This window comes from Panthera leo, chromosome F2 (assembly GCF_018350215.1).
Source record: "Panthera leo isolate Ple1 chromosome F2, P.leo_Ple1_pat1.1, whole genome shotgun sequence".
Taxonomy (NCBI): Eukaryota; Metazoa; Chordata; class Mammalia; order Carnivora; family Felidae; genus Panthera; species Panthera leo.
In genome coordinates this window covers 5,474,216-5,530,305 of record NC_056695.1, presented here as the reverse complement: position 1 = coordinate 5,530,305, position 56,090 = coordinate 5,474,216, and the positions used below count along the sequence as shown (strand labels likewise).

General features: G+C 40.7%; 8 pseudogenes; all 8 read right to left on the bottom strand.

Annotated features, from left to right (window-relative positions):
- Positions 1-2,933: 2,933 nt before the first annotated feature.
- LOC122210525 lies at positions 2,934-4,962 on the bottom strand (annotated as a pseudogene).
- A 5,118-nt stretch (positions 4,963-10,080) lies between these two features.
- Positions 10,081-12,109, bottom strand: LOC122210524 (annotated as a pseudogene).
- A 5,117-nt stretch (positions 12,110-17,226) lies between these two features.
- LOC122210523 lies at positions 17,227-20,060 on the bottom strand (annotated as a pseudogene).
- A 4,310-nt stretch (positions 20,061-24,370) lies between these two features.
- On the bottom strand, positions 24,371-26,399 carry LOC122210522 (annotated as a pseudogene).
- Positions 26,400-30,311: 3,912 nt separating this feature from the next.
- LOC122210521 lies at positions 30,312-32,340 on the bottom strand (annotated as a pseudogene).
- Positions 32,341-37,456: 5,116 nt separating this feature from the next.
- LOC122210520 lies at positions 37,457-40,290 on the bottom strand (annotated as a pseudogene).
- A 4,310-nt stretch (positions 40,291-44,600) lies between these two features.
- LOC122210519 lies at positions 44,601-47,434 on the bottom strand (annotated as a pseudogene).
- Positions 47,435-51,744: 4,310 nt separating this feature from the next.
- LOC122210518 lies at positions 51,745-53,773 on the bottom strand (annotated as a pseudogene).
- Positions 53,774-56,090: the final 2,317 nt, after the last annotated feature.

Genomic DNA, 56,090 nt, shown 5'->3' with positions numbered 1-56,090 from the left:
GGGTAAGCTACAATCTAATGAGTCGAAATCATTTGTTTTAGTTTAAACTAATTATCATATTCAGTTCACTCTAGTCCTTTTTGGGTTCATTCGTAGGCTAGGCTTGCGGCTAATAGAGAGATTAGTAGAAGAGCTATGGTAAGTATGGTTGATAATTTGTTTGTTTGTGAGGCCCAAGGAAGAGGGAGTAGTAGTGCAATTTCTAGGTCAAATAGCAAGAATGTAATCGCTACTAAGAAAAATTTTATAGAGAAAGGCAGGCGGGCGGATCCTATGGGGTCAAATCCACATTCATAAGGACTTGCTTTTTCTGCATAGATATTTAGTTGGGGTAGTCAGAATGCGATGAGTGCAAGTAGTGTGGCTAGAAGTGTATTGGTGAGCAGGGCGAGTATTACGTTTATTATTCCCTTTCGGATTATACCGAAACTGGTTGATTGGAAGTCAACTGTACTTGTTAATACTAAAGGAATAGGATCCTCATCAATAAATAGAAACGTATAGGAATAGTCAAACCACGTCTAGGAAATGTCAATATCAAGCAGCGGCTTCAAATCCAAAGTGGTGGCTCGATGTGAAGTGATCTTTTCGTTGGCGCAAGAAGCATACAATTAGGAAGGTAGAGCCGATAATTACGTGTAGTCCGTGGAATCCTGTAGCCATGAAGAAGGTGGATCCGTAGACTCCGTCTGAGATTGTGAATGATGTTTCATAGTATTCGGAGGCTTGGAGGAGGGTGAAGTAGACTCCTAGGGAGATTGTAATAAATAGTGCTTGGAGTATGTGTTTTCGATTCCCTTCTATTAAACTATGGTGAGCTCAGGTGATTGACACTCCGGAAGCTAGAAGTACGGAGGTATTGAGTAGTGGGACTTCTAGGGGGTTTAGGGCAATAATACCTGTTGGTGGTCAGCATCCTCCCAATTCAGGAGTTGGGGCTAGACTTGAGTGGTAGAAGGCCCAGACAAAGCCTGCGAAGAAGAATACTTCTGAGGTGATAAAGAGAATTATTCCATAACGGAGACCGAGACCTTTTTGAACGATGGGTGTGTGGTGACCTTGGAATGTGCTTTCCCGAATAATGTCTCGTCACCATTGATATATAGTCAGTAGGTTAGTGGTTATACCTAGGGTCAATAATAGTATTGACTTGTAGTGAAATCATATGGCCAGACCTGAAGTTATCAGTAGGGCTGAAAGGGCTCCCGTAAGTGGCCATGGACTGGGGTTAACCATATGGTATGCGTGGGTTTGATGGGTCATTAAGTATTGTCATGTAGACACAGGCTTACAAGTAGGGTAAAGACGTAGGCTTGGATTAGAGCCACAGCAAATTCAAGGATTGTCAGTAGGATGAGGATAATAAAGGTAATTAAAGCAACAGAGGTACTAATGTTTGCTAGGGCCAGAGCAGCTCCTCCAATTAAGTGTATGAATAGGTGGCCTGCAGTAATGTTAGCTGTAAGTCGTACGGCCAGAGCCACGGGCTGGATAAAAAGGCTAATGGTTTCAATAATTACAAGCATAGGGATCAGGGGGATTGGTGTTCCTTGTGGTAGAAAAGTGGGCCAGGGACGCTTTAGTTTTGTGGCGAAACCCGGTGATTACGGTACCGGCTCATAGGGGAATAGCTATTCCTAAGTTTATTGATAATTGGGTAGTTGGAGTAAATGAGTGAGGCAGTCGACCTAACAGGTTTGTTGATCCAATAAATAAAATGAGAGATATGAGTATTAGGGCCCAAGTTTGTCCTTTGTGATTGTGAATGGCTAGTATTTGTTTTGATGTTAGTTGTACTAATCACTGTTGAAGTGAGACTAAACGGTTATTAATTAGTCGGTTAGGTGAGGGGAATAGAATGCTGGGGAACATAATAATTAATACGACAACAGGCAATCCTATTATTGTTGGGGTAGTGAAAGAGGTGAATAGATTTTCGTTCACTTTTTTTCTCAAGGGTTAGGCTGTTTTAGTGCAGCTGTAGATTTGGGTTCCGGGCTTGAAGGATACAGGTGTTTTGAGATTTTTAGTTGAAATATAATAAACAGTGTTATAATTATTGAAATAATAGTGATGAATCAGGTTGACGTATCTAACTGTGGCATGTCATTAAGGGGAGGTTTAAACTCCCAGTTTTTAACTTAAAAGGTTAACGCTAGTTTAGCTTCTTAATGAATTTACAGTATAGACGCAGATCATTTTTCAAAATATGATAATGGGACTAGTTCAAGAACAATGGGCATAAAACTGTGGTTTGAGCCGCAGATCTCTGAGCACTGACCATAATAGAGTCCAGGTCGTGTACCCATTAGGGTTGTTTGGCTTAGTCGGCCTGGAATAGCATCAGTTTTTAGGCCCAGGGATGGGACGGCTCATGAGTGTAGTACGTCTTCTGATGAGATTAACACGCGAATGGTCACTTCTATTGGTAGTACTACTCGGTTATCAACTTCTAATAGTCGGAGTTCTCCGGGCTTTAGCTCTTGAGTGGGAATTATATAGGAGTCAAAGCTTAGGTCTTCATAGTCAGTGTATTCATAGCTTCAATACCATTGATGTCCCATGGTCTTTACAGTAAGAGAGGGGCTATTAATCTCGTCTATTATATAGAGAATTCGTAAGGAGGGTAGGGCAATGAGAATTAAGATGATAGCTGGTAAAATGGTTCAGATGGTTTCTACTTCTTGGGCATCCATTGTGCTTGTGTGCGTGAGTTTGGTTGTTAGTATTAGTGAGATGATATAAAGGACTAGGGAGCTAATTAGGAATACAATTATTAGTGTGTGATCATGGAAGTGTAGGAGCTCTTCTATGATGGGGGATGTAGCATCTTGAAAACCTAGTTGGAAGGGGTATGCCATGGAAGTACATAGGGCTTAAACCTATAATTTAACCCTGACAAAGTTATGTAATTGTTTTACTAATACTTCTTGATGGAGAAAGACATAATGGTTATGGTGTTGGCTTGAAACCAGTCTAAGGAGGTTCGATTCCTTCCTTTCTTATTTTAACAGCACATAGGTTGGCTCTTCAAATGTGTGATATGGAGGGGGACATCCATGCAGCCATTCAAGATTAGTTGTGGTTAGTTCCACTATGGCCACTTCTCGCTTTGATGCAAAAGCTTCTCACGCTATAAAAACTATTCATATTACTGCTGTTAGTGAAATAAAAGAGCCTATTGAGGAGATTGTGTTTCAAGTTGTATATGCGTCTGGGTAGTCAGAATAACGTCGAGGCATTCCGGACAGGCCTAGAAAGTGCTGAGGGAAGAACGTTATATTGACACCTACGAGCATAATCGTAAAATGAATTTTTGCCCAAGTATTATCGAGAGTATACCCTGCGAATAGGGGGAACCAATGGACGAAGCCTCCCTGTGAGAGCAAATACTGCTCCTATTGACAAGACATAGTGGAAGTGGGCTACTACGTAGCATGTGTCGTGAAGAACAATATCTAATGAGGAATTTGCTAGTACAATTCCTGTTAAGCCTCCTACGGTGAATAGGAAAATGAATCCCAGAGCTCATAGCATAGCAGGGGACCATTTGATATTACCTCCATGAAGAGTGGCCAGTCAGCTAAATACTTTTACCCCAGTGGGAATAGCAATAATTATAGTAGCTGATGTAAAGTATGCTCGTGTGTCCACATCTATCCCCACAGTAAACATGTGATGGGCTCATACGATAAAGCCCAGAAAGCCAATTGATATTATAGCTCAGACTATTCCCATGTAGCCAAAAGGTTCTTTTTTACCTGAGTAGTAGGTAACAATATGTGAAATTATTCCAAACCCGGGTAAAATTAAAATGTAGACTTCTGGGTGACCGAAAAATCAGAATAGGTGTTGATATAAGATAGGATCCCCTCCTCCGGCGGGGTCAAAAAATGTGGTGTTCAGATTTCGATCTGTCAGCAGTATAGTGATGCCTGCTGCTAAAACTGGTAGTGATAGAAGTAGCAATACAGCAGTGATTAAAACCGATCAGACAAATAGGGGTGTTTGATATTGGGATAGAGCAGGGGGTTTTATATTAATAATAGTAGTAATAAAATTAATAGCACCTAAGATTGAGGAGACACCTGCTAGGTGTAGTGAAAAAATAGTTAGATCTACGGATGCTCCTGCATGAGCTAGGTTGCCGGCTAGAGGTGGGTATACTGTCCATCCAGTCCCTGCTCCAGCCTCTACCATAGATGATGCGAGCAAAAGTAGGAAAGACGGGGGAAGGAGTCAGAAGCTCATATTATTCATTCGAGGGAATGCTATATCGGGGGCTCCAATTATTAGTGGAACCAATCAGTTTCCGAATCCTCCAATCATAATAGGCATTACTATAAAGAAGATTATTACAAAGGCATGGGCGGTGACGACTACATTATAAATTTGGTCGTCCCCTAGTAGCGTGCCAGGTTGACCCAGTTCGGCTCGGATTAAGAGACTGAGAGCGGTCCCTACCATACCGGCCCAGGCGCCAAATAGAAGGTAAAGAGTTCCAATATCTTTGTGATTGGTTGACAATAGTCAGCGGTTTATGAACATAGGTAAAATGGCTGAGTAAGCATTAGACTGTAAATCTAAAGACAGAGGTTCAGTCCTCTTTTTACCAAGTCCTGCAGTGAATGCCATATTGAATTGCAAATTCAAAGAAGCAGCTTGACGCTGCCGGGGCTTCTCCCGCCTTTTTTTTCTAGACGGCGGGAGAAGTAGATTGAAGCCAGTGGACTAGGGTATTTAGCTGTTAACTAAAATTTCGTGGGGTTGGGGCCCACCAATCTAGTAAGGGCTTAGCTTAATTAAAGTGTTTGATTTGCAATCAATTGATGTAAGATAGATTCTTGCAGTCCTTAGGATTAATTGGTATGCAGAAGTTAAGTCTGTTAGGGCTTACTTAGAGCTTTGAAGGCTCTTGGTCTAATTTAACCTAAACTTCTAATCTAGGATGGATAGTATTGGTGCGAGTGGTAGTAGCATGGTGGATATTACAACTAAGGCGGGGGGGGGGGGGGGGTAAAAGGATTGTTTTTTCTGTGCACTCGAATCGTCATTTTATTTTTATACAGTTGTTTGAGGGGAATATAGTCAGTGCAGTGGTATACGTTAGTCGTATGTAGAAGTACAGGTTAAGTAGTGCTGTTATAGCTAGTAGTGTGGGTATTATAATTATTTCGTTTTTCGTTAGTTCCTGAATGATTATTCATTTTGGGATGAAGCCGGAGAGTGGAGGAAGGCCGCCTAGAGACACTATTAGTACTAGGATAAATGAGGTGATTAGGGGTGTTTTGTTTCATGTTTGTGATAGGGAGGATGTTGTTGTGGTGGAGTTGTGTATGAATAATATGAAGGTGGTTAGTGTTATGATGATGTAGATGGTCAGGTTTAAAATTATTATTGTGGGGCTATATATTATGATGGCTGCTATTCAGCCTATGTGGGCAATTGAGGAATATGCCATAATTTTTCGTAGTTGGGTTTGGTTAAGTCCTCCTCAGCCTCCGACTATAACTGATATGATGGCTATTGTTAGGAGTAGGTTGGGATTGATGGTGGGTGAGATTTGGTATAGGATTGATAGTGGAGCAATTTTTTGTCATGTGAGTAGGATTAGGCCTGAGGATATGGAGATTCCTTGTGTAACTTCGGGCACTCAGAAGTGGAATGGGGCTAGTCCTAGTTTTATTGCTAAGGCGGTTGTTATTATGATAGATGCTATGGGGTTGAGATCTTTTGATACAGTTCATTGTCCTGAATGCAGTAGGTTGATGATGATTCCTATTATTTTTTTATGAGGATGGGAATAATGGCTAATAGGTTTATTTCGAGGCCGATTCAGACTGTAAGTCAATGGGAGGCTGTTATTACGATTATAGTTCCTGAAATAACGGTTGATATAATGATAATAAAACTAGGGGGTTTGATTAGTATGGGAAGGGTATAAACCAACATTTTCGGGGTATGGGCCCGATAGCTTATTTAGCTGACCTTACTTTAGAATGTGGTGTAATATTGGTAGCACGAAGATTTTTGGATTTTTGGATTCTTAGGATTAGGTTCGATTCCTATAATTCTAGAAATAAGAGGGTTTGAACCTCTAAGTTTTACTCTATCAAAGTAACTCTTTTGTCAGCCATATTTCTTATGTTTGAGGTGGAATGCTTGCTGTACTGATGGGTAGGGAGACGTGTCATATACATAGGGCTAGGGTAAGGGGTAGAAAGCTTTTTCATAAGAGGTGTATTAATTGGTCATATCGGAATCGTGGGTAAGATGCTCGGATTCATAGGAAGGTGGTTGAATGATTGAATGATTAGGAAATTTAAAGTCCCTGTTGTGTTTTGGATGTATAGTAGTGCGACTAGGAGGGGTAGTGAGCCTACCAAGGTGTAGAATAGAAAGTATAGGCCAGCGTTTAGTCGCTCCGTTTGATTACCCCATCGAGTGATAATAATGAGGGTGGGGATTAATGTGGCTTCAAATAGAATGTAGACTATAATTAGTTCTGTGGCGGTGAATGTTATAATTAAGAGAAGTTGTAAGATAATAAGTATTGTGATGTATAGTTTTTTTCGGGCTAAGGTCTCTTTTGACAGGTGTGATTGACTAGCCATGAGCATCAGTGGTAGGAGTCATGTTGTTAATACTAGTCGAGGTGCAGAGAGTGAGTCTGAGAAAAATAGTAATGAGAGATTTAGGCTGTTGTCGCCTAGTTGATTTAAATAGGAGAGGCTAATAAGGCTGATCAGAAGGCTATAGGTAGTTGAGTTAATTCAGATTATGTTGGGTTTTGATAGTCATGTTATCGGTATGAGTATGGCAGTAGGGACAATAATTTTTAGCATTGTAGGAGGTTTAAGTTTTGTACATAGTCGGTGCCATATGTGTTTGATACCATTACTAGTAGGGATAAGCCCAGTGCCGCCTCGCAGGCTGCAAATACGAGCAGGATGATAGGAGTCATGCTAGCTAGTGTGAAGTGATTATTTAGAATTGCCACGGTTATCATGATAAATAGGGATAGTATTATGCCTTCTAGACATAGGAGGGAAGATATTAGGTGGGATCGGTACATCAGTAGTCCTATAAGTGACATGATGAAAGCCAGGAAGATATTAATATAGACTATGGACATCTGATAATTATAGGGTAAGCTACAATCTAATGAGTCGAAATCATTTGTTTTAGTTTAAACTAATTATCATATTCAGTTCACTCTAGTCCTTTTTGGGTTCATTCGTAGGCTAGGCTTGCGGCTAATAGAGAGATTAGTAGAAGAGCTATGGTAAGTATGGTTGATAATTTGTTTGTTTGTGAGGCCCAAGGAAGAGGGAGTAGTAGTGCAATTTCTAGGTCAAATAGCAAGAATGTAATCGCTACTAAGAAAAATTTTATAGAGAAAGGCAGGCGGGCGGATCCTATGGGGTCAAATCCACATTCATAAGGACTTGCTTTTTCTGCATAGATATTTAGTTGGGGTAGTCAGAATGCGATGAGTGCAAGTAGTGTGGCTAGAAGTGTATTGGTGAGCAGGGCGAGTATTACGTTTATTATTCCCTTTCGGATTATACCGAAACTGGTTGATTGGAAGTCAACTGTACTTGTTAATACTAAAGGAATAGGATCCTCATCAATAAATAGAAACGTATAGGAATAGTCAAACCACGTCTAGGAAATGTCAATATCAAGCAGCGGCTTCAAATCCAAAGTGGTGGCTCGATGTGAAGTGATCTTTTCGTTGGCGCAAGAAGCATACAATTAGGAAGGTAGAGCCGATAATTACGTGTAGTCCGTGGAATCCTGTAGCCATGAAGAAGGTGGATCCGTAGACTCCGTCTGAGATTGTGAATGATGTTTCATAGTATTCGGAGGCTTGGAGGAGGGTGAAGTAGACTCCTAGGGAGATTGTAATAAATAGTGCTTGGAGTATGTGTTTTCGATTCCCTTCTATTAAACTATGGTGAGCTCAGGTGATTGACACTCCGGAAGCTAGAAGTACGGAGGTATTGAGTAGTGGGACTTCTAGGGGGTTTAGGGCAATAATACCTGTTGGTGGTCAGCATCCTCCCAATTCAGGAGTTGGGGCTAGACTTGAGTGGTAGAAGGCCCAGACAAAGCCTGCGAAGAAGAATACTTCTGAGGTGATAAAGAGAATTATTCCATAACGGAGACCGAGACCTTTTTGAACGATGGGTGTGTGGTGACCTTGGAATGTGCTTTCCCGAATAATGTCTCGTCACCATTGATATATAGTCAGTAGGTTAGTGGTTATACCTAGGGTCAATAATAGTATTGACTTGTAGTGAAATCATATGGCCAGACCTGAAGTTATCAGTAGGGCTGAAAGGGCTCCCGTAAGTGGCCATGGACTGGGGTTAACCATATGGTATGCGTGGGTTTGATGGGTCATTAAGTATTGTCATGTAGACACAGGCTTACAAGTAGGGTAAAGACGTAGGCTTGGATTAGAGCCACAGCAAATTCAAGGATTGTCAGTAGGATGAGGATAATAAAGGTAATTAAAGCAACAGAGGTACTAATGTTTGCTAGGGCCAGAGCAGCTCCTCCAATTAAGTGTATGAATAGGTGGCCTGCAGTAATGTTAGCTGTAAGTCGTACGGCCAGAGCCACGGGCTGGATAAAAAGGCTAATGGTTTCAATAATTACAAGCATAGGGATCAGGGGGATTGGTGTTCCTTGTGGTAGAAAAGTGGGCCAGGGACGCTTTAGTTTTGTGGCGAAACCCGGTGATTACGGTACCGGCTCATAGGGGAATAGCTATTCCTAAGTTTATTGATAATTGGGTAGTTGGAGTAAATGAGTGAGGCAGTCGACCTAACAGGTTTGTTGATCCAATAAATAAAATGAGAGATATGAGTATTAGGGCCCAAGTTTGTCCTTTGTGATTGTGAATGGCTAGTATTTGTTTTGATGTTAGTTGTACTAATCACTGTTGAAGTGAGACTAAACGGTTATTAATTAGTCGGTTAGGTGAGGGGAATAGAATGCTGGGGAACATAATAATTAATACGACAACAGGCAATCCTATTATTGTTGGGGTAGTGAAAGAGGTGAATAGATTTTCGTTCACTTTTTTTCTCAAGGGTTAGGCTGTTTTAGTGCAGCTGTAGATTTGGGTTCCGGGCTTGAAGGATACAGGTGTTTTGAGATTTTTAGTTGAAATATAATAAACAGTGTTATAATTATTGAAATAATAGTGATGAATCAGGTTGACGTATCTAACTGTGGCATGTCATTAAGGGGAGGTTTAAACTCCCAGTTTTTAACTTAAAAGGTTAACGCTAGTTTAGCTTCTTAATGAATTTACAGTATAGACGCAGATCATTTTTCAAAATATGATAATGGGACTAGTTCAAGAACAATGGGCATAAAACTGTGGTTTGAGCCGCAGATCTCTGAGCACTGACCATAATAGAGTCCAGGTCGTGTACCCATTAGGGTTGTTTGGCTTAGTCGGCCTGGAATAGCATCAGTTTTTAGGCCCAGGGATGGGACGGCTCATGAGTGTAGTACGTCTTCTGATGAGATTAACACGCGAATGGTCACTTCTATTGGTAGTACTACTCGGTTATCAACTTCTAATAGTCGGAGTTCTCCGGGCTTTAGCTCTTGAGTGGGAATTATATAGGAGTCAAAGCTTAGGTCTTCATAGTCAGTGTATTCATAGCTTCAATACCATTGATGTCCCATGGTCTTTACAGTAAGAGAGGGGCTATTAATCTCGTCTATTATATAGAGAATTCGTAAGGAGGGTAGGGCAATGAGAATTAAGATGATAGCTGGTAAAATGGTTCAGATGGTTTCTACTTCTTGGGCATCCATTGTGCTTGTGTGCGTGAGTTTGGTTGTTAGTATTAGTGAGATGATATAAAGGACTAGGGAGCTAATTAGGAATACAATTATTAGTGTGTGATCATGGAAGTGTAGGAGCTCTTCTATGATGGGGGATGTAGCATCTTGAAAACCTAGTTGGAAGGGGTATGCCATGGAAGTACATAGGGCTTAAACCTATAATTTAACCCTGACAAAGTTATGTAATTGTTTTACTAATACTTCTTGATGGAGAAAGACATAATGGTTATGGTGTTGGCTTGAAACCAGTCTAAGGAGGTTCGATTCCTTCCTTTCTTATTTTAACAGCACATAGGTTGGCTCTTCAAATGTGTGATATGGAGGGGGACATCCATGCAGCCATTCAAGATTAGTTGTGGTTAGTTCCACTATGGCCACTTCTCGCTTTGATGCAAAAGCTTCTCACGCTATAAAAACTATTCATATTACTGCTGTTAGTGAAATAAAAGAGCCTATTGAGGAGATTGTGTTTCAAGTTGTATATGCGTCTGGGTAGTCAGAATAACGTCGAGGCATTCCGGACAGGCCTAGAAAGTGCTGAGGGAAGAACGTTATATTGACACCTACGAGCATAATCGTAAAATGAATTTTTGCCCAAGTATTATCGAGAGTATACCCTGCGAATAGGGGGAACCAATGGACGAAGCCTCCCTGTGAGAGCAAATACTGCTCCTATTGACAAGACATAGTGGAAGTGGGCTACTACGTAGCATGTGTCGTGAAGAACAATATCTAATGAGGAATTTGCTAGTACAATTCCTGTTAAGCCTCCTACGGTGAATAGGAAAATGAATCCCAGAGCTCATAGCATAGCAGGGGACCATTTGATATTACCTCCATGAAGAGTGGCCAGTCAGCTAAATACTTTTACCCCAGTGGGAATAGCAATAATTATAGTAGCTGATGTAAAGTATGCTCGTGTGTCCACATCTATCCCCACAGTAAACATGTGATGGGCTCATACGATAAAGCCCAGAAAGCCAATTGATATTATAGCTCAGACTATTCCCATGTAGCCAAAAGGTTCTTTTTTACCTGAGTAGTAGGTAACAATATGTGAAATTATTCCAAACCCGGGTAAAATTAAAATGTAGACTTCTGGGTGACCGAAAAATCAGAATAGGTGTTGATATAAGATAGGATCCCCTCCTCCGGCGGGGTCAAAAAATGTGGTGTTCAGATTTCGATCTGTCAGCAGTATAGTGATGCCTGCTGCTAAAACTGGTAGTGATAGAAGTAGCAATACAGCAGTGATTAAAACCGATCAGACAAATAGGGGTGTTTGATATTGGGATAGAGCAGGGGGTTTTATATTAATAATAGTAGTAATAAAATTAATAGCACCTAAGATTGAGGAGACACCTGCTAGGTGTAGTGAAAAAATAGTTAGATCTACGGATGCTCCTGCATGAGCTAGGTTGCCGGCTAGAGGTGGGTATACTGTCCATCCAGTCCCTGCTCCAGCCTCTACCATAGATGATGCGAGCAAAAGTAGGAAAGACGGGGGAAGGAGTCAGAAGCTCATATTATTCATTCGAGGGAATGCTATATCGGGGGCTCCAATTATTAGTGGAACCAATCAGTTTCCGAATCCTCCAATCATAATAGGCATTACTATAAAGAAGATTATTACAAAGGCATGGGCGGTGACGACTACATTATAAATTTGGTCGTCCCCTAGTAGCGTGCCAGGTTGACCCAGTTCGGCTCGGATTAAGAGACTGAGAGCGGTCCCTACCATACCGGCCCAGGCGCCAAATAGAAGGTAAAGAGTTCCAATATCTTTGTGATTGGTTGACAATAGTCAGCGGTTTATGAACATAGGTAAAATGGCTGAGTAAGCATTAGACTGTAAATCTAAAGACAGAGGTTCAGTCCTCTTTTTACCAAGTCCTGCAGTGAATGCCATATTGAATTGCAAATTCAAAGAAGCAGCTTGACGCTGCCGGGGCTTCTCCCGCCTTTTTTTTCTAGACGGCGGGAGAAGTAGATTGAAGCCAGTGGACTAGGGTATTTAGCTGTTAACTAAAATTTCGTGGGGTTGGGGCCCACCAATCTAGTAAGGGCTTAGCTTAATTAAAGTGTTTGATTTGCAATCAATTGATGTAAGATAGATTCTTGCAGTCCTTAGGATTAATTGGTATGCAGAAGTTAAGTCTGTTAGGGCTTACTTAGAGCTTTGAAGGCTCTTGGTCTAATTTAACCTAAACTTCTAATCTAGGATGGATAGTATTGGTGCGAGTGGTAGTAGCATGGTGGATATTACAACTAAGGCGGGGGGGGGGGGGGGTAAAAGGATTGTTTTTTCTGTGCACTCGAATCGTCATTTTATTTTTATACAGTTGTTTGAGGGGAATATAGTCAGTGCAGTGGTATACGTTAGTCGTATGTAGAAGTACAGGTTAAGTAGTGCTGTTATAGCTAGTAGTGTGGGTATTATAATTATTTCGTTTTTCGTTAGTTCCTGAATGATTATTCATTTTGGGATGAAGCCGGAGAGTGGAGGAAGGCCGCCTAGAGACACTATTAGTACTAGGATAAATGAGGTGATTAGGGGTGTTTTGTTTCATGTTTGTGATAGGGAGGATGTTGTTGTGGTGGAGTTGTGTATGAATAATATGAAGGTGGTTAGTGTTATGATGATGTAGATGGTCAGGTTTAAAATTATTATTGTGGGGCTATATATTATGATGGCTGCTATTCAGCCTATGTGGGCAATTGAGGAATATGCCATAATTTTTCGTAGTTGGGTTTGGTTAAGTCCTCCTCAGCCTCCGACTATAACTGATATGATGGCTATTGTTAGGAGTAGGTTGGGATTGATGGTGGGTGAGATTTGGTATAGGATTGATAGTGGAGCAATTTTTTGTCATGTGAGTAGGATTAGGCCTGAGGATATGGAGATTCCTTGTGTAACTTCGGGCACTCAGAAGTGGAATGGGGCTAGTCCTAGTTTTATTGCTAAGGCGGTTGTTATTATGATAGATGCTATGGGGTTGAGATCTTTTGATACAGTTCATTGTCCTGAATGCAGTAGGTTGATGATGATTCCTATTATTTTTTTATGAGGATGGGAATAATGGCTAATAGGTTTATTTCGAGGCCGATTCAGACTGTAAGTCAATGGGAGGCTGTTATTACGATTATAGTTCCTGAAATAACGGTTGATATAATGATAATAAAACTAGGGGGTTTGATTAGTATGGGAAGGGTATAAACCAACATTTTCGGGGTATGGGCCCGATAGCTTATTTAGCTGACCTTACTTTAGAATGTGGTGTAATATTGGTAGCACGAAGATTTTTGGATTTTTGGATTCTTAGGATTAGGTTCGATTCCTATAATTCTAGAAATAAGAGGGTTTGAACCTCTAAGTTTTACTCTATCAAAGTAACTCTTTTGTCAGCCATATTTCTTATGTTTGAGGTGGAATGCTTGCTGTACTGATGGGTAGGGAGACGTGTCATATACATAGGGCTAGGGTAAGGGGTAGAAAGCTTTTTCATAAGAGGTGTATTAATTGGTCATATCGGAATCGTGGGTAAGATGCTCGGATTCATAGGAAGGTGGTTGAATGATTGAATGATTAGGAAATTTAAAGTCCCTGTTGTGTTTTGGATGTATAGTAGTGCGACTAGGAGGGGTAGTGAGCCTACCAAGGTGTAGAATAGAAAGTATAGGCCAGCGTTTAGTCGCTCCGTTTGATTACCCCATCGAGTGATAATAATGAGGGTGGGGATTAATGTGGCTTCAAATAGAATGTAGACTATAATTAGTTCTGTGGCGGTGAATGTTATAATTAAGAGAAGTTGTAAGATAATAAGTATTGTGATGTATAGTTTTTTTCGGGCTAAGGTCTCTTTTGACAGGTGTGATTGACTAGCCATGAGCATCAGTGGTAGGAGTCATGTTGTTAATACTAGTCGAGGTGCAGAGAGTGAGTCTGAGAAAAATAGTAATGAGAGATTTAGGCTGTTGTCGCCTAGTTGATTTAAATAGGAGAGGCTAATAAGGCTGATCAGAAGGCTATAGGTAGTTGAGTTAATTCAGATTATGTTGGGTTTTGATAGTCATGTTATCGGTATGAGTATGGCAGTAGGGACAATAATTTTTAGCATTGTAGGAGGTTTAAGTTTTGTACATAGTCGGTGCCATATGTGTTTGATACCATTACTAGTAGGGATAAGCCCAGTGCCGCCTCGCAGGCTGCAAATACGAGCAGGATGATAGGAGTCATGCTAGCTAGTGTGAAGTGATTATTTAGAATTGCCACGGTTATCATGATAAATAGGGATAGTATTATGCCTTCTAGACATAGGAGGGAAGATATTAGGTGGGATCGGTACATCAGTAGTCCTATAAGTGACATGATGAAAGCCAGGAAGATATTAATATAGACTATGGACATCTGATAATTATAGGGTAAGCTACAATCTAATGAGTCGAAATCATTTGTTTTAGTTTAAACTAATTATCATATTCAGTTCACTCTAGTCCTTTTTGGGTTCATTCGTAGGCTAGGCTTGCGGCTAATAGAGAGATTAGTAGAAGAGCTATGGTAAGTATGGTTGATAATTTGTTTGTTTGTGAGGCCCAAGGAAGAGGGAGTAGTAGTGCAATTTCTAGGTCAAATAGCAAGAATGTAATCGCTACTAAGAAAAATTTTATAGAGAAAGGCAGGCGGGCGGATCCTATGGGGTCAAATCCACATTCATAAGGACTTGCTTTTTCTGCATAGATATTTAGTTGGGGTAGTCAGAATGCGATGAGTGCAAGTAGTGTGGCTAGAAGTGTATTGGTGAGCAGGGCGAGTATTACGTTTATTATTCCCTTTCGGATTATACCGAAACTGGTTGATTGGAAGTCAACTGTACTTGTTAATACTAAAGGAATAGGATCCTCATCAATAAATAGAAACGTATAGGAATAGTCAAACCACGTCTAGGAAATGTCAATATCAAGCAGCGGCTTCAAATCCAAAGTGGTGGCTCGATGTGAAGTGATCTTTTCGTTGGCGCAAGAAGCATACAATTAGGAAGGTAGAGCCGATAATTACGTGTAGTCCGTGGAATCCTGTAGCCATGAAGAAGGTGGATCCGTAGACTCCGTCTGAGATTGTGAATGATGTTTCATAGTATTCGGAGGCTTGGAGGAGGGTGAAGTAGACTCCTAGGGAGATTGTAATAAATAGTGCTTGGAGTATGTGTTTTCGATTCCCTTCTATTAAACTATGGTGAGCTCAGGTGATTGACACTCCGGAAGCTAGAAGTACGGAGGTATTGAGTAGTGGGACTTCTAGGGGGTTTAGGGCAATAATACCTGTTGGTGGTCAGCATCCTCCCAATTCAGGAGTTGGGGCTAGACTTGAGTGGTAGAAGGCCCAGACAAAGCCTGCGAAGAAGAATACTTCTGAGGTGATAAAGAGAATTATTCCATAACGGAGACCGAGACCTTTTTGAACGATGGGTGTGTGGTGACCTTGGAATGTGCTTTCCCGAATAATGTCTCGTCACCATTGATATATAGTCAGTAGGTTAGTGGTTATACCTAGGGTCAATAATAGTATTGACTTGTAGTGAAATCATATGGCCAGACCTGAAGTTATCAGTAGGGCTGAAAGGGCTCCCGTAAGTGGCCATGGACTGGGGTTAACCATATGGTATGCGTGGGTTTGATGGGTCATTAAGTATTGTCATGTAGACACAGGCTTACAAGTAGGGTAAAGACGTAGGCTTGGATTAGAGCCACAGCAAATTCAAGGATTGTCAGTAGGATGAGGATAATAAAGGTAATTAAAGCAACAGAGGTACTAATGTTTGCTAGGGCCAGAGCAGCTCCTCCAATTAAGTGTATGAATAGGTGGCCTGCAGTAATGTTAGCTGTAAGTCGTACGGCCAGAGCCACGGGCTGGATAAAAAGGCTAATGGTTTCAATAATTACAAGCATAGGGATCAGGGGGATTGGTGTTCCTTGTGGTAGAAAAGTGGGCCAGGGACGCTTTAGTTTTGTGGCGAAACCCGGTGATTACGGTACCGGCTCATAGGGGAATAGCTATTCCTAAGTTTATTGATAATTGGGTAGTTGGAGTAAATGAGTGAGGCAGTCGACCTAACAGGTTTGTTGATCCAATAAATAAAATGAGAGATATGAGTATTAGGGCCCAAGTTTGTCCTTTGTGATTGTGAATGGCTAGTATTTGTTTTGATGTTAGTTGTACTAATCACTGTTGAAGTGAGACTAAACGGTTATTAATTAGTCGGTTAGGTGAGGGGAATAGAATGCTGGGGAACATAATAATTAATACGACAACAGGCAATCCTATTATTGTTGGGGTAGTGAAAGAGGTGAATAGATTTTCGTTCACTTTTTTTCTCAAGGGTTAGGCTGTTTTAGTGCAGCTGTAGATTTGGGTTCCGGGCTTGAAGGATACAGGTGTTTTGAGATTTTTAGTTGAAATATAATAAACAGTGTTATAATTATTGAAATAATAGTGATGAATCAGGTTGACGTATCTAACTGTGGCATGTCATTAAGGGGAGGTTTAAACTCCCAGTTTTTAACTTAAAAGGTTAACGCTAGTTTAGCTTCTTAATGAATTTACAGTATAGACGCAGATCATTTTTCAAAATATGATAATGGGACTAGTTCAAGAACAATGGGCATAAAACTGTGGTTTGAGCCGCAGATCTCTGAGCACTGACCATAATAGAGTCCAGGTCGTGTACCCATTAGGGTTGTTTGGCTTAGTCGGCCTGGAATAGCATCAGTTTTTAGGCCCAGGGATGGGACGGCTCATGAGTGTAGTACGTCTTCTGATGAGATTAACACGCGAATGGTCACTTCTATTGGTAGTACTACTCGGTTATCAACTTCTAATAGTCGGAGTTCTCCGGGCTTTAGCTCTTGAGTGGGAATTATATAGGAGTCAAAGCTTAGGTCTTCATAGTCAGTGTATTCATAGCTTCAATACCATTGATGTCCCATGGTCTTTACAGTAAGAGAGGGGCTATTAATCTCGTCTATTATATAGAGAATTCGTAAGGAGGGTAGGGCAATGAGAATTAAGATGATAGCTGGTAAAATGGTTCAGATGGTTTCTACTTCTTGGGCATCCATTGTGCTTGTGTGCGTGAGTTTGGTTGTTAGTATTAGTGAGATGATATAAAGGACTAGGGAGCTAATTAGGAATACAATTATTAGTGTGTGATCATGGAAGTGTAGGAGCTCTTCTATGATGGGGGATGTAGCATCTTGAAAACCTAGTTGGAAGGGGTATGCCATGGAAGTACATAGGGCTTAAACCTATAATTTAACCCTGACAAAGTTATGTAATTGTTTTACTAATACTTCTTGATGGAGAAAGACATAATGGTTATGGTGTTGGCTTGAAACCAGTCTAAGGAGGTTCGATTCCTTCCTTTCTTATTTTAACAGCACATAGGTTGGCTCTTCAAATGTGTGATATGGAGGGGGACATCCATGCAGCCATTCAAGATTAGTTGTGGTTAGTTCCACTATGGCCACTTCTCGCTTTGATGCAAAAGCTTCTCACGCTATAAAAACTATTCATATTACTGCTGTTAGTGAAATAAAAGAGCCTATTGAGGAGATTGTGTTTCAAGTTGTATATGCGTCTGGGTAGTCAGAATAACGTCGAGGCATTCCGGACAGGCCTAGAAAGTGCTGAGGGAAGAACGTTATATTGACACCTACGAGCATAATCGTAAAATGAATTTTTGCCCAAGTATTATCGAGAGTATACCCTGCGAATAGGGGGAACCAATGGACGAAGCCTCCCTGTGAGAGCAAATACTGCTCCTATTGACAAGACATAGTGGAAGTGGGCTACTACGTAGCATGTGTCGTGAAGAACAATATCTAATGAGGAATTTGCTAGTACAATTCCTGTTAAGCCTCCTACGGTGAATAGGAAAATGAATCCCAGAGCTCATAGCATAGCAGGGGACCATTTGATATTACCTCCATGAAGAGTGGCCAGTCAGCTAAATACTTTTACCCCAGTGGGAATAGCAATAATTATAGTAGCTGATGTAAAGTATGCTCGTGTGTCCACATCTATCCCCACAGTAAACATGTGATGGGCTCATACGATAAAGCCCAGAAAGCCAATTGATATTATAGCTCAGACTATTCCCATGTAGCCAAAAGGTTCTTTTTTACCTGAGTAGTAGGTAACAATATGTGAAATTATTCCAAACCCGGGTAAAATTAAAATGTAGACTTCTGGGTGACCGAAAAATCAGAATAGGTGTTGATATAAGATAGGATCCCCTCCTCCGGCGGGGTCAAAAAATGTGGTGTTCAGATTTCGATCTGTCAGCAGTATAGTGATGCCTGCTGCTAAAACTGGTAGTGATAGAAGTAGCAATACAGCAGTGATTAAAACCGATCAGACAAATAGGGGTGTTTGATATTGGGATAGAGCAGGGGGTTTTATATTAATAATAGTAGTAATAAAATTAATAGCACCTAAGATTGAGGAGACACCTGCTAGGTGTAGTGAAAAAATAGTTAGATCTACGGATGCTCCTGCATGAGCTAGGTTGCCGGCTAGAGGTGGGTATACTGTCCATCCAGTCCCTGCTCCAGCCTCTACCATAGATGATGCGAGCAAAAGTAGGAAAGACGGGGGAAGGAGTCAGAAGCTCATATTATTCATTCGAGGGAATGCTATATCGGGGGCTCCAATTATTAGTGGAACCAATCAGTTTCCGAATCCTCCAATCATAATAGGCATTACTATAAAGAAGATTATTACAAAGGCATGGGCGGTGACGACTACATTATAAATTTGGTCGTCCCCTAGTAGCGTGCCAGGTTGACCCAGTTCGGCTCGGATTAAGAGACTGAGAGCGGTCCCTACCATACCGGCCCAGGCGCCAAATAGAAGGTAAAGAGTTCCAATATCTTTGTGATTGGTTGACAATAGTCAGCGGTTTATGAACATAGGTAAAATGGCTGAGTAAGCATTAGACTGTAAATCTAAAGACAGAGGTTCAGTCCTCTTTTTACCAAGTCCTGCAGTGAATGCCATATTGAATTGCAAATTCAAAGAAGCAGCTTGACGCTGCCGGGGCTTCTCCCGCCTTTTTTTTCTAGACGGCGGGAGAAGTAGATTGAAGCCAGTGGACTAGGGTATTTAGCTGTTAACTAAAATTTCGTGGGGTTGGGGCCCACCAATCTAGTAAGGGCTTAGCTTAATTAAAGTGTTTGATTTGCAATCAATTGATGTAAGATAGATTCTTGCAGTCCTTAGGATTAATTGGTATGCAGAAGTTAAGTCTGTTAGGGCTTACTTAGAGCTTTGAAGGCTCTTGGTCTAATTTAACCTAAACTTCTAATCTAGGATGGATAGTATTGGTGCGAGTGGTAGTAGCATGGTGGATATTACAACTAAGGCGGGGGGGGGGGGGTAAAAGGATTGTTTTTTCTGTGCACTCGAATCGTCATTTTATTTTTATACAGTTGTTTGAGGGGAATATAGTCAGTGCAGTGGTATACGTTAGTCGTATGTAGAAGTACAGGTTAAGTAGTGCTGTTATAGCTAGTAGTGTGGGTATTATAATTATTTCGTTTTTCGTTAGTTCCTGAATGATTATTCATTTTGGGATGAAGCCGGAGAGTGGAGGAAGGCCGCCTAGAGACACTATTAGTACTAGGATAAATGAGGTGATTAGGGGTGTTTTGTTTCATGTTTGTGATAGGGAGGATGTTGTTGTGGTGGAGTTGTGTATGAATAATATGAAGGTGGTTAGTGTTATGATGATGTAGATGGTCAGGTTTAAAATTATTATTGTGGGGCTATATATTATGATGGCTGCTATTCAGCCTATGTGGGCAATTGAGGAATATGCCATAATTTTTCGTAGTTGGGTTTGGTTAAGTCCTCCTCAGCCTCCGACTATAACTGATATGATGGCTATTGTTAGGAGTAGGTTGGGATTGATGGTGGGTGAGATTTGGTATAGGATTGATAGTGGAGCAATTTTTTGTCATGTGAGTAGGATTAGGCCTGAGGATATGGAGATTCCTTGTGTAACTTCGGGCACTCAGAAGTGGAATGGGGCTAGTCCTAGTTTTATTGCTAAGGCGGTTGTTATTATGATAGATGCTATGGGGTTGAGATCTTTTGATACAGTTCATTGTCCTGAATGCAGTAGGTTGATGATGATTCCTATTATTTTTTTATGAGGATGGGAATAATGGCTAATAGGTTTATTTCGAGGCCGATTCAGACTGTAAGTCAATGGGAGGCTGTTATTACGATTATAGTTCCTGAAATAACGGTTGATATAATGATAATAAAACTAGGGGGTTTGATTAGTATGGGAAGGGTATAAACCAACATTTTCGGGGTATGGGCCCGATAGCTTATTTAGCTGACCTTACTTTAGAATGTGGTGTAATATTGGTAGCACGAAGATTTTTGGATTTTTGGATTCTTAGGATTAGGTTCGATTCCTATAATTCTAGAAATAAGAGGGTTTGAACCTCTAAGTTTTACTCTATCAAAGTAACTCTTTTGTCAGCCATATTTCTTATGTTTGAGGTGGAATGCTTGCTGTACTGATGGGTAGGGAGACGTGTCATATACATAGGGCTAGGGTAAGGGGTAGAAAGCTTTTTCATAAGAGGTGTATTAATTGGTCATATCGGAATCGTGGGTAAGATGCTCGGATTCATAGGAAGGTGGTTGAATGATTGAATGATTAGGAAATTTAAAGTCCCTGTTGTGTTTTGGATGTATAGTAGTGCGACTAGGAGGGGTAGTGAGCCTACCAAGGTGTAGAATAGAAAGTATAGGCCAGCGTTTAGTCGCTCCGTTTGATTACCCCATCGAGTGATAATAATGAGGGTGGGGATTAATGTGGCTTCAAATAGAATGTAGACTATAATTAGTTCTGTGGCGGTGAATGTTATAATTAAGAGAAGTTGTAAGATAATAAGTATTGTGATGTATAGTTTTTTTCGGGCTAAGGTCTCTTTTGACAGGTGTGATTGACTAGCCATGAGCATCAGTGGTAGGAGTCATGTTGTTAATACTAGTCGAGGTGCAGAGAGTGAGTCTGAGAAAAATAGTAATGAGAGATTTAGGCTGTTGTCGCCTAGTTGATTTAAATAGGAGAGGCTAATAAGGCTGATCAGAAGGCTATAGGTAGTTGAGTTAATTCAGATTATGTTGGGTTTTGATAGTCATGTTATCGGTATGAGTATGGCAGTAGGGACAATAATTTTTAGCATTGTAGGAGGTTTAAGTTTTGTACATAGTCGGTGCCATATGTGTTTGATACCATTACTAGTAGGGATAAGCCCAGTGCCGCCTCGCAGGCTGCAAATACGAGCAGGATGATAGGAGTCATGCTAGCTAGTGTGAAGTGATTATTTAGAATTGCCACGGTTATCATGATAAATAGGGATAGTATTATGCCTTCTAGACATAGGAGGGAAGATATTAGGTGGGATCGGTACATCAGTAGTCCTATAAGTGACATGATGAAAGCCAGGAAGATATTAATATAGACTATGGACATCTGATAATTATAGGGTAAGCTACAATCTAATGAGTCGAAATCATTTGTTTTAGTTTAAACTAATTATCATATTCAGTTCACTCTAGTCCTTTTTGGGTTCATTCGTAGGCTAGGCTTGCGGCTAATAGAGAGATTAGTAGAAGAGCTATGGTAAGTATGGTTGATAATTTGTTTGTTTGTGAGGCCCAAGGAAGAGGGAGTAGTAGTGCAATTTCTAGGTCAAATAGCAAGAATGTAATCGCTACTAAGAAAAATTTTATAGAGAAAGGCAGGCGGGCGGATCCTATGGGGTCAAATCCACATTCATAAGGACTTGCTTTTTCTGCATAGATATTTAGTTGGGGTAGTCAGAATGCGATGAGTGCAAGTAGTGTGGCTAGAAGTGTATTGGTGAGCAGGGCGAGTATTACGTTTATTATTCCCTTTCGGATTATACCGAAACTGGTTGATTGGAAGTCAACTGTACTTGTTAATACTAAAGGAATAGGATCCTCATCAATAAATAGAAACGTATAGGAATAGTCAAACCACGTCTAGGAAATGTCAATATCAAGCAGCGGCTTCAAATCCAAAGTGGTGGCTCGATGTGAAGTGATCTTTTCGTTGGCGCAAGAAGCATACAATTAGGAAGGTAGAGCCGATAATTACGTGTAGTCCGTGGAATCCTGTAGCCATGAAGAAGGTGGATCCGTAGACTCCGTCTGAGATTGTGAATGATGTTTCATAGTATTCGGAGGCTTGGAGGAGGGTGAAGTAGACTCCTAGGGAGATTGTAATAAATAGTGCTTGGAGTATGTGTTTTCGATTCCCTTCTATTAAACTATGGTGAGCTCAGGTGATTGACACTCCGGAAGCTAGAAGTACGGAGGTATTGAGTAGTGGGACTTCTAGGGGGTTTAGGGCAATAATACCTGTTGGTGGTCAGCATCCTCCCAATTCAGGAGTTGGGGCTAGACTTGAGTGGTAGAAGGCCCAGACAAAGCCTGCGAAGAAGAATACTTCTGAGGTGATAAAGAGAATTATTCCATAACGGAGACCGAGACCTTTTTGAACGATGGGTGTGTGGTGACCTTGGAATGTGCTTTCCCGAATAATGTCTCGTCACCATTGATATATAGTCAGTAGGTTAGTGGTTATACCTAGGGTCAATAATAGTATTGACTTGTAGTGAAATCATATGGCCAGACCTGAAGTTATCAGTAGGGCTGAAAGGGCTCCCGTAAGTGGCCATGGACTGGGGTTAACCATATGGTATGCGTGGGTTTGATGGGTCATTAAGTATTGTCATGTAGACACAGGCTTACAAGTAGGGTAAAGACGTAGGCTTGGATTAGAGCCACAGCAAATTCAAGGATTGTCAGTAGGATGAGGATAATAAAGGTAATTAAAGCAACAGAGGTACTAATGTTTGCTAGGGCCAGAGCAGCTCCTCCAATTAAGTGTATGAATAGGTGGCCTGCAGTAATGTTAGCTGTAAGTCGTACGGCCAGAGCCACGGGCTGGATAAAAAGGCTAATGGTTTCAATAATTACAAGCATAGGGATCAGGGGGATTGGTGTTCCTTGTGGTAGAAAAGTGGGCCAGGGACGCTTTAGTTTTGTGGCGAAACCCGGTGATTACGGTACCGGCTCATAGGGGAATAGCTATTCCTAAGTTTATTGATAATTGGGTAGTTGGAGTAAATGAGTGAGGCAGTCGACCTAACAGGTTTGTTGATCCAATAAATAAAATGAGAGATATGAGTATTAGGGCCCAAGTTTGTCCTTTGTGATTGTGAATGGCTAGTATTTGTTTTGATGTTAGTTGTACTAATCACTGTTGAAGTGAGACTAAACGGTTATTAATTAGTCGGTTAGGTGAGGGGAATAGAATGCTGGGGAACATAATAATTAATACGACAACAGGCAATCCTATTATTGTTGGGGTAGTGAAAGAGGTGAATAGATTTTCGTTCACTTTTTTTCTCAAGGGTTAGGCTGTTTTAGTGCAGCTGTAGATTTGGGTTCCGGGCTTGAAGGATACAGGTGTTTTGAGATTTTTAGTTGAAATATAATAAACAGTGTTATAATTATTGAAATAATAGTGATGAATCAGGTTGACGTATCTAACTGTGGCATGTCATTAAGGGGAGGTTTAAACTCCCAGTTTTTAACTTAAAAGGTTAACGCTAGTTTAGCTTCTTAATGAATTTACAGTATAGACGCAGATCATTTTTCAAAATATGATAATGGGACTAGTTCAAGAACAATGGGCATAAAACTGTGGTTTGAGCCGCAGATCTCTGAGCACTGACCATAATAGAGTCCAGGTCGTGTACCCATTAGGGTTGTTTGGCTTAGTCGGCCTGGAATAGCATCAGTTTTTAGGCCCAGGGATGGGACGGCTCATGAGTGTAGTACGTCTTCTGATGAGATTAACACGCGAATGGTCACTTCTATTGGTAGTACTACTCGGTTATCAACTTCTAATAGTCGGAGTTCTCCGGGCTTTAGCTCTTGAGTGGGAATTATATAGGAGTCAAAGCTTAGGTCTTCATAGTCAGTGTATTCATAGCTTCAATACCATTGATGTCCCATGGTCTTTACAGTAAGAGAGGGGCTATTAATCTCGTCTATTATATAGAGAATTCGTAAGGAGGGTAGGGCAATGAGAATTAAGATGATAGCTGGTAAAATGGTTCAGATGGTTTCTACTTCTTGGGCATCCATTGTGCTTGTGTGCGTGAGTTTGGTTGTTAGTATTAGTGAGATGATATAAAGGACTAGGGAGCTAATTAGGAATACAATTATTAGTGTGTGATCATGGAAGTGTAGGAGCTCTTCTATGATGGGGGATGTAGCATCTTGAAAACCTAGTTGGAAGGGGTATGCCATGGAAGTACATAGGGCTTAAACCTATAATTTAACCCTGACAAAGTTATGTAATTGTTTTACTAATACTTCTTGATGGAGAAAGACATAATGGTTATGGTGTTGGCTTGAAACCAGTCTAAGGAGGTTCGATTCCTTCCTTTCTTATTTTAACAGCACATAGGTTGGCTCTTCAAATGTGTGATATGGAGGGGGACATCCATGCAGCCATTCAAGATTAGTTGTGGTTAGTTCCACTATGGCCACTTCTCGCTTTGATGCAAAAGCTTCTCACGCTATAAAAACTATTCATATTACTGCTGTTAGTGAAATAAAAGAGCCTATTGAGGAGATTGTGTTTCAAGTTGTATATGCGTCTGGGTAGTCAGAATAACGTCGAGGCATTCCGGACAGGCCTAGAAAGTGCTGAGGGAAGAACGTTATATTGACACCTACGAGCATAATCGTAAAATGAATTTTTGCCCAAGTATTATCGAGAGTATACCCTGCGAATAGGGGGAACCAATGGACGAAGCCTCCCTGTGAGAGCAAATACTGCTCCTATTGACAAGACATAGTGGAAGTGGGCTACTACGTAGCATGTGTCGTGAAGAACAATATCTAATGAGGAATTTGCTAGTACAATTCCTGTTAAGCCTCCTACGGTGAATAGGAAAATGAATCCCAGAGCTCATAGCATAGCAGGGGACCATTTGATATTACCTCCATGAAGAGTGGCCAGTCAGCTAAATACTTTTACCCCAGTGGGAATAGCAATAATTATAGTAGCTGATGTAAAGTATGCTCGTGTGTCCACATCTATCCCCACAGTAAACATGTGATGGGCTCATACGATAAAGCCCAGAAAGCCAATTGATATTATAGCTCAGACTATTCCCATGTAGCCAAAAGGTTCTTTTTTACCTGAGTAGTAGGTAACAATATGTGAAATTATTCCAAACCCGGGTAAAATTAAAATGTAGACTTCTGGGTGACCGAAAAATCAGAATAGGTGTTGATATAAGATAGGATCCCCTCCTCCGGCGGGGTCAAAAAATGTGGTGTTCAGATTTCGATCTGTCAGCAGTATAGTGATGCCTGCTGCTAAAACTGGTAGTGATAGAAGTAGCAATACAGCAGTGATTAAAACCGATCAGACAAATAGGGGTGTTTGATATTGGGATAGAGCAGGGGGTTTTATATTAATAATAGTAGTAATAAAATTAATAGCACCTAAGATTGAGGAGACACCTGCTAGGTGTAGTGAAAAAATAGTTAGATCTACGGATGCTCCTGCATGAGCTAGGTTGCCGGCTAGAGGTGGGTATACTGTCCATCCAGTCCCTGCTCCAGCCTCTACCATAGATGATGCGAGCAAAAGTAGGAAAGACGGGGGAAGGAGTCAGAAGCTCATATTATTCATTCGAGGGAATGCTATATCGGGGGCTCCAATTATTAGTGGAACCAATCAGTTTCCGAATCCTCCAATCATAATAGGCATTACTATAAAGAAGATTATTACAAAGGCATGGGCGGTGACGACTACATTATAAATTTGGTCGTCCCCTAGTAGCGTGCCAGGTTGACCCAGTTCGGCTCGGATTAAGAGACTGAGAGCGGTCCCTACCATACCGGCCCAGGCGCCAAATAGAAGGTAAAGAGTTCCAATATCTTTGTGATTGGTTGACAATAGTCAGCGGTTTATGAACATAGGTAAAATGGCTGAGTAAGCATTAGACTGTAAATCTAAAGACAGAGGTTCAGTCCTCTTTTTACCAAGTCCTGCAGTGAATGCCATATTGAATTGCAAATTCAAAGAAGCAGCTTGACGCTGCCGGGGCTTCTCCCGCCTTTTTTTTCTAGACGGCGGGAGAAGTAGATTGAAGCCAGTGGACTAGGGTATTTAGCTGTTAACTAAAATTTCGTGGGGTTGGGGCCCACCAATCTAGTAAGGGCTTAGCTTAATTAAAGTGTTTGATTTGCAATCAATTGATGTAAGATAGATTCTTGCAGTCCTTAGGATTAATTGGTATGCAGAAGTTAAGTCTGTTAGGGCTTACTTAGAGCTTTGAAGGCTCTTGGTCTAATTTAACCTAAACTTCTAATCTAGGATGGATAGTATTGGTGCGAGTGGTAGTAGCATGGTGGATATTACAACTAAGGCGGGGGGGGGGGGGGGTAAAAGGATTGTTTTTTCTGTGCACTCGAATCGTCATTTTATTTTTATACAGTTGTTTGAGGGGAATATAGTCAGTGCAGTGGTATACGTTAGTCGTATGTAGAAGTACAGGTTAAGTAGTGCTGTTATAGCTAGTAGTGTGGGTATTATAATTATTTCGTTTTTCGTTAGTTCCTGAATGATTATTCATTTTGGGATGAAGCCGGAGAGTGGAGGAAGGCCGCCTAGAGACACTATTAGTACTAGGATAAATGAGGTGATTAGGGGTGTTTTGTTTCATGTTTGTGATAGGGAGGATGTTGTTGTGGTGGAGTTGTGTATGAATAATATGAAGGTGGTTAGTGTTATGATGATGTAGATGGTCAGGTTTAAAATTATTATTGTGGGGCTATATATTATGATGGCTGCTATTCAGCCTATGTGGGCAATTGAGGAATATGCCATAATTTTTCGTAGTTGGGTTTGGTTAAGTCCTCCTCAGCCTCCGACTATAACTGATATGATGGCTATTGTTAGGAGTAGGTTGGGATTGATGGTGGGTGAGATTTGGTATAGGATTGATAGTGGAGCAATTTTTTGTCATGTGAGTAGGATTAGGCCTGAGGATATGGAGATTCCTTGTGTAACTTCGGGCACTCAGAAGTGGAATGGGGCTAGTCCTAGTTTTATTGCTAAGGCGGTTGTTATTATGATAGATGCTATGGGGTTGAGATCTTTTGATACAGTTCATTGTCCTGAATGCAGTAGGTTGATGATGATTCCTATTATTTTTTTATGAGGATGGGAATAATGGCTAATAGGTTTATTTCGAGGCCGATTCAGACTGTAAGTCAATGGGAGGCTGTTATTACGATTATAGTTCCTGAAATAACGGTTGATATAATGATAATAAAACTAGGGGGTTTGATTAGTATGGGAAGGGTATAAACCAACATTTTCGGGGTATGGGCCCGATAGCTTATTTAGCTGACCTTACTTTAGAATGTGGTGTAATATTGGTAGCACGAAGATTTTTGGATTTTTGGATTCTTAGGATTAGGTTCGATTCCTATAATTCTAGAAATAAGAGGGTTTGAACCTCTAAGTTTTACTCTATCAAAGTAACTCTTTTGTCAGCCATATTTCTTATGTTTGAGGTGGAATGCTTGCTGTACTGATGGGTAGGGAGACGTGTCATATACATAGGGCTAGGGTAAGGGGTAGAAAGCTTTTTCATAAGAGGTGTATTAATTGGTCATATCGGAATCGTGGGTAAGATGCTCGGATTCATAGGAAGGTGGTTGAATGATTGAATGATTAGGAAATTTAAAGTCCCTGTTGTGTTTTGGATGTATAGTAGTGCGACTAGGAGGGGTAGTGAGCCTACCAAGGTGTAGAATAGAAAGTATAGGCCAGCGTTTAGTCGCTCCGTTTGATTACCCCATCGAGTGATAATAATGAGGGTGGGGATTAATGTGGCTTCAAATAGAATGTAGACTATAATTAGTTCTGTGGCGGTGAATGTTATAATTAAGAGAAGTTGTAAGATAATAAGTATTGTGATGTATAGTTTTTTTCGGGCTAAGGTCTCTTTTGACAGGTGTGATTGACTAGCCATGAGCATCAGTGGTAGGAGTCATGTTGTTAATACTAGTCGAGGTGCAGAGAGTGAGTCTGAGAAAAATAGTAATGAGAGATTTAGGCTGTTGTCGCCTAGTTGATTTAAATAGGAGAGGCTAATAAGGCTGATCAGAAGGCTATAGGTAGTTGAGTTAATTCAGATTATGTTGGGTTTTGATAGTCATGTTATCGGTATGAGTATGGCAGTAGGGACAATAATTTTTAGCATTGTAGGAGGTTTAAGTTTTGTACATAGTCGGTGCCATATGTGTTTGATACCATTACTAGTAGGGATAAGCCCAGTGCCGCCTCGCAGGCTGCAAATACGAGCAGGATGATAGGAGTCATGCTAGCTAGTGTGAAGTGATTATTTAGAATTGCCACGGTTATCATGATAAATAGGGATAGTATTATGCCTTCTAGACATAGGAGGGAAGATATTAGGTGGGATCGGTACATCAGTAGTCCTATAAGTGACATGATGAAAGCCAGGAAGATATTAATATAGACTATGGACATCTGATAATTATAGGGTAAGCTACAATCTAATGAGTCGAAATCATTTGTTTTAGTTTAAACTAATTATCATATTCAGTTCACTCTAGTCCTTTTTGGGTTCATTCGTAGGCTAGGCTTGCGGCTAATAGAGAGATTAGTAGAAGAGCTATGGTAAGTATGGTTGATAATTTGTTTGTTTGTGAGGCCCAAGGAAGAGGGAGTAGTAGTGCAATTTCTAGGTCAAATAGCAAGAATGTAATCGCTACTAAGAAAAATTTTATAGAGAAAGGCAGGCGGGCGGATCCTATGGGGTCAAATCCACATTCATAAGGACTTGCTTTTTCTGCATAGATATTTAGTTGGGGTAGTCAGAATGCGATGAGTGCAAGTAGTGTGGCTAGAAGTGTATTGGTGAGCAGGGCGAGTATTACGTTTATTATTCCCTTTCGGATTATACCGAAACTGGTTGATTGGAAGTCAACTGTACTTGTTAATACTAAAGGAATAGGATCCTCATCAATAAATAGAAACGTATAGGAATAGTCAAACCACGTCTAGGAAATGTCAATATCAAGCAGCGGCTTCAAATGTGAATGGCTAGTATTTGTTTTGATGTTAGTTGTACTAATCACTGTTGAAGTGAGACTAAACGGTTATTAATTAGTCGGTTAGGTGAGGGGAATAGAATGCTGGGGAACATAATAATTAATACGACAACAGGCAATCCTATTATTGTTGGGGTAGTGAAAGAGGTGAATAGATTTTCGTTCACTTTTTTTCTCAAGGGTTAGGCTGTTTTAGTGCAGCTGTAGATTTGGGTTCCGGGCTTGAAGGATACAGGTGTTTTGAGATTTTTAGTTGAAATATAATAAACAGTGTTATAATTATTGAAATAATAGTGATGAATCAGGTTGACGTATCTAACTGTGGCATGTCATTAAGGGGAGGTTTAAACTCCCAGTTTTTAACTTAAAAGGTTAACGCTAGTTTAGCTTCTTAATGAATTTACAGTATAGACGCAGATCATTTTTCAAAATATGATAATGGGACTAGTTCAAGAACAATGGGCATAAAACTGTGGTTTGAGCCGCAGATCTCTGAGCACTGACCATAATAGAGTCCAGGTCGTGTACCCATTAGGGTTGTTTGGCTTAGTCGGCCTGGAATAGCATCAGTTTTTAGGCCCAGGGATGGGACGGCTCATGAGTGTAGTACGTCTTCTGATGAGATTAACACGCGAATGGTCACTTCTATTGGTAGTACTACTCGGTTATCAACTTCTAATAGTCGGAGTTCTCCGGGCTTTAGCTCTTGAGTGGGAATTATATAGGAGTCAAAGCTTAGGTCTTCATAGTCAGTGTATTCATAGCTTCAATACCATTGATGTCCCATGGTCTTTACAGTAAGAGAGGGGCTATTAATCTCGTCTATTATATAGAGAATTCGTAAGGAGGGTAGGGCAATGAGAATTAAGATGATAGCTGGTAAAATGGTTCAGATGGTTTCTACTTCTTGGGCATCCATTGTGCTTGTGTGCGTGAGTTTGGTTGTTAGTATTAGTGAGATGATATAAAGGACTAGGGAGCTAATTAGGAATACAATTATTAGTGTGTGATCATGGAAGTGTAGGAGCTCTTCTATGATGGGGGATGTAGCATCTTGAAAACCTAGTTGGAAGGGGTATGCCATGGAAGTACATAGGGCTTAAACCTATAATTTAACCCTGACAAAGTTATGTAATTGTTTTACTAATACTTCTTGATGGAGAAAGACATAATGGTTATGGTGTTGGCTTGAAACCAGTCTAAGGAGGTTCGATTCCTTCCTTTCTTATTTTAACAGCACATAGGTTGGCTCTTCAAATGTGTGATATGGAGGGGGACATCCATGCAGCCATTCAAGATTAGTTGTGGTTAGTTCCACTATGGCCACTTCTCGCTTTGATGCAAAAGCTTCTCACGCTATAAAAACTATTCATATTACTGCTGTTAGTGAAATAAAAGAGCCTATTGAGGAGATTGTGTTTCAAGTTGTATATGCGTCTGGGTAGTCAGAATAACGTCGAGGCATTCCGGACAGGCCTAGAAAGTGCTGAGGGAAGAACGTTATATTGACACCTACGAGCATAATCGTAAAATGAATTTTTGCCCAAGTATTATCGAGAGTATACCCTGCGAATAGGGGGAACCAATGGACGAAGCCTCCCTGTGAGAGCAAATACTGCTCCTATTGACAAGACATAGTGGAAGTGGGCTACTACGTAGCATGTGTCGTGAAGAACAATATCTAATGAGGAATTTGCTAGTACAATTCCTGTTAAGCCTCCTACGGTGAATAGGAAAATGAATCCCAGAGCTCATAGCATAGCAGGGGACCATTTGATATTACCTCCATGAAGAGTGGCCAGTCAGCTAAATACTTTTACCCCAGTGGGAATAGCAATAATTATAGTAGCTGATGTAAAGTATGCTCGTGTGTCCACATCTATCCCCACAGTAAACATGTGATGGGCTCATACGATAAAGCCCAGAAAGCCAATTGATATTATAGCTCAGACTATTCCCATGTAGCCAAAAGGTTCTTTTTTACCTGAGTAGTAGGTAACAATATGTGAAATTATTCCAAACCCGGGTAAAATTAAAATGTAGACTTCTGGGTGACCGAAAAATCAGAATAGGTGTTGATATAAGATAGGATCCCCTCCTCCGGCGGGGTCAAAAAATGTGGTGTTCAGATTTCGATCTGTCAGCAGTATAGTGATGCCTGCTGCTAAAACTGGTAGTGATAGAAGTAGCAATACAGCAGTGATTAAAACCGATCAGACAAATAGGGGTGTTTGATATTGGGATAGAGCAGGGGGTTTTATATTAATAATAGTAGTAATAAAATTAATAGCACCTAAGATTGAGGAGACACCTGCTAGGTGTAGTGAAAAAATAGTTAGATCTACGGATGCTCCTGCATGAGCTAGGTTGCCGGCTAGAGGTGGGTATACTGTCCATCCAGTCCCTGCTCCAGCCTCTACCATAGATGATGCGAGCAAAAGTAGGAAAGACGGGGGAAGGAGTCAGAAGCTCATATTATTCATTCGAGGGAATGCTATATCGGGGGCTCCAATTATTAGTGGAACCAATCAGTTTCCGAATCCTCCAATCATAATAGGCATTACTATAAAGAAGATTATTACAAAGGCATGGGCGGTGACGACTACATTATAAATTTGGTCGTCCCCTAGTAGCGTGCCAGGTTGACCCAGTTCGGCTCGGATTAAGAGACTGAGAGCGGTCCCTACCATACCGGCCCAGGCGCCAAATAGAAGGTAAAGAGTTCCAATATCTTTGTGATTGGTTGACAATAGTCAGCGGTTTATGAACATAGGTAAAATGGCTGAGTAAGCATTAGACTGTAAATCTAAAGACAGAGGTTCAGTCCTCTTTTTACCAAGTCCTGCAGTGAATGCCATATTGAATTGCAAATTCAAAGAAGCAGCTTGACGCTGCCGGGGCTTCTCCCGCCTTTTTTTTCTAGACGGCGGGAGAAGTAGATTGAAGCCAGTGGACTAGGGTATTTAGCTGTTAACTAAAATTTCGTGGGGTTGGGGCCCACCAATCTAGTAAGGGCTTAGCTTAATTAAAGTGTTTGATTTGCAATCAATTGATGTAAGATAGATTCTTGCAGTCCTTAGGATTAATTGGTATGCAGAAGTTAAGTCTGTTAGGGCTTACTTAGAGCTTTGAAGGCTCTTGGTCTAATTTAACCTAAACTTCTAATCTAGGATGGATAGTATTGGTGCGAGTGGTAGTAGCATGGTGGATATTACAACTAAGGCGGGGGGGGGGGGGGTAAAAGGATTGTTTTTTCTGTGCACTCGAATCGTCATTTTATTTTTATACAGTTGTTTGAGGGGAATATAGTCAGTGCAGTGGTATACGTTAGTCGTATGTAGAAGTACAGGTTAAGTAGTGCTGTTATAGCTAGTAGTGTGGGTATTATAATTATTTCGTTTTTCGTTAGTTCCTGAATGATTATTCATTTTGGGATGAAGCCGGAGAGTGGAGGAAGGCCGCCTAGAGACACTATTAGTACTAGGATAAATGAGGTGATTAGGGGTGTTTTGTTTCATGTTTGTGATAGGGAGGATGTTGTTGTGGTGGAGTTGTGTATGAATAATATGAAGGTGGTTAGTGTTATGATGATGTAGATGGTCAGGTTTAAAATTATTATTGTGGGGCTATATATTATGATGGCTGCTATTCAGCCTATGTGGGCAATTGAGGAATATGCCATAATTTTTCGTAGTTGGGTTTGGTTAAGTCCTCCTCAGCCTCCGACTATAACTGATATGATGGCTATTGTTAGGAGTAGGTTGGGATTGATGGTGGGTGAGATTTGGTATAGGATTGATAGTGGAGCAATTTTTTGTCATGTGAGTAGGATTAGGCCTGAGGATATGGAGATTCCTTGTGTAACTTCGGGCACTCAGAAGTGGAATGGGGCTAGTCCTAGTTTTATTGCTAAGGCGGTTGTTATTATGATAGATGCTATGGGGTTGAGATCTTTTGATACAGTTCATTGTCCTGAATGCAGTAGGTTGATGATGATTCCTATTATTTTTTTATGAGGATGGGAATAATGGCTAATAGGTTTATTTCGAGGCCGATTCAGACTGTAAGTCAATGGGAGGCTGTTATTACGATTATAGTTCCTGAAATAACGGTTGATATAATGATAATAAAACTAGGGGGTTTGATTAGTATGGGAAGGGTATAAACCAACATTTTCGGGGTATGGGCCCGATAGCTTATTTAGCTGACCTTACTTTAGAATGTGGTGTAATATTGGTAGCACGAAGATTTTTGGATTTTTGGATTCTTAGGATTAGGTTCGATTCCTATAATTCTAGAAATAAGAGGGTTTGAACCTCTAAGTTTTACTCTATCAAAGTAACTCTTTTGTCAGCCATATTTCTTATGTTTGAGGTGGAATGCTTGCTGTACTGATGGGTAGGGAGACGTGTCATATACATAGGGCTAGGGTAAGGGGTAGAAAGCTTTTTCATAAGAGGTGTATTAATTGGTCATATCGGAATCGTGGGTAAGATGCTCGGATTCATAGGAAGGTGGTTGAATGATTGAATGATTAGGAAATTTAAAGTCCCTGTTGTGTTTTGGATGTATAGTAGTGCGACTAGGAGGGGTAGTGAGCCTACCAAGGTGTAGAATAGAAAGTATAGGCCAGCGTTTAGTCGCTCCGTTTGATTACCCCATCGAGTGATAATAATGAGGGTGGGGATTAATGTGGCTTCAAATAGAATGTAGACTATAATTAGTTCTGTGGCGGTGAATGTTATAATTAAGAGAAGTTGTAAGATAATAAGTATTGTGATGTATAGTTTTTTTCGGGCTAAGGTCTCTTTTGACAGGTGTGATTGACTAGCCATGAGCATCAGTGGTAGGAGTCATGTTGTTAATACTAGTCGAGGTGCAGAGAGTGAGTCTGAGAAAAATAGTAATGAGAGATTTAGGCTGTTGTCGCCTAGTTGATTTAAATAGGAGAGGCTAATAAGGCTGATCAGAAGGCTATAGGTAGTTGAGTTAATTCAGATTATGTTGGGTTTTGATAGTCATGTTATCGGTATGAGTATGGCAGTAGGGACAATAATTTTTAGCATTGTAGGAGGTTTAAGTTTTGTACATAGTCGGTGCCATATGTGTTTGATACCATTACTAGTAGGGATAAGCCCAGTGCCGCCTCGCAGGCTGCAAATACGAGCAGGATGATAGGAGTCATGCTAGCTAGTGTGAAGTGATTATTTAGAATTGCCACGGTTATCATGATAAATAGGGATAGTATTATGCCTTCTAGACATAGGAGGGAAGATATTAGGTGGGATCGGTACATCAGTAGTCCTATAAGTGACATGATGAAAGCCAGGAAGATATTAATATAGACTATGGACATCTGATAATTATAGGGTAAGCTACAATCTAATGAGTCGAAATCATTTGTTTTAGTTTAAACTAATTATCATATTCAGTTCACTCTAGTCCTTTTTGGGTTCATTCGTAGGCTAGGCTTGCGGCTAATAGAGAGATTAGTAGAAGAGCTATGGTAAGTATGGTTGATAATTTGTTTGTTTGTGAGGCCCAAGGAAGAGGGAGTAGTAGTGCAATTTCTAGGTCAAATAGCAAGAATGTAATCGCTACTAAGAAAAATTTTATAGAGAAAGGCAGGCGGGCGGATCCTATGGGGTCAAATCCACATTCATAAGGACTTGCTTTTTCTGCATAGATATTTAGTTGGGGTAGTCAGAATGCGATGAGTGCAAGTAGTGTGGCTAGAAGTGTATTGGTGAGCAGGGCGAGTATTACGTTTATTATTCCCTTTCGGATTATACCGAAACTGGTTGATTGGAAGTCAACTGTACTTGTTAATACTAAAGGAATAGGATCCTCATCAATAAATAGAAACGTATAGGAATAGTCAAACCACGTCTAGGAAATGTCAATATCAAGCAGCGGCTTCAAATCCAAAGTGGTGGCTCGATGTGAAGTGATCTTTTCGTTGGCGCAAGAAGCATACAATTAGGAAGGTAGAGCCGATAATTACGTGTAGTCCGTGGAATCCTGTAGCCATGAAGAAGGTGGATCCGTAGACTCCGTCTGAGATTGTGAATGATGTTTCATAGTATTCGGAGGCTTGGAGGAGGGTGAAGTAGACTCCTAGGGAGATTGTAATAAATAGTGCTTGGAGTATGTGTTTTCGATTCCCTTCTATTAAACTATGGTGAGCTCAGGTGATTGACACTCCGGAAGCTAGAAGTACGGAGGTATTGAGTAGTGGGACTTCTAGGGGGTTTAGGGCAATAATACCTGTTGGTGGTCAGCATCCTCCCAATTCAGGAGTTGGGGCTAGACTTGAGTGGTAGAAGGCCCAGACAAAGCCTGCGAAGAAGAATACTTCTGAGGTGATAAAGAGAATTATTCCATAACGGAGACCGAGACCTTTTTGAACGATGGGTGTGTGGTGACCTTGGAATGTGCTTTCCCGAATAATGTCTCGTCACCATTGATATATAGTCAGTAGGTTAGTGGTTATACCTAGGGTCAATAATAGTATTGACTTGTAGTGAAATCATATGGCCAGACCTGAAGTTATCAGTAGGGCTGAAAGGGCTCCCGTAAGTGGCCATGGACTGGGGTTAACCATATGGTATGCGTGGGTTTGATGGGTCATTAAGTATTGTCATGTAGACACAGGCTTACAAGTAGGGTAAAGACGTAGGCTTGGATTAGAGCCACAGCAAATTCAAGGATTGTCAGTAGGATGAGGATAATAAAGGTAATTAAAGCAACAGAGGTACTAATGTTTGCTAGGGCCAGAGCAGCTCCTCCAATTAAGTGTATGAATAGGTGGCCTGCAGTAATGTTAGCTGTAAGTCGTACGGCCAGAGCCACGGGCTGGATAAAAAGGCTAATGGTTTCAATAATTACAAGCATAGGGATCAGGGGGATTGGTGTTCCTTGTGGTAGAAAAGTGGGCCAGGGACGCTTTAGTTTTGTGGCGAAACCCGGTGATTACGGTACCGGCTCATAGGGGAATAGCTATTCCTAAGTTTATTGATAATTGGGTAGTTGGAGTAAATGAGTGAGGCAGTCGACCTAACAGGTTTGTTGATCCAATAAATAAAATGAGAGATATGAGTATTAGGGCCCAAGTTTGTCCTTTGTGATTGTGAATGGCTAGTATTTGTTTTGATGTTAGTTGTACTAATCACTGTTGAAGTGAGACTAAACGGTTATTAATTAGTCGGTTAGGTGAGGGGAATAGAATGCTGGGGAACATAATAATTAATACGACAACAGGCAATCCTATTATTGTTGGGGTAGTGAAAGAGGTGAATAGATTTTCGTTCACTTTTTTTCTCAAGGGTTAGGCTGTTTTAGTGCAGCTGTAGATTTGGGTTCCGGGCTTGAAGGATACAGGTGTTTTGAGATTTTTAGTTGAAATATAATAAACAGTGTTATAATTATTGAAATAATAGTGATGAATCAGGTTGACGTATCTAACTGTGGCATGTCATTAAGGGGAGGTTTAAACTCCCAGTTTTTAACTTAAAAGGTTAACGCTAGTTTAGCTTCTTAATGAATTTACAGTATAGACGCAGATCATTTTTCAAAATATGATAATGGGACTAGTTCAAGAACAATGGGCATAAAACTGTGGTTTGAGCCGCAGATCTCTGAGCACTGACCATAATAGAGTCCAGGTCGTGTACCCATTAGGGTTGTTTGGCTTAGTCGGCCTGGAATAGCATCAGTTTTTAGGCCCAGGGATGGGACGGCTCATGAGTGTAGTACGTCTTCTGATGAGATTAACACGCGAATGGTCACTTCTATTGGTAGTACTACTCGGTTATCAACTTCTAATAGTCGGAGTTCTCCGGGCTTTAGCTCTTGAGTGGGAATTATATAGGAGTCAAAGCTTAGGTCTTCATAGTCAGTGTATTCATAGCTTCAATACCATTGATGTCCCATGGTCTTTACAGTAAGAGAGGGGCTATTAATCTCGTCTATTATATAGAGAATTCGTAAGGAGGGTAGGGCAATGAGAATTAAGATGATAGCTGGTAAAATGGTTCAGATGGTTTCTACTTCTTGGGCATCCATTGTGCTTGTGTGCGTGAGTTTGGTTGTTAGTATTAGTGAGATGATATAAAGGACTAGGGAGCTAATTAGGAATACAATTATTAGTGTGTGATCATGGAAGTGTAGGAGCTCTTCTATGATGGGGGATGTAGCATCTTGAAAACCTAGTTGGAAGGGGTATGCCATGGAAGTACATAGGGCTTAAACCTATAATTTAACCCTGACAAAGTTATGTAATTGTTTTACTAATACTTCTTGATGGAGAAAGACATAATGGTTATGGTGTTGGCTTGAAACCAGTCTAAGGAGGTTCGATTCCTTCCTTTCTTATTTTAACAGCACATAGGTTGGCTCTTCAAATGTGTGATATGGAGGGGGACATCCATGCAGCCATTCAAGATTAGTTGTGGTTAGTTCCACTATGGCCACTTCTCGCTTTGATGCAAAAGCTTCTCACGCTATAAAAACTATTCATATTACTGCTGTTAGTGAAATAAAAGAGCCTATTGAGGAGATTGTGTTTCAAGTTGTATATGCGTCTGGGTAGTCAGAATAACGTCGAGGCATTCCGGACAGGCCTAGAAAGTGCTGAGGGAAGAACGTTATATTGACACCTACGAGCATAATCGTAAAATGAATTTTTGCCCAAGTATTATCGAGAGTATACCCTGCGAATAGGGGGAACCAATGGACGAAGCCTCCCTGTGAGAGCAAATACTGCTCCTATTGACAAGACATAGTGGAAGTGGGCTACTACGTAGCATGTGTCGTGAAGAACAATATCTAATGAGGAATTTGCTAGTACAATTCCTGTTAAGCCTCCTACGGTGAATAGGAAAATGAATCCCAGAGCTCATAGCATAGCAGGGGACCATTTGATATTACCTCCATGAAGAGTGGCCAGTCAGCTAAATACTTTTACCCCAGTGGGAATAGCAATAATTATAGTAGCTGATGTAAAGTATGCTCGTGTGTCCACATCTATCCCCACAGTAAACATGTGATGGGCTCATACGATAAAGCCCAGAAAGCCAATTGATATTATAGCTCAGACTATTCCCATGTAGCCAAAAGGTTCTTTTTTACCTGAGTAGTAGGTAACAATATGTGAAATTATTCCAAACCCGGGTAAAATTAAAATGTAGACTTCTGGGTGACCGAAAAATCAGAATAGGTGTTGATATAAGATAGGATCCCCTCCTCCGGCGGGGTCAAAAAATGTGGTGTTCAGATTTCGATCTGTCAGCAGTATAGTGATGCCTGCTGCTAAAACTGGTAGTGATAGAAGTAGCAATACAGCAGTGATTAAAACCGATCAGACAAATAGGGGTGTTTGATATTGGGATAGAGCAGGGGGTTTTATATTAATAATAGTAGTAATAAAATTAATAGCACCTAAGATTGAGGAGACACCTGCTAGGTGTAGTGAAAAAATAGTTAGATCTACGGATGCTCCTGCATGAGCTAGGTTGCCGGCTAGAGGTGGGTATACTGTCCATCCAGTCCCTGCTCCAGCCTCTACCATAGATGATGCGAGCAAAAGTAGGAAAGACGGGGGAAGGAGTCAGAAGCTCATATTATTCATTCGAGGGAATGCTATATCGGGGGCTCCAATTATTAGTGGAACCAATCAGTTTCCGAATCCTCCAATCATAATAGGCATTACTATAAAGAAGATTATTACAAAGGCATGGGCGGTGACGACTACATTATAAATTTGGTCGTCCCCTAGTAGCGTGCCAGGTTGACCCAGTTCGGCTCGGATTAAGAGACTGAGAGCGGTCCCTACCATACCGGCCCAGGCGCCAAATAGAAGGTAAAGAGTTCCAATATCTTTGTGATTGGTTGACAATAGTCAGCGGTTTATGAACATAGGTAAAATGGCTGAGTAAGCATTAGACTGTAAATCTAAAGACAGAGGTTCAGTCCTCTTTTTACCAAGTCCTGCAGTGAATGCCATATTGAATTGCAAATTCAAAGAAGCAGCTTGACGCTGCCGGGGCTTCTCCCGCCTTTTTTTTCTAGACGGCGGGAGAAGTAGATTGAAGCCAGTGGACTAGGGTATTTAGCTGTTAACTAAAATTTCGTGGGGTTGGGGCCCACCAATCTAGTAAGGGCTTAGCTTAATTAAAGTGTTTGATTTGCAATCAATTGATGTAAGATAGATTCTTGCAGTCCTTAGGATTAATTGGTATGCAGAAGTTAAGTCTGTTAGGGCTTACTTAGAGCTTTGAAGGCTCTTGGTCTAATTTAACCTAAACTTCTAATCTAGGATGGATAGTATTGGTGCGAGTGGTAGTAGCATGGTGGATATTACAACTAAGGCGGGGGGGGGGGGGTAAAAGGATTGTTTTTTCTGTGCACTCGAATCGTCATTTTATTTTTATACAGTTGTTTGAGGGGAATATAGTCAGTGCAGTGGTATACGTTAGTCGTATGTAGAAGTACAGGTTAAGTAGTGCTGTTATAGCTAGTAGTGTGGGTATTATAATTATTTCGTTTTTCGTTAGTTCCTGAATGATTATTCATTTTGGGATGAAGCCGGAGAGTGGAGGAAGGCCGCCTAGAGACACTATTAGTACTAGGATAAATGAGGTGATTAGGGGTGTTTTGTTTCATGTTTGTGATAGGGAGGATGTTGTTGTGGTGGAGTTGTGTATGAATAATATGAAGGTGGTTAGTGTTATGATGATGTAGATGGTCAGGTTTAAAATTATTATTGTGGGGCTATATATTATGATGGCTGCTATTCAGCCTATGTGGGCAATTGAGGAATATGCCATAATTTTTCGTAGTTGGGTTTGGTTAAGTCCTCCTCAGCCTCCGACTATAACTGATATGATGGCTATTGTTAGGAGTAGGTTGGGATTGATGGTGGGTGAGATTTGGTATAGGATTGATAGTGGAGCAATTTTTTGTCATGTGAGTAGGATTAGGCCTGAGGATATGGAGATTCCTTGTGTAACTTCGGGCACTCAGAAGTGGAATGGGGCTAGTCCTAGTTTTATTGCTAAGGCGGTTGTTATTATGATAGATGCTATGGGGTTGAGATCTTTTGATACAGTTCATTGTCCTGAATGCAGTAGGTTGATGATGATTCCTATTATTTTTTTATGAGGATGGGAATAATGGCTAATAGGTTTATTTCGAGGCCGATTCAGACTGTAAGTCAATGGGAGGCTGTTATTACGATTATAGTTCCTGAAATAACGGTTGATATAATGATAATAAAACTAGGGGGTTTGATTAGTATGGGAAGGGTATAAACCAACATTTTCGGGGTATGGGCCCGATAGCTTATTTAGCTGACCTTACTTTAGAATGTGGTGTAATATTGGTAGCACGAAGATTTTTGGATTTTTGGATTCTTAGGATTAGGTTCGATTCCTATAATTCTAGAAATAAGAGGGTTTGAACCTCTAAGTTTTACTCTATCAAAGTAACTCTTTTGTCAGCCATATTTCTTATGTTTGAGGTGGAATGCTTGCTGTACTGATGGGTAGGGAGACGTGTCATATACATAGGGCTAGGGTAAGGGGTAGAAAGCTTTTTCATAAGAGGTGTATTAATTGGTCATATCGGAATCGTGGGTAAGATGCTCGGATTCATAGGAAGGTGGTTGAATGATTGAATGATTAGGAAATTTAAAGTCCCTGTTGTGTTTTGGATGTATAGTAGTGCGACTAGGAGGGGTAGTGAGCCTACCAAGGTGTAGAATAGAAAGTATAGGCCAGCGTTTAGTCGCTCCGTTTGATTACCCCATCGAGTGATAATAATGAGGGTGGGGATTAATGTGGCTTCAAATAGAATGTAGACTATAATTAGTTCTGTGGCGGTGAATGTTATAATTAAGAGAAGTTGTAAGATAATAAGTATTGTGATGTATAGTTTTTTTCGGGCTAAGGTCTCTTTTGACAGGTGTGATTGACTAGCCATGAGCATCAGTGGTAGGAGTCATGTTGTTAATACTAGTCGAGGTGCAGAGAGTGAGTCTGAGAAAAATAGTAATGAGAGATTTAGGCTGTTGTCGCCTAGTTGATTTAAATAGGAGAGGCTAATAAGGCTGATCAGAAGGCTATAGGTAGTTGAGTTAATTCAGATTATGTTGGGTTTTGATAGTCATGTTATCGGTATGAGTATGGCAGTAGGGACAATAATTTTTAGCATTGTAGGAGGTTTAAGTTTTGTACATAGTCGGTGCCATATGTGTTTGATACCATTACTAGTAGGGATAAGCCCAGTGCCGCCTCGCAGGCTGCAAATACGAGCAGGATGATAGGAGTCATGCTAGCTAGTGTGAAGTGATTATTTAGAATTGCCACGGTTATCATGATAAATAGGGATAGTATTATGCCTTCTAGACATAGGAGGGAAGATATTAGGTGGGATCGGTACATCAGTAGTCCTATAAGTGACATGATGAAAGCCAGGAAGATATTAATATAGACTATGGACATCTGATAATTATAGGGTAAGCTACAATCTAATGAGTCGAAATCATTTGTTTTAGTTTAAACTAATTATCATATTCAGTTCACTCTAGTCCTTTTTGGGTTCATTCGTAGGCTAGGCTTGCGGCTAATAGAGAGATTAGTAGAAGAGCTATGGTAAGTATGGTTGATAATTTGTTTGTTTGTGAGGCCCAAGGAAGAGGGAGTAGTAGTGCAATTTCTAGGTCAAATAGCAAGAATGTAATCGCTACTAAGAAAAATTTTATAGAGAAAGGCAGGCGGGCGGATCCTATGGGGTCAAATCCACATTCATAAGGACTTGCTTTTTCTGCATAGATATTTAGTTGGGGTAGTCAGAATGCGATGAGTGCAAGTAGTGTGGCTAGAAGTGTATTGGTGAGCAGGGCGAGTATTACGTTTATTATTCCCTTTCGGATTATACCGAAACTGGTTGATTGGAAGTCAACTGTACTTGTTAATACTAAAGGAATAGGATCCTCATCAATAAATAGAAACGTATAGGAATAGTCAAACCACGTCTAGGAAATGTCAATATCAAGCAGCGGCTTCAAATCCAAAGTGGTGGCTCGATGTGAAGTGATCTTTTCGTTGGCGCAAGAAGCATACAATTAGGAAGGTAGAGCCGATAATTACGTGTAGTCCGTGGAATCCTGTAGCCATGAAGAAGGTGGATCCGTAGACTCCGTCTGAGATTGTGAATGATGTTTCATAGTATTCGGAGGCTTGGAGGAGGGTGAAGTAGACTCCTAGGGAGATTGTAATAAATAGTGCTTGGAGTATGTGTTTTCGATTCCCTTCTATTAAACTATGGTGAGCTCAGGTGATTGACACTCCGGAAGCTAGAAGTACGGAGGTATTGAGTAGTGGGACTTCTAGGGGGTTTAGGGCAATAATACCTGTTGGTGGTCAGCATCCTCCCAATTCAGGAGTTGGGGCTAGACTTGAGTGGTAGAAGGCCCAGACAAAGCCTGCGAAGAAGAATACTTCTGAGGTGATAAAGAGAATTATTCCATAACGGAGACCGAGACCTTTTTGAACGATGGGTGTGTGGTGACCTTGGAATGTGCTTTCCCGAATAATGTCTCGTCACCATTGATATATAGTCAGTAGGTTAGTGGTTATACCTAGGGTCAATAATAGTATTGACTTGTAGTGAAATCATATGGCCAGACCTGAAGTTATCAGTAGGGCTGAAAGGGCTCCCGTAAGTGGCCATGGACTGGGGTTAACCATATGGTATGCGTGGGTTTGATGGGTCATTAAGTATTGTCATGTAGACACAGGCTTACAAGTAGGGTAAAGACGTAGGCTTGGATTAGAGCCACAGCAAATTCAAGGATTGTCAGTAGGATGAGGATAATAAAGGTAATTAAAGCAACAGAGGTACTAATGTTTGCTAGGGCCAGAGCAGCTCCTCCAATTAAGTGTATGAATAGGTGGCCTGCAGTAATGTTAGCTGTAAGTCGTACGGCCAGAGCCACGGGCTGGATAAAAAGGCTAATGGTTTCAATAATTACAAGCATAGGGATCAGGGGGATTGGTGTTCCTTGTGGTAGAAAAGTGGGCCAGGGACGCTTTAGTTTTGTGGCGAAACCCGGTGATTACGGTACCGGCTCATAGGGGAATAGCTATTCCTAAGTTTATTGATAATTGGGTAGTTGGAGTAAATGAGTGAGGCAGTCGACCTAACAGGTTTGTTGATCCAATAAATAAAATGAGAGATATGAGTATTAGGGCCCAAGTTTGTCCTTTGTGATTGTGAATGGCTAGTATTTGTTTTGATGTTAGTTGTACTAATCACTGTTGAAGTGAGACTAAACGGTTATTAATTAGTCGGTTAGGTGAGGGGAATAGAATGCTGGGGAACATAATAATTAATACGACAACAGGCAATCCTATTATTGTTGGGGTAGTGAAAGAGGTGAATAGATTTTCGTTCACTTTTTTTCTCAAGGGTTAGGCTGTTTTAGTGCAGCTGTAGATTTGGGTTCCGGGCTTGAAGGATACAGGTGTTTTGAGATTTTTAGTTGAAATATAATAAACAGTGTTATAATTATTGAAATAATAGTGATGAATCAGGTTGACGTATCTAACTGTGGCATGTCATTAAGGGGAGGTTTAAACTCCCAGTTTTTAACTTAAAAGGTTAACGCTAGTTTAGCTTCTTAATGAATTTACAGTATAGACGCAGATCATTTTTCAAAATATGATAATGGGACTAGTTCAAGAACAATGGGCATAAAACTGTGGTTTGAGCCGCAGATCTCTGAGCACTGACCATAATAGAGTCCAGGTCGTGTACCCATTAGGGTTGTTTGGCTTAGTCGGCCTGGAATAGCATCAGTTTTTAGGCCCAGGGATGGGACGGCTCATGAGTGTAGTACGTCTTCTGATGAGATTAACACGCGAATGGTCACTTCTATTGGTAGTACTACTCGGTTATCAACTTCTAATAGTCGGAGTTCTCCGGGCTTTAGCTCTTGAGTGGGAATTATATAGGAGTCAAAGCTTAGGTCTTCATAGTCAGTGTATTCATAGCTTCAATACCATTGATGTCCCATGGTCTTTACAGTAAGAGAGGGGCTATTAATCTCGTCTATTATATAGAGAATTCGTAAGGAGGGTAGGGCAATGAGAATTAAGATGATAGCTGGTAAAATGGTTCAGATGGTTTCTACTTCTTGGGCATCCATTGTGCTTGTGTGCGTGAGTTTGGTTGTTAGTATTAGTGAGATGATATAAAGGACTAGGGAGCTAATTAGGAATACAATTATTAGTGTGTGATCATGGAAGTGTAGGAGCTCTTCTATGATGGGGGATGTAGCATCTTGAAAACCTAGTTGGAAGGGGTATGCCATGGAAGTACATAGGGCTTAAACCTATAATTTAACCCTGACAAAGTTATGTAATTGTTTTACTAATACTTCTTGATGGAGAAAGACATAATGGTTATGGTGTTGGCTTGAAACCAGTCTAAGGAGGTTCGATTCCTTCCTTTCTTATTTTAACAGCACATAGGTTGGCTCTTCAAATGTGTGATATGGAGGGGGACATCCATGCAGCCATTCAAGATTAGTTGTGGTTAGTTCCACTATGGCCACTTCTCGCTTTGATGCAAAAGCTTCTCACGCTATAAAAACTATTCATATTACTGCTGTTAGTGAAATAAAAGAGCCTATTGAGGAGATTGTGTTTCAAGTTGTATATGCGTCTGGGTAGTCAGAATAACGTCGAGGCATTCCGGACAGGCCTAGAAAGTGCTGAGGGAAGAACGTTATATTGACACCTACGAGCATAATCGTAAAATGAATTTTTGCCCAAGTATTATCGAGAGTATACCCTGCGAATAGGGGGAACCAATGGACGAAGCCTCCCTGTGAGAGCAAATACTGCTCCTATTGACAAGACATAGTGGAAGTGGGCTACTACGTAGCATGTGTCGTGAAGAACAATATCTAATGAGGAATTTGCTAGTACAATTCCTGTTAAGCCTCCTACGGTGAATAGGAAAATGAATCCCAGAGCTCATAGCATAGCAGGGGACCATTTGATATTACCTCCATGAAGAGTGGCCAGTCAGCTAAATACTTTTACCCCAGTGGGAATAGCAATAATTATAGTAGCTGATGTAAAGTATGCTCGTGTGTCCACATCTATCCCCACAGTAAACATGTGATGGGCTCATACGATAAAGCCCAGAAAGCCAATTGATATTATAGCTCAGACTATTCCCATGTAGCCAAAAGGTTCTTTTTTACCTGAGTAGTAGGTAACAATATGTGAAATTATTCCAAACCCGGGTAAAATTAAAATGTAGACTTCTGGGTGACCGAAAAATCAGAATAGGTGTTGATATAAGATAGGATCCCCTCCTCCGGCGGGGTCAAAAAATGTGGTGTTCAGATTTCGATCTGTCAGCAGTATAGTGATGCCTGCTGCTAAAACTGGTAGTGATAGAAGTAGCAATACAGCAGTGATTAAAACCGATCAGACAAATAGGGGTGTTTGATATTGGGATAGAGCAGGGGGTTTTATATTAATAATAGTAGTAATAAAATTAATAGCACCTAAGATTGAGGAGACACCTGCTAGGTGTAGTGAAAAAATAGTTAGATCTACGGATGCTCCTGCATGAGCTAGGTTGCCGGCTAGAGGTGGGTATACTGTCCATCCAGTCCCTGCTCCAGCCTCTACCATAGATGATGCGAGCAAAAGTAGGAAAGACGGGGGAAGGAGTCAGAAGCTCATATTATTCATTCGAGGGAATGCTATATCGGGGGCTCCAATTATTAGTGGAACCAATCAGTTTCCGAATCCTCCAATCATAATAGGCATTACTATAAAGAAGATTATTACAAAGGCATGGGCGGTGACGACTACATTATAAATTTGGTCGTCCCCTAGTAGCGTGCCAGGTTGACCCAGTTCGGCTCGGATTAAGAGACTGAGAGCGGTCCCTACCATACCGGCCCAGGCGCCAAATAGAAGGTAAAGAGTTCCAATATCTTTGTGATTGGTTGACAATAGTCAGCGGTTTATGAACATAGGTAAAATGGCTGAGTAAGCATTAGACTGTAAATCTAAAGACAGAGGTTCAGTCCTCTTTTTACCAAGTCCTGCAGTGAATGCCATATTGAATTGCAAATTCAAAGAAGCAGCTTGACGCTGCCGGGGCTTCTCCCGCCTTTTTTTTCTAGACGGCGGGAGAAGTAGATTGAAGCCAGTGGACTAGGGTATTTAGCTGTTAACTAAAATTTCGTGGGGTTGGGGCCCACCAATCTAGTAAGGGCTTAGCTTAATTAAAGTGTTTGATTTGCAATCAATTGATGTAAGATAGATTCTTGCAGTCCTTAGGATTAATTGGTATGCAGAAGTTAAGTCTGTTAGGGCTTACTTAGAGCTTTGAAGGCTCTTGGTCTAATTTAACCTAAACTTCTAATCTAGGATGGATAGTATTGGTGCGAGTGGTAGTAGCATGGTGGATATTACAACTAAGGCGGGGGGGGGGGGGTAAAAGGATTGTTTTTTCTGTGCACTCGAATCGTCATTTTATTTTTATACAGTTGTTTGAGGGGAATATAGTCAGTGCAGTGGTATACGTTAGTCGTATGTAGAAGTACAGGTTAAGTAGTGCTGTTATAGCTAGTAGTGTGGGTATTATAATTATTTCGTTTTTCGTTAGTTCCTGAATGATTATTCATTTTGGGATGAAGCCGGAGAGTGGAGGAAGGCCGCCTAGAGACACTATTAGTACTAGGATAAATGAGGTGATTAGGGGTGTTTTGTTTCATGTTTGTGATAGGGAGGATGTTGTTGTGGTGGAGTTGTGTATGAATAATATGAAGGTGGTTAGTGTTATGATGATGTAGATGGTCAGGTTTAAAATTATTATTGTGGGGCTATATATTATGATGGCTGCTATTCAGCCTATGTGGGCAATTGAGGAATATGCCATAATTTTTCGTAGTTGGGTTTGGTTAAGTCCTCCTCAGCCTCCGACTATAACTGATATGATGGCTATTGTTAGGAGTAGGTTGGGATTGATGGTGGGTGAGATTTGGTATAGGATTGATAGTGGAGCAATTTTTTGTCATGTGAGTAGGATTAGGCCTGAGGATATGGAGATTCCTTGTGTAACTTCGGGCACTCAGAAGTGGAATGGGGCTAGTCCTAGTTTTATTGCTAAGGCGGTTGTTATTATGATAGATGCTATGGGGTTGAGATCTTTTGATACAGTTCATTGTCCTGAATGCAGTAGGTTGATGATGATTCCTATTATTTTTTTATGAGGATGGGAATAATGGCTAATAGGTTTATTTCGAGGCCGATTCAGACTGTAAGTCAATGGGAGGCTGTTATTACGATTATAGTTCCTGAAATAACGGTTGATATAATGATAATAAAACTAGGGGGTTTGATTAGTATGGGAAGGGTATAAACCAACATTTTCGGGGTATGGGCCCGATAGCTTATTTAGCTGACCTTACTTTAGAATGTGGTGTAATATTGGTAGCACGAAGATTTTTGGATTTTTGGATTCTTAGGATTAGGTTCGATTCCTATAATTCTAGAAATAAGAGGGTTTGAACCTCTAAGTTTTACTCTATCAAAGTAACTCTTTTGTCAGCCATATTTCTTATGTTTGAGGTGGAATGCTTGCTGTACTGATGGGTAGGGAGACGTGTCATATACATAGGGCTAGGGTAAGGGGTAGAAAGCTTTTTCATAAGAGGTGTATTAATTGGTCATATCGGAATCGTGGGTAAGATGCTCGGATTCATAGGAAGGTGGTTGAATGATTGAATGATTAGGAAATTTAAAGTCCCTGTTGTGTTTTGGATGTATAGTAGTGCGACTAGGAGGGGTAGTGAGCCTACCAAGGTGTAGAATAGAAAGTATAGGCCAGCGTTTAGTCGCTCCGTTTGATTACCCCATCGAGTGATAATAATGAGGGTGGGGATTAATGTGGCTTCAAATAGAATGTAGACTATAATTAGTTCTGTGGCGGTGAATGTTATAATTAAGAGAAGTTGTAAGATAATAAGTATTGTGATGTATAGTTTTTTTCGGGCTAAGGTCTCTTTTGACAGGTGTGATTGACTAGCCATGAGCATCAGTGGTAGGAGTCATGTTGTTAATACTAGTCGAGGTGCAGAGAGTGAGTCTGAGAAAAATAGTAATGAGAGATTTAGGCTGTTGTCGCCTAGTTGATTTAAATAGGAGAGGCTAATAAGGCTGATCAGAAGGCTATAGGTAGTTGAGTTAATTCAGATTATGTTGGGTTTTGATAGTCATGTTATCGGTATGAGTATGGCAGTAGGGACAATAATTTTTAGCATTGTAGGAGGTTTAAGTTTTGTACATAGTCGGTGCCATATGTGTTTGATACCATTACTAGTAGGGATAAGCCCAGTGCCGCCTCGCAGGCTGCAAATACGAGCAGGATGATAGGAGTCATGCTAGCTAGTGTGAAGTGATTATTTAGAATTGCCACGGTTATCATGATAAATAGGGATAGTATTATGCCTTCTAGACATAGGAGGGAAGATATTAGGTGGGATCGGTACATCAGTAGTCCTATAAGTGACATGATGAAAGCCAGGAAGATATTAATATAGACTATGGACATCTGATAATTATAGGGTAAGCTACAATCTAATGAGTCGAAATCATTTGTTTTAGTTTAAACTAATTATCATATTCAGTTCACTCTAGTCCTTTTTGGGTTCATTCGTAGGCTAGGCTTGCGGCTAATAGAGAGATTAGTAGAAGAGCTATGGTAAGTATGGTTGATAATTTGTTTGTTTGTGAGGCCCAAGGAAGAGGGAGTAGTAGTGCAATTTCTAGGTCAAATAGCAAGAATGTAATCGCTACTAAGAAAAATTTTATAGAGAAAGGCAGGCGGGCGGATCCTATGGGGTCAAATCCACATTCATAAGGACTTGCTTTTTCTGCATAGATATTTAGTTGGGGTAGTCAGAATGCGATGAGTGCAAGTAGTGTGGCTAGAAGTGTATTGGTGAGCAGGGCGAGTATTACGTTTATTATTCCCTTTCGGATTATACCGAAACTGGTTGATTGGAAGTCAACTGTACTTGTTAATACTAAAGGAATAGGATCCTCATCAATAAATAGAAACGTATAGGAATAGTCAAACCACGTCTAGGAAATGTCAATATCAAGCAGCGGCTTCAAATCCAAAGTGGTGGCTCGATGTGAAGTGATCTTTTCGTTGGCGCAAGAAGCATACAATTAGGAAGGTAGAGCCGATAATTACGTGTAGTCCGTGGAATCCTGTAGCCATGAAGAAGGTGGATCCGTAGACTCCGTCTGAGATTGTGAATGATGTTTCATAGTATTCGGAGGCTTGGAGGAGGGTGAAGTAGACTCCTAGGGAGATTGTAATAAATAGTGCTTGGAGTATGTGTTTTCGATTCCCTTCTATTAAACTATGGTGAGCTCAGGTGATTGACACTCCGGAAGCTAGAAGTACGGAGGTATTGAGTAGTGGGACTTCTAGGGGGTTTAGGGCAATAATACCTGTTGGTGGTCAGCATCCTCCCAATTCAGGAGTTGGGGCTAGACTTGAGTGGTAGAAGGCCCAGACAAAGCCTGCGAAGAAGAATACTTCTGAGGTGATAAAGAGAATTATTCCATAACGGAGACCGAGACCTTTTTGAACGATGGGTGTGTGGTGACCTTGGAATGTGCTTTCCCGAATAATGTCTCGTCACCATTGATATATAGTCAGTAGGTTAGTGGTTATACCTAGGGTCAATAATAGTATTGACTTGTAGTGAAATCATATGGCCAGACCTGAAGTTATCAGTAGGGCTGAAAGGGCTCCCGTAAGTGGCCATGGACTGGGGTTAACCATATGGTATGCGTGGGTTTGATGGGTCATTAAGTATTGTCATGTAGACACAGGCTTACAAGTAGGGTAAAGACGTAGGCTTGGATTAGAGCCACAGCAAATTCAAGGATTGTCAGTAGGATGAGGATAATAAAGGTAATTAAAGCAACAGAGGTACTAATGTTTGCTAGGGCCAGAGCAGCTCCTCCAATTAAGTGTATGAATAGGTGGCCTGCAGTAATGTTAGCTGTAAGTCGTACGGCCAGAGCCACGGGCTGGATAAAAAGGCTAATGGTTTCAATAATTACAAGCATAGGGATCAGGGGGATTGGTGTTCCTTGTGGTAGAAAAGTGGGCCAGGGACGCTTTAGTTTTGTGGCGAAACCCGGTGATTACGGTACCGGCTCATAGGGGAATAGCTATTCCTAAGTTTATTGATAATTGGGTAGTTGGAGTAAATGAGTGAGGCAGTCGACCTAACAGGTTTGTTGATCCAATAAATAAAATGAGAGATATGAGTATTAGGGCCCAAGTTTGTCCTTTGTGATTGTGAATGGCTAGTATTTGTTTTGATGTTAGTTGTACTAATCACTGTTGAAGTGAGACTAAACGGTTATTAATTAGTCGGTTAGGTGAGGGGAATAGAATGCTGGGGAACATAATAATTAATACGACAACAGGCAATCCTATTATTGTTGGGGTAGTGAAAGAGGTGAATAGATTTTCGTTCACTTTTTTTCTCAAGGGTTAGGCTGTTTTAGTGCAGCTGTAGATTTGGGTTCCGGGCTTGAAGGATACAGGTGTTTTGAGATTTTTAGTTGAAATATAATAAACAGTGTTATAATTATTGAAATAATAGTGATGAATCAGGTTGACGTATCTAACTGTGGCATGTCATTAAGGGGAGGTTTAAACTCCCAGTTTTTAACTTAAAAGGTTAACGCTAGTTTAGCTTCTTAATGAATTTACAGTATAGACGCAGATCATTTTTCAAAATATGATAATGGGACTAGTTCAAGAACAATGGGCATAAAACTGTGGTTTGAGCCGCAGATCTCTGAGCACTGACCATAATAGAGTCCAGGTCGTGTACCCATTAGGGTTGTTTGGCTTAGTCGGCCTGGAATAGCATCAGTTTTTAGGCCCAGGGATGGGACGGCTCATGAGTGTAGTACGTCTTCTGATGAGATTAACACGCGAATGGTCACTTCTATTGGTAGTACTACTCGGTTATCAACTTCTAATAGTCGGAGTTCTCCGGGCTTTAGCTCTTGAGTGGGAATTATATAGGAGTCAAAGCTTAGGTCTTCATAGTCAGTGTATTCATAGCTTCAATACCATTGATGTCCCATGGTCTTTACAGTAAGAGAGGGGCTATTAATCTCGTCTATTATATAGAGAATTCGTAAGGAGGGTAGGGCAATGAGAATTAAGATGATAGCTGGTAAAATGGTTCAGATGGTTTCTACTTCTTGGGCATCCATTGTGCTTGTGTGCGTGAGTTTGGTTGTTAGTATTAGTGAGATGATATAAAGGACTAGGGAGCTAATTAGGAATACAATTATTAGTGTGTGATCATGGAAGTGTAGGAGCTCTTCTATGATGGGGGATGTAGCATCTTGAAAACCTAGTTGGAAGGGGTATGCCATGGAAGTACATAGGGCTTAAACCTATAATTTAACCCTGACAAAGTTATGTAATTGTTTTACTAATACTTCTTGATGGAGAAAGACATAATGGTTATGGTGTTGGCTTGAAACCAGTCTAAGGAGGTTCGATTCCTTCCTTTCTTATTTTAACAGCACATAGGTTGGCTCTTCAAATGTGTGATATGGAGGGGGACATCCATGCAGCCATTCAAGATTAGTTGTGGTTAGTTCCACTATGGCCACTTCTCGCTTTGATGCAAAAGCTTCTCACGCTATAAAAACTATTCATATTACTGCTGTTAGTGAAATAAAAGAGCCTATTGAGGAGATTGTGTTTCAAGTTGTATATGCGTCTGGGTAGTCAGAATAACGTCGAGGCATTCCGGACAGGCCTAGAAAGTGCTGAGGGAAGAACGTTATATTGACACCTACGAGCATAATCGTAAAATGAATTTTTGCCCAAGTATTATCGAGAGTATACCCTGCGAATAGGGGGAACCAATGGACGAAGCCTCCCTGTGAGAGCAAATACTGCTCCTATTGACAAGACATAGTGGAAGTGGGCTACTACGTAGCATGTGTCGTGAAGAACAATATCTAATGAGGAATTTGCTAGTACAATTCCTGTTAAGCCTCCTACGGTGAATAGGAAAATGAATCCCAGAGCTCATAGCATAGCAGGGGACCATTTGATATTACCTCCATGAAGAGTGGCCAGTCAGCTAAATACTTTTACCCCAGTGGGAATAGCAATAATTATAGTAGCTGATGTAAAGTATGCTCGTGTGTCCACATCTATCCCCACAGTAAACATGTGATGGGCTCATACGATAAAGCCCAGAAAGCCAATTGATATTATAGCTCAGACTATTCCCATGTAGCCAAAAGGTTCTTTTTTACCTGAGTAGTAGGTAACAATATGTGAAATTATTCCAAACCCGGGTAAAATTAAAATGTAGACTTCTGGGTGACCGAAAAATCAGAATAGGTGTTGATATAAGATAGGATCCCCTCCTCCGGCGGGGTCAAAAAATGTGGTGTTCAGATTTCGATCTGTCAGCAGTATAGTGATGCCTGCTGCTAAAACTGGTAGTGATAGAAGTAGCAATACAGCAGTGATTAAAACCGATCAGACAAATAGGGGTGTTTGATATTGGGATAGAGCAGGGGGTTTTATATTAATAATAGTAGTAATAAAATTAATAGCACCTAAGATTGAGGAGACACCTGCTAGGTGTAGTGAAAAAATAGTTAGATCTACGGATGCTCCTGCATGAGCTAGGTTGCCGGCTAGAGGTGGGTATACTGTCCATCCAGTCCCTGCTCCAGCCTCTACCATAGATGATGCGAGCAAAAGTAGGAAAGACGGGGGAAGGAGTCAGAAGCTCATATTATTCATTCGAGGGAATGCTATATCGGGGGCTCCAATTATTAGTGGAACCAATCAGTTTCCGAATCCTCCAATCATAATAGGCATTACTATAAAGAAGATTATTACAAAGGCATGGGCGGTGACGACTACATTATAAATTTGGTCGTCCCCTAGTAGCGTGCCAGGTTGACCCAGTTCGGCTCGGATTAAGAGACTGAGAGCGGTCCCTACCATACCGGCCCAGGCGCCAAATAGAAGGTAAAGAGTTCCAATATCTTTGTGATTGGTTGACAATAGTCAGCGGTTTATGAACATAGGTAAAATGGCTGAGTAAGCATTAGACTGTAAATCTAAAGACAGAGGTTCAGTCCTCTTTTTACCAAGTCCTGCAGTGAATGCCATATTGAATTGCAAATTCAAAGAAGCAGCTTGACGCTGCCGGGGCTTCTCCCGCCTTTTTTTTCTAGACGGCGGGAGAAGTAGATTGAAGCCAGTGGACTAGGGTATTTAGCTGTTAACTAAAATTTCGTGGGGTTGGGGCCCACCAATCTAGTAAGGGCTTAGCTTAATTAAAGTGTTTGATTTGCAATCAATTGATGTAAGATAGATTCTTGCAGTCCTTAGGATTAATTGGTATGCAGAAGTTAAGTCTGTTAGGGCTTACTTAGAGCTTTGAAGGCTCTTGGTCTAATTTAACCTAAACTTCTAATCTAGGATGGATAGTATTGGTGCGAGTGGTAGTAGCATGGTGGATATTACAACTAAGGCGGGGGGGGGGGGGGTAAAAGGATTGTTTTTTCTGTGCACTCGAATCGTCATTTTATTTTTATACAGTTGTTTGAGGGGAATATAGTCAGTGCAGTGGTATACGTTAGTCGTATGTAGAAGTACAGGTTAAGTAGTGCTGTTATAGCTAGTAGTGTGGGTATTATAATTATTTCGTTTTTCGTTAGTTCCTGAATGATTATTCATTTTGGGATGAAGCCGGAGAGTGGAGGAAGGCCGCCTAGAGACACTATTAGTACTAGGATAAATGAGGTGATTAGGGGTGTTTTGTTTCATGTTTGTGATAGGGAGGATGTTGTTGTGGTGGAGTTGTGTATGAATAATATGAAGGTGGTTAGTGTTATGATGATGTAGATGGTCAGGTTTAAAATTATTATTGTGGGGCTATATATTATGATGGCTGCTATTCAGCCTATGTGGGCAATTGAGGAATATGCCATAATTTTTCGTAGTTGGGTTTGGTTAAGTCCTCCTCAGCCTCCGACTATAACTGATATGATGGCTATTGTTAGGAGTAGGTTGGGATTGATGGTGGGTGAGATTTGGTATAGGATTGATAGTGGAGCAATTTTTTGTCATGTGAGTAGGATTAGGCCTGAGGATATGGAGATTCCTTGTGTAACTTCGGGCACTCAGAAGTGGAATGGGGCTAGTCCTAGTTTTATTGCTAAGGCGGTTGTTATTATGATAGATGCTATGGGGTTGAGATCTTTTGATACAGTTCATTGTCCTGAATGCAGTAGGTTGATGATGATTCCTATTATTTTTTTATGAGGATGGGAATAATGGCTAATAGGTTTATTTCGAGGCCGATTCAGACTGTAAGTCAATGGGAGGCTGTTATTACGATTATAGTTCCTGAAATAACGGTTGATATAATGATAATAAAACTAGGGGGTTTGATTAGTATGGGAAGGGTATAAACCAACATTTTCGGGGTATGGGCCCGATAGCTTATTTAGCTGACCTTACTTTAGAATGTGGTGTAATATTGGTAGCACGAAGATTTTTGGATTTTTGGATTCTTAGGATTAGGTTCGATTCCTATAATTCTAGAAATAAGAGGGTTTGAACCTCTAAGTTTTACTCTATCAAAGTAACTCTTTTGTCAGCCATATTTCTTATGTTTGAGGTGGAATGCTTGCTGTACTGATGGGTAGGGAGACGTGTCATATACATAGGGCTAGGGTAAGGGGTAGAAAGCTTTTTCATAAGAGGTGTATTAATTGGTCATATCGGAATCGTGGGTAAGATGCTCGGATTCATAGGAAGGTGGTTGAATGATTGAATGATTAGGAAATTTAAAGTCCCTGTTGTGTTTTGGATGTATAGTAGTGCGACTAGGAGGGGTAGTGAGCCTACCAAGGTGTAGAATAGAAAGTATAGGCCAGCGTTTAGTCGCTCCGTTTGATTACCCCATCGAGTGATAATAATGAGGGTGGGGATTAATGTGGCTTCAAATAGAATGTAGACTATAATTAGTTCTGTGGCGGTGAATGTTATAATTAAGAGAAGTTGTAAGATAATAAGTATTGTGATGTATAGTTTTTTTCGGGCTAAGGTCTCTTTTGACAGGTGTGATTGACTAGCCATGAGCATCAGTGGTAGGAGTCATGTTGTTAATACTAGTCGAGGTGCAGAGAGTGAGTCTGAGAAAAATAGTAATGAGAGATTTAGGCTGTTGTCGCCTAGTTGATTTAAATAGGAGAGGCTAATAAGGCTGATCAGAAGGCTATAGGTAGTTGAGTTAATTCAGATTATGTTGGGTTTTGATAGTCATGTTATCGGTATGAGTATGGCAGTAGGGACAATAATTTTTAGCATTGTAGGAGGTTTAAGTTTTGTACATAGTCGGTGCCATATGTGTTTGATACCATTACTAGTAGGGATAAGCCCAGTGCCGCCTCGCAGGCTGCAAATACGAGCAGGATGATAGGAGTCATGCTAGCTAGTGTGAAGTGATTATTTAGAATTGCCACGGTTATCATGATAAATAGGGATAGTATTATGCCTTCTAGACATAGGAGGGAAGATATTAGGTGGGATCGGTACATCAGTAGTCCTATAAGTGACATGATGAAAGCCAGGAAGATATTAATATAGACTATGGACATCTGATAATTATAGGGTAAGCTACAATCTAATGAGTCGAAATCATTTGTTTTAGTTTAAACTAATTATCATATTCAGTTCACTCTAGTCCTTTTTGGGTTCATTCGTAGGCTAGGCTTGCGGCTAATAGAGAGATTAGTAGAAGAGC